At 28.5% G+C, this 72,089-nt stretch overlaps 1 protein-coding gene, 1 long non-coding RNA gene and 2 pseudogenes across 4 annotated transcripts; 3 read left to right on the top strand and 1 right to left on the bottom strand.

The window, feature by feature from the left end:
- The first annotated feature begins 17,521 nt into the window (after positions 1-17,521).
- LOC111288840 (disease resistance protein At4g27190-like) lies at positions 17,522-27,883 on the top strand (annotated as a pseudogene).
- A 371-nt stretch (positions 27,884-28,254) lies between these two features.
- Positions 28,255-30,305, top strand: LOC149519128 (uncharacterized). The gene is made up of 2 exons (XR_016341535.1): positions 28,255-29,000; positions 29,865-30,305. It is a non-coding gene; the product is annotated as an uncharacterized LOC149519128 (long non-coding RNA).
- Positions 30,306-31,810: 1,505 nt separating this feature from the next.
- LOC111288850 (uncharacterized) lies at positions 31,811-33,108 on the bottom strand (annotated as a pseudogene).
- A 5,005-nt stretch (positions 33,109-38,113) lies between these two features.
- LOC111288847 (uncharacterized) lies at positions 38,114-54,160 on the top strand. Of its 3 annotated transcripts, XM_089759524.1 has the most exons (13): positions 38,114-38,425; positions 38,600-38,680; positions 41,428-41,507; positions 41,809-41,900; positions 43,555-43,628; positions 44,076-46,017; positions 46,411-46,918; positions 47,269-47,712; positions 48,245-48,919; positions 49,243-49,884; positions 52,503-53,201; positions 53,431-53,610; positions 53,989-54,160. In XM_089759524.1, the coding sequence occupies exons 6-12, from the start codon at positions 44,087-44,089 to the stop codon at positions 53,596-53,598; spliced, it is 5,067 nt and encodes a 1,688-aa protein (XP_089615650.1). In that variant the 5' UTR covers positions 38,114-38,425; positions 38,600-38,680; positions 41,428-41,507; positions 41,809-41,900; positions 43,555-43,628; positions 44,076-44,086; the 3' UTR covers positions 53,599-53,610; positions 53,989-54,160. The 3 variants fall into 3 exon arrangements, with proteins under 3 accessions (XP_089615650.1, XP_089615651.1, XP_089615652.1); XM_089759525.1 differs by lacking the exon at positions 43,555-43,628 and having other exon boundaries at positions 38,160-38,425; XM_089759526.1 differs by lacking the exons at positions 38,114-38,425; positions 38,600-38,680; positions 41,428-41,507; positions 41,809-41,900 and adding an exon at positions 42,794-42,896.
- The last annotated feature ends 17,929 nt before the right edge of the window (positions 54,161-72,089 follow it).

Below are 72,089 nucleotides of genomic sequence, written 5' to 3' on the forward strand. Positions count from 1 at the left end.
AATAATTTTTTGATTTTTTTATTTATTAAAAATTATTTTTTATTTATTAATTATTGTTTCATTTTTATTCGAGAAAAATAAATTAGAACATTTTTTATCTAAATAATTCTTAAAATGCTCCAATACGTTGGTAATATTTGAAGAACTTTTTCTCACCTAAAGATTTCTTAAGCATCACTTCTCGGAATACCTTAGAATCTCATCTTTAGAGGTTCGAATTTACTTTTCGTAAAAATTATGTCATGCATGCAATGCAGAATGTTATCATGTTGACGCACACATTTTATTTTCTTTTTTTTTTTAAATTTATTAATTAATTTTATTTGATTTTTTATTTTTAATTAAAATTTTGAAGAAAAAGAAATTTTATTATATTGAAGATTTTTTATAAATATTCCAATACATTTGTAATATTTTAAAAAAATCTTCTCACCTAGGGATTTCGTAAAACATCACTACTCGGAATACTTTTAGAATCCCATCATTGGATAAAATTTTCTTTTTCCTTATTTATATTATTATTATTTTAATATATTGATTAATTTTTATTTATTATTTTATAAGAAAAAAATTTTTATTGTATTGAAAATTTTTTATAAATACTCCAATACCCTGGTAGTATTTAAAAAAATCTTCTCACCTAAATATTTCGTAGGTTACACCACTCAGAGTACCTCTGAATCTCATCGTCGGATAAATTTTTTTTATATTTTTTAATTATTTTTATTGTTTTAAAAGATTTATTTTAAAGTTAGTATAATTATGAAAAAACTTTTATCATATATTTTATTATTTATTATTTATTTATTAATATTATAAAATAATAAAAATTTATTTTGGTAAATTTAAACATTTTTACATCCGTAAATATTAAGCATAATAATTAAAATAACAAAAATAATATTTATATATATAATATAAAAAATTCAAAAAAAAATTTTTTTTACCTGAACCAGACTGGTCAAATGTTCGATCAACACACGATTCAGTCTTGTTGTTCGGTTCAGCGGTTTGATCACGTTTAGTGGTTTGGTTCTAGTTCGAATAGAGTTCAGCAGTTCGATTCCAGTTTAATCGGATCGATCAGAGGTTGATAGAGAAGCAGGTCACGGGTCGAGTACGTAGACCCTGAGTTGGGTCACGGGTTAACGCGTAGATCTTGGGTGCTTAAAACAGCGTCGTTTTGGCTATTTATAGCTTATATAAAAGTTTTAAAAAAATTTTCGATCATTTCTCCCTCTTTCCAAAAAAAAAATCACTTTCTCTCCCTCTTTTTTTTTAGGTCGACCTGGGGTCAATGGCCATTAGTCGTGACGGCAGCCGTAGTCCTCGCTGGCGACGAGCTCCGACCGCTATTGCTGATGTCGAAAAATTTTAAAATTTTCCAAAATGTTCCCTTCAACACCCTAAACATAGATCCAGCTTCTGTTTCACCTAAAAATGCTCCAAACGATGTAGATCTGGCCTGGAAGTTTCAGCCACAAATTTTTTTTTGTGTCATCTTTTTTTTTAAACTGACTTTATTATTATTTTTTTATGTAGAGGCTCTCACTTGGCGCTGGGTTCTGTGTCGAATGGCAAGGATTGTGTTGATTTTTTTTGGCAAAAAGATTTTTCTTTTTTTTTTTTGGCAGGATCCCTCCCCCTTCCTTTTTGTTCGGCCAGTAGTTCTATTTATAGAGCTCTAGCTGTGCCCTGTGCCTAAGTAGGTGGCATAGGGCTCGACATAGGGGTGAGCACAAGCTCCTCATCCTTTTTATTTCTTCTGTTTTATTCAGTGGTATGGTAGGATAGCTAGGATAAAATTTACAGGGTATAAGAGAGGGATAGGATATGGTGGGTAGGGCATGGTGGCAGTGGTGCCAGGGAAAGCACCACTACCATCCCCTATTTTTTTATTTTTTTTGTATTTTGTATTTTGTATTTTTTAGTATTTAGTATTTTGGTATTTTTTTATTTTATATTTTTTGTATTCTATATTTTTGTTTAATTTAATAAAAAAAATAAAAGGCAGGCTAGGCTTAAAAAAAAATAAAATGGGCTTTGAGCCCAATCAAAATTAGACTTTAGGCCCAGTCAAATTGAAATCGAGCTTGAAGCCTAATTGAATTAAAATCGAGTTTTGACCTGATAGCTCGAGAATTAAAATTTGATAACTAAGACCTAAGTAAAATCTGGACAAATTTGATGTCTATAATAACAACTAAAATTTAAATTTTATGTAAGTATTATTAGGGATTACCTCGGCTCTGATATCACTTGTTAGGTCAAAAGGCCTCAATCTAATCACAGTGGAAGTGAAATTAAATAATCAATCAATCACATAAAAGATAATAATTTAACGTGATTTGGTCCAATCAACCTATGTCTATAGATGAGAAACAAGATCCACTAGTTGTAGAGAATTACAAACATACAAATCAAATTATCAATATTTCAACAATCAATACTCATAAAATGCTCTTAATCTCTTCTAGTCCTATGGAGTATTCTTAACTCATATAAACACAAAACCTTGTGCACCATTTCAACACAAACAAATACATACTTATATGTACCCATTCATCATACTTATGTGGGCCTTTTCAATCTTTTCTAGTCCACTCTCAAATATTCAAACATACACACCCATAAAACGTAAATTTTTAGTACTCTTATGAGGTGTCTATCCCACAAAACCTTATAATTTTCTTATATTTTTTCTCATACTTAATCCTATAGAGACTTTACCTATTTCTAACCATACAAACTTGCTTATTAAGAATCCTTTTCCTTTTAAAATTTTTTTTCTACAAGTCAAATTGCCTATTAAGAATCTATTTTCCCTTAGAATTCTTTTTTTACAAGTCTTCTTATCCATCAAGCAATATCTAAAAAATCCCAAACAAATCTCTAACAAATCCTAAACAAATATTTTGTTTGGTCTAACCAACCTACGTTCATGGATGAGAAAAAAATCTACTAGTTGTAGAGAATTACAAACATATAAATCAAATCATCAACCTTTCAATAATTAATACTCATAAAATACTCTCAATCTCTTTTAGTCCTATGGAGTATTCTCAACCCAAACAAACACAAACCCTTATGTAGCCTTTTAACACAAACAAACACATATCCATATGTACCCATTTATCATATCTATGTGGACCCATTCAATCTTTTCCAGTCCACTCTCAAACATTCAAACATACACGCCCATAAGACATAAATTCTTAGTGCTCCTATGAGGTGTCTATCCTACAAAATCCTACAACTCTGTTACATTTTTTTTTTATACTTAATCTTGCAAAGACTTCATTTATTTAGAACTATACAAACTTGCCTATTGAGAATCTCCTTTCCTTTAAAATTCTTTTTTTGCAAGTCTTCTTGTCCATCAAACATTATCTAACAAATCTCAAACAAATCTTTTATGAGATTTGAGTCATTATTCCTAACAATCTTCATATTGACTTAAATTTCATCAATCATCTATCTTCATGCTAAACATGCTTGGCTCCACCTATAATAGAAGTCTCATGATCATCTTCTCTTGTGTGCCTTTACACTTCAAACAAATCGATCCTAAATATTCAAAATATGAACTTAAACTCTTCTTTTAAATTGAGCTCTCTAAGCTTGCCTATTTTCATAGCTTGAACCATCAATTTTTTTCACATCTCGAACCTTCAGCTCTAATACCATTTGTTGGGGATCACTATAGTTTTGATACCACTTGTTAGGAAATCAACACGCATATGTAGTACCCATACACAAAATAGCAAGCTCAAATCAAGAATAAGAACACTCAAATATATTTGTTTTGGCCCAACTTAAAATGACCTATTCCAAACCTAACTCATTAATAAATAGATCTTTACAACTGTGAGACTTTTAAAATGAGAAAAGTCTTCAAAAATTCCTTACTCAAAACTTAACCCAAAACTCAAGTACACTATTTTAATAGCCTACTCACATAGCTATTCTATTGGTGTCTAATTATCTAGGACTATCAAACCAAAACAAAAATATCTTATTTATAAGGGTGAAACCTCTTACACCTTTACTAAATTTTGATGTGAGATATAAGACAAACTCAAAACTCTTATAACTTTCGATATGGGATTACAAGATTCAAAGTAAATCCCAACAAGTATAGGGATCATTTATATAATTTAATAACTGATTTTATTTATCTCAATCATCATGTCAATAAGTCAATATCACATAATCAAAATTAGCACCTACATTATTAAGTTAATACTCACATCGATAATTTTGAATAAAAAATTTTAACAAAATTAATGATTAAACTAAAATTATTAAATTAAAATAATACAAAAACTAAAATTATATTAATTACAATTTAAAAATATAAATTATTTATTTAATTTTATAATTATTTATATATTTATTTATATATATTTAATTTTATATTTATATTAAAAATAATATTTTATTAATTTTGGGTCGGGTCGGATATGATTTTATACAATGTCAGATTGGGTCGGATTCGGGTATAAAAATAATAAAAAAATTATCGGATCAAATCGAATTCGAGTTTTGCATGTTTAAAGTCGGGTCGGGTTCGGGGCGAGCAAAAACTCACCCCAACCCGACCCGTTGCCATCCCTACCCAACTACCCAAAAAAGACAAGATGCGTGGGCCCTTGTTTAGTTGTCTTCCAGTAAGTGATTGAAAATGGTAATAACGATGATAACAGAAAATCCAAATAAATTAAATGAGTCTTTCATCAAACTTTTCTTTGTAGTTTCAATAGGTCACAAATGCAATAATTAATAAAAAAATAATTAATTAATAAATGAAAATAAATAAACCAAAAAAAAAGGTTAGAATTGGACCTTTGAATCAAACTCAAACAAATTGTAAATTAGATTTCAAACGGACCAATTAAAATTTAGAATCTTATTAACGAACTCAAATTGAATTTAAAAGCTCCAACTAAATGAAATGTTTATAATATTTACCTTATTTTTTTATGTTTATCTCTTTACAATAAAAAAAATGTTGCTATATAATTTTTTGGGTTTCTTTGATTTCTATTTTCTATTTTATTTTATGCTATATCTATTATGATTTGCTTTGAAACTCCAAAGAAAAATAAAATCCACGTTCTTGTAATTTTATTGCTGCTGATATTTATTTCCTTTTTTTTCACTCTTTATTAAGGTTGGTCCTCAATTTTCATTTTCTAATGGTCTTTGGAGCTGGTGCTACAAAAAGTCCACACATTTTAATTTACCACACATTTTAATTTACGCATAAGAACCTTAATTCAATTATTCATACAAGTAAGCGAAAGTATGATCAAATTATAAATCATTTATACAAGAGAATAATTAAATTTAGTTTAATCCAATCTAAAATGGCTTACTCCATGTATAAAAAAAAACCACTAATTGTTTGCACATATTCAACATCCAAGTGAACAGAAGCAAAATCAAGCTATAAGTTATTTACATAAGAGATAATAATTTAACTTAGTTCAACCTAATCCAAAGTGGCTTACATCCACGAATGAGAGAAAAAAATCCATTAGTTGTTCAAACATGTTCGACATTCAAGCGAGTTGAACCAAAATCAAACCATAAATCATTCATAGAAAAGACAATAATTTAACATAGTTCAATCCAATCCAAAAAGGCTTATATCCATGGCTGAAAGAAAATTTTACTAGTTGTTCAAACATTTTTGACATTTAAATAAGCATAAACAAAATCAAATTATAAATCATCCACATAAGAAATAATAATTTAAATAATAATTTAACACTATTTAATCTAACCTAGAGGAGTCTACATGTACATATGAGAGAAAAGATTAACTACTTATAGATAATTATAAACATACAATCAAACAAATCAACACTTATAATTAATACCCATGGACCCTCTCATTTAACTCTAATCTTATGAAGTATTCTTAATCTAAATAAACTAAATTACACATATATGAATACTCTTAATCTCCTCTAGTCCAATCAAATATACATACCATTAAACTCTCTCAATCTCCTCTAGTCCATTCAAACATGCATATTTATTTGGACCCTTTTAATATCCACTAATGTTATGGGATGTCTACTTGATAAACCATATATTTTTTTTTATAGCTTTCTCCTATACTTAACTATATTGGGATCCCTAATATTTATAAGACTTCTAACTTATTACCAAAAATAAATTTCCTCTTAGAATTATTAACTTTCAAGTTTTTTTGTTCATTAAGTAATATTTAGTTAATCTCAAAAAATTTTTGAACAAATCTATTATGAAATCTTTTAAATTTTGAATTCATATTTACAACAAATATGTTTTGTAATTTCTTGGTATTGTCATATATGTTGGGCTAAAAGCCTTCAATCCAATCACACCAACGAAAGCGAAATTAAACAATAAATCAAACACACAAGAGACAACAATTTAACGTGATTCGGTTCAATCAACCTATGTCCACGGATGAAAAATAAGATCTACTAGTTGTAGAGAATTACAAACATATATCCAGACAATCACACTCAACAATCAATACTTATAAGACACTCTCAATCTCCTCTAGTCTTATGGAGTATTCTCAACCTAAACAAATACATACCCATGTGCACCCTTTCAACATAACCAAACACATACCCATATACCCATACATCATACCTATGTAGACCTTCTCATTCTCCTCTAGTTCACTTACAAACAAACATACACAACCATAAGATGTAAAGCTCTAGTACTCCTACGAGGTATCTATCCCACAAAATCTTACAACTTTCTTACATTTTTTTCTCATGCCTAACCCTATAGAGATTTTACCTATTTATAACCATACAAACTTGCCCATTAAAAATTCCTTTCCTTTTAGAATTCTTCTCCTGTAAGTCAAACTTCCCTATTAAGAATCTTTTTCATCTTAAAATTCTTTTTTTGTAAGTCAAACTTACCTATTAAGAATCTTCATTCTCTTAAAATTTTTCTTTTGTAAGTTTTCTTATCCATCAAGCAATATCTGACCAATTCCAAAAAAATCTCTTATAGGATTTGAGTCATTATTCTCAACAATCTCCACCTTGACTCAAATTCCATCAAATCATCTATTTTAATGCTAGACATGCTTGGCTCCACTTACAATAAAAGTCTCATAATCATCTTCTTTTGTGTGCCTTTACATATCACATAAACCGATCCTTAATCTTCAAAATTTGAACTTGAATTCTTATCTTGAATTGAGCTCCTCTGGACTTACCTCTTTCCATAGCTTAAACCATGCTCTTCCTATATCTCGAAGCTTCAGCTCTTTCTACATCTTGAACCTTCAGCTCTTTTCACATCTCGAACCTTCAGCTCTGATACCACTTGTTAGGCTAAAAGCCTCCAATCTAATCATACCAATAAAAATGAAATTAAACAATAAATCAAACATACAAAAGACAATAATTTAACATGGTTCGATTCAATCAACCTATGTCTACGGATGAAAAATAAGATCCACTAGTTGTAGAGAATTACAAACATATATCCAAACAATCACACTCAATAATTAATACTCATAAGAAACTTTCAATCTCCTCTAGTCCTATAGAGTATTCTCAACCCAAACAAATACATATCCATGTGCACCCTTTTAACACAACCAAACACATATCCATATACCCATACATCATACCTATGTAGACCTTCTCATTCTCCTCTAATCTACTTATAAACAAACATACACACCCATAAGATGTAAAACTTCAGTACTCCTATGGGATATCTATCCCATAAAACCCTATAACTATCTTACATCTTTTTTTCATGCCTAACCTTGTAGAGACTTCACCTATTTATAACCATACAAACTTACCCATTAAGAATTCTTTTCCTCTTAGAATTCTTTTTCTGCAAGTCAAACTTACCTACTAAGAATCATTTTCCTTTTAGAATTCTTCTCTTGTAAGTCAAACTTACCTATTAAGAATCCTCTTTCTCTTAGAATTCTTCTTTTGTAAGTTTTCTTATCCATCAAGCAATATCTGGCCAATCCCAAAAAAATCTCTTATGGAATTTAAGTCATTATTCCCAACAATCTATACCATTTGTTGGGGATCACCATAGCTTTGATACCACTTGTTAAAAAATTTGACACGCACATGCAGAACCCATATACAAAATAGCAAGCTCAAATCAAGAATAAGAACACACAAATATATTTATTTCAGCTCAACTTAAAATGTCCTATTCCAAACCTAATCCACTATCAAATAAATCTTTACAATTGTGAAACTTTTAAAATGAAAGAAGTCTCTTAAAACTCCTTACTCAAAACTTAATCCAAAACCCAATACGCCCTTTTAATAGCCTACTCACCTAACTATTCTCTTGGTGTCTAATTATTTGAGACTACCAAACTAAAACCCAAACATCTTATTTATAAGGGTGAAACTCCTTATACCTTTACTAAACTCTCGATGTAGGATACAAGACACTCAAAACTCTTATAACTTTTGATGTGAAATTATGAGATTCAAGGCAAGTCCTAACAATATATGCTTTTTCATGATTAGATTTCTTTTACTTATTTTTTCCCTATCAAACAAAGTAAAAGATATAGCTAAAAGAGCAAATGGTTAGAGAGTTGAGATGGAGAATTCTGCATTTGTGTGAAAAATTTATGTACAACTATCAATTATCAAATAATTTTTACCTTATAGAAGAATAGAAAATCTTATTATAAGATTTTAATTATGATAAATTACTATAAGTAGTGGAGTTTCTAAATATATAAGTTAAGATAATTTGAAAAACTACTTTTTTTCATACGTTAGGATAAATCAATGGAGGAAAGAATGATTTTAAACCATTAAATCTTTGTCAAATTATGGATGTTTATGTCCAGTGAAAATTTAGAATTTAGTCTATATATTATAATTCATATAAATTTAGTTCTCGTACTATTTTGATATGATAATCTTAGTCTAATCACTAATATCTTTTTTTTTTCAATGTTAAAAATGCTGCTATAGCATTGACTTGGAGACATAACAACTTGGATGGATGAAATCATTAATTAAATTTTGCAAATGGTTCTTATATTCACATAAAATCTGAAATTAAGTCCTTACAATATAAAAAATATGTTTAGATATTTATGTTTTTATTATATATAATTAATTATTAATAATATCATATTAATAATATTATCATTATCATTTATATTAATTAATTATAAAATTAATAATTTAAATTAATATATTAAAGTTAATATTATTTTAATTAACTTAAATATATAATATAACAAAATATATAATAAACTAAACTATTGAATAGTGCTGCACTTGAAATGAACTCGAAATAAATTATGAATGGAATGACAATTCCATCCAACTAAACAAAATAAAAGATTCAAATCTAGATTCTTACGAGAGATGACTTCTTATTCATTTGAAAGACAAATTTTGAATCTTAACAAAATGAAATGAGAAAATAATTTATTTGATAATTGAAAATAAATATCGTATATAATAATAAAAACTTTCAATTTTTTTGAGGTCTTCACAAAAAAAATCTAAATAATTATGCTAAATTAAATAATAGGTTTCATTCTAAAATCGATACACATTTAGTTTAGTAAATTACTTTAATATATTTAAAATCCTAAACCTATATTTAATTATAAAAAATCATTTAAATAGGGTTTAATTTAAAGGAATAGAAAAATTATTTGATGGATAATTTCACCTTTATAGGATGGAATTATAATTTTATTTCATTTAATAAATTAAAAAATAGCTTTATTCGAATTAGATATCATATATTGATAAATTTATGATAGAGTTTTAGTAGATTTGTGTAAGATTTTTTTTTTTTATATGACCACACTATACTATCATTTTGATAGAAAAGTGTGACAATATTAATAACAAATTTTATATTTTATGACGAAATTTAACAAGAAATATTGATAGAATTAGTAACAATATTTTGCATAATATGATAAAAAATTATGACAAATTTAGTGACAATATATGAAAAGCATAGCAGAATATTATGATAGATTTGTCAATATTGTGATAAAATATTGCAACATAATAATATGACAATTTTTAAAATTTAATATTTTAAAAAATTAAAAAATTTCTAAAAAATTTAAAATATTTTTTATATTAGAGGAATTAAATTTCAAAATTTATGAGAGTATATGGATTAAATTTCAAATTTCGTGCTAGTATAAAAATTAAATTTTAAATTTTATATAAATATATAGATCATTTGTATAATTTAATAATTGATTTCATTTATATCAATTATCATATCAATAAATCAATATCACATAATCAAAATTAACACCTACATCATTAAGTTATTGCACACATTAATAATTTTTAATAAAAAATTTAACAAAATTAATGATTGAACTAAAATTATTAAATTAAAATAATATAAAAACTAAAATTATATAAATTACAATATAAAAATTTACATTTAAATTTTCACAAAATATAAAACCCTGTAATATAATTTAACTTAACATCTTTGATCGTATGAGGCATAATTAAATACAGAATCTAATCCCATATAACAAACAAAATAAAGTCGGTAAAAAAGTTATTCTTGAAAAATAATTGAAAAAAAATAAAAATAAAGGGATCAATAATTTAAAATAGCACTAATGATGTTATGTCCCATTAGTATCATCTTATCCTTTTTTTTGGCAGTTGGGAGCAATGCTTTTAATTCAAAATAGCATTAATGATGCCATGTCCCAGTAGCTTCAATAGATCAGTTTTCTTAAAAAATTCGTATGAGAAAAAAAAAAAAGCGTATATTAAAGGCACAACTCCGAACTACCCAAAAAGGACAAGATGCTTGGGCCCTTGTTTAGTTGTCTACCAGTAAGTACTTGAACAAAGAAAATGGTAATAATGACGATAAAGAGAATCCAAATAAATTAAACGAGTCTTTCATAAAACTTTTCTTTGTAGTTTCAATAGGTCACGAAGACTTTAAGCAGAACTTATCAGTATTTGTGGATACGTGAAGCTCTTTATTCATTTGAAACAAAGTTGGTTTCTACCTCAGTTATCTTTAAACTCAATTTTTTTTTTTACGTGAATCGAAATAAAAAGCTCCATCTTGGATCCTGAAAATTCATATTTCCTGGGTATATTTATCTTTTATCTTTTTCTGTGCTTGTCTCTCTACAATGAAAGTAACAAAAATAGTGTTGCTGTATAATTTTTTGCTTTCTTTGATTTCTATTTTGTTTCGTGCTATATCTATTTTGATTTGCTTTTGACTCAAAAAAAAAATTTTTCAATGTTCTTATAATTTTATTACTGCTAATCTTTATTTCTTTTTTTTTTTCTTTTAATTTCTATTAAGGTTGGTGCTTGATTCTCCTTTCCTAATGATCTCTGAAGTTGGTGATGTAAAAAGTTCTCAGACTTTAATTTAGAAGGTCCATCTCCAATTAGGTAGGCTTAAATAACTGTTTTTATTTCCATGATTTTTTATATGCTCAAAAGTTGTTTACTTGTTTGTTTCCCTACCTTGTTTAAAGAAAAACTGCATTTATAAAGAAAAAAGTGAAATAACTAGATTTATTTAAAAATTGAGAAATTATTAGATAGACTAATGATCAAAATATATACTATGCCTTTACTCTTAACACATGTAACATATATTCTTAACACACACATGAACGCTGAATAATTTCTAATATCTGCAGAATTTTCAATTTCCAAGTTGATCCATCAACAATTTTATCTCTTTTAATTCACAATTTCATAGAGCTACATATTTCCCCCAATGTAATTAAGGTAATTTGCAAAGCTCGGTAGCAGGCCCTGTCCTGTGTTTTGTGAGACAGGTTAGGAGTCGTTCAAAAACTGAAACAAAAACCCGACCTCAGTGATAATAAATAAAAAAATATTAATTTATGAATCGAATTGAGCTTAAAGATGCACAATTTTTTTTTGGACATGATGACTGGCGTGATTTTCCTCACCATCTCGAGATCTGTATTGGCATTCTTTGTGGAGTTGAACTTTATGTTGACAGCAACCCTCTCTGAGATGGGCTAGAGCTGGACCATGAGCTCAAAAAGAGAGGCCTCAGTCATTGGCCTCTTTTAAGGCTTTTGAGCCACGTTTTTCTGCTTCAGCTTCTGAAGCATGGTTGGGCTTTTGCCACTGATTTGGCCTGATTAAGGAGGTGGTGGGTTGGTTATTTTTATTCCTCTAGAAAGGGCACCATGTTGAGGAAGGGCTGTACCCCTCTCTTTCCATCTAGGAGATTGTACAAAACGGGACATGTCAAAAGCTCCACCTCGACTTACCATGTCTGCAAAACAAAAGCAAGCTGAGAGTTGAAATGAAATTGATAAAATAAATTGGGTACATGAAATTAATGAACACCTACCACAGTATTTGACTTAGTGTCTTAATAACACTAAGGGAAATTAGACCGTAGGCATCAATTACTAACTTTCCCCCTTAGGAAGTCATTGATTGTATCCCAACCACCAAATTTGTCTATGGTTAGGGGGTTTGACCTTGGCTTTTTAAAAAATGGTCGAGCCATTATTTATTTTTCAAATCTTCTTAACTTTTTTTATACAAAGGAAGATGACTTTTCAAGTTTTTATTGAGCTCGAGAAATTGGAAAAAATCTTTTTTGAGGGTCGAGTTGTTATATAAAACTAGCTTATTTCTTGAGGATTTTTTTCACCACAAAAATTTCCCTAGAAAAAGGGGATAGAAAAGACAAGACTTAATTCTCTATAAAGAATAATGAATCTTACTATGTAACTAAAAGAATTTGATATGAGTTAAGGGATAGTTAAATTGTAAGATAAAAAAAGCTCTATAATAAAAAAGTATAAAAAAGGTATGAGGTCAACTATTATAAAGTCTCAGCATACCTAAATTTGACTGGACTTTAAAGGGATAATAACCCTATCATCAGAGGTTGGCACTATGATACAGTACCTCTTCTTAGAAAAATAAAACCTAATTTTCACTACAAAGACATGATGAATAGAGCACAAATTAGGGTGATTCTAGGATTGGCTCTACCCTTTAAGCTCTTCATCACCTTCTCGGGGGTTATATCTAAAGGCAAGGGGTGTAGAATAGGGTGAGGTTTTCATTATTATCAACATCAATAGCTTCTGCTTCCTCTTCACCTTCGTTTTCTCTTCAATTTGGCTGGACCTTTTGATCTATTCAACTCTGAACCTGATCATCATTAGAAGCCTCACTACTCATCAGTTTGACTTTAGAAAAGTGAGCAGACCCTTAAGCTGAATAAGAGCTAAGACCACCACGTCAAAGGAAGAAGAAGTTAAGGAAGAATTAGAAGACTCCTTAGACTCAAAGGTCAAGTTAGAGCTAGACTCTGAGCTTGGATTATTGACAGGTTGGGAAAAAAAAGAAAGGTGAAAAGAATAAGAAAGGTAAGGATAGTTGAGGCGGGAACAAAAAAAGAAAAAAGAGGGTTATATGGAGGAGTTAAACTAACCACAGCTATGTGAACTTAAGGGTTTTGGAAGTTGGAATAAATTGGGGCCAAAAGCTCATCCATCCATGATAAACCCTTTCCCTTTACTCAAGCATTGTCCTCGATCTATTTTTAGTCCTCAGCAAACATTAAGTTTTAGCAATAGGTAGCTTGGTGATAGTTTTTTTTTTGTAATGACATAAGGGATCATCCAGACAGAAAGCCTTATGATTGAGTTGACCTCTCTTTACTTTTACCCTAAAGTTATCAAACATGCTAGACTCAGAAGACATAATAAAAAGGAAATGAAACATATCGAAGAGTTTGAGAAGAAAAAGATTGAACGTAAAAAGGCTAGAAGATTTAGAGGTTGCTTAAATCTAGTTGGCTTGAGAGCTTAAATGTCTTGGTAGTCAAAAAATGGGACTTTAGAGGGCCCTTTATATAGCCAAGTCCCATATAAGATAAACATCTTAGATTAAGCCACATCACTATAATGGTTACCGATGATAACCCTTCACATTCTTAGCCTTAATTCGTTGAACTGCCAAAATTTCTTTCTTCAATAGATGCAAATTCAAATGAATCTACATAAGTTATACATTGGTCCTTTCACCATGCAAAACTCACCATATAAAACCCATTAGTATCATTTTAGCAATGTATTCACAATACATCAGACCTTTGTGACCCATTGCAAAAAATTTTACAAGTGTCCCTTTGATTATCAAAAAAAGGAAACAATGAACGAATTGTGAGTATCTCAAGCATGACATCAACCACAACAATACAAGTTAGCTACTTCACCTCAAACCTAAATAGTGCTACCATCTTACTCACGTTGGTACTCTCGTTCATCACCTTGGCAAAATGAGGTCGGGACAACCATTATATAGAATCTCCAAAAAAATATCTGTGCTCATTTAGCAGCCTGATCCAACTAAGGATAGATTGGTCGACGTTATTGTTATCAGTTTGACATTTTAGATGGCTTAATGGAGGGACAAAATGTTAGGGATATAATTTGACGTAAAATTGATTAAAAGTGCCTTAATATCCTAAGAAAAAAGTTATGAAAATTTTAATATAAAAAGGTAAAACTAATGTAAAAATCTAAGAGTAATAATACAATTTTTATTAATTGGAGTAGAATAGGTTAAAAGTGCCGTAACACATTGAGGAAGAGTTATAAAAATTCTAAATGTAATGGAAAGTAAGAATAAATGTAAACAGATTAGAGTAATAATGAAATTCGTACTAATTGCTGTAAAATTGATTAAAAGCAATGTATTACTTTAAGAAAAAAGTTATTAAAATTCTAAATGCAATTGATAAGAAGACTAAACCTAAGAAGATATTATTTTAACATAAATAATTAAGTTGATAATATAAAATTTAAATTATTTATTTTTTGTAATTTTTTTAGGCTAATTACTAAAAAATACTTTAAAGAATGACAAAGGAAATACAATGTTAAAATTAATATTTGAAAATAATTTTTTTAAAAAAAATTATGTACATAAACATGTGACAAGAGTAATAAAATTTGTGTATCATTTGATTAAAATAATTTAGAAGTGTTGTAACACTTTAAAAAATAGTTATAAAAATTCTAAATGTAATAAAATGTAAGAATAAATGCAAGCAAATGTTATTTTATTGTAAATAATTATGCTAGTAACATAAATTTTAAATTAATTATTTTTTATATAAAAATCAATACATTTAAACAATTTTAAAAAAGGAAAATAGTAACATGATAAAAGAGAATCCAAAGAAGTTAAAAAAAGTCTTTGACGAAAATTTTCTCTATAGTAAAGTTGATTTCTACTTAACGTTTCTTGGAATTCAAAAAAAAAAAAAAAATACAAAACTGTGCACCAACTTTATCAATGTCTATAATAGATTGTGCATGATGGAAAAAAAAGCTCCATCTTGGATCCTGAAAATTCATATTTCCTTGTTATATTTTTGTCTTTCTTCTGCGTTGCTGACCTACCTTAATCATACTTCTTTCTCGTCTGTCGTCAAACAGTTTCCATTGAAGCAAAGCATCGTCTTCTATCATCCCAACATCTTGGGGCTAGCTACAGTACCAGACACTTTTGTTTCATTTCTGCATTGCTCTTCTTTCTATAACTCAAATAAAAAACCAAAATTAGGTACTTTTTTTGTTTCAATTCTTTTTTTTTTCATTGGTTTATTCTATACTTATCTCATCAGTTTTTATTTTAATTTTACTAACATGTATATGAAATCCATACATAGGCTGGTCCTTGAATTTCGTTCACTGATCTATGGAGTTGGTGAAGTAAAAAGTCCATATAGCTCTTGAAGATCCATCACAAGTGAGGTATGCTCCAATAAAACATTTCCATTTTATTCCCCAAAATTTTTGCAATGCTCCACTTCTTCAGTTTCTTTATCTTCTGTGTTTATCTCTCTACAATAAGAGCAAAAAAGTTTTGCTGTATTTGTATATGAAAAATAACTGTATTATTTTGTTTCTGTATCTGTTCTTATTAGCTTTTAACTCCATATTTAAATACCAAAATTAAAAGTAGAATGAATAGATTTATTTGAAAATTGAGAAAATATTTGATAGAATATTCATGGAAATATATACTATGCCTTTACTCTAACACATGTATGGTATAATAACGTATAGATCCATAAACTTATAATTAGATCTGACTTTAAGGAGTCGTCACTAATCTTTTTTATTTAAGTGTAATTGATCACATAATTGAATATATTTAAGTGTGTGAAAATCTATTTATAACTACTCCTTCTGTTCCTTTTTTTTTTTTTGTTATTTTTGTGGGATGTCCCAAATATGTCCTATATTTTTTTAACATTTAAAATTCTTTTTTTATACTTTAAAATTATTTTTTATGTATTTTTTACCTTGTAACAATAAAAATTATAAAATTATAATATTAAATATATTAAAATCAATTTTTTTAAAAATTTTTGTGAAAGTCAATTCAGATAAATATTTTGAAATGTAAATAGTATCAATTATTAAATAATTATTACCTTATAAAAAATAAAATATCTTATTATAAGATTTTAATTTTAATAAATTTGTGTAAGCAGTGAAGTTTTGCAGTATATCAACTAAGATAATCTAAAAAACTACTTTTATACGTTAGGATGAATCAATGGAGGGAAAAAAAAAGATTTGAATCATTAAATCTTTCAACGCCTTGAATTTAATCCATGAAAACCAACAAAATAAAGCAGGGGTGAAAGTGATTGTTGAAAAATAATTGAAAAAAGACAAAATAAAGGGGTCAATAATTCAAAAGTGCATCAATGATAATAATGAAAATTCATATTTCCAAGGAATATTTATCTTTTTTTTTCTTGTTTTTATCACTCTACAATAAATGCAACAAAAATAGTGTTGCTGTATAATTTTTTGCTTTCTTTTATTTCTATTTTCTATTTTTTTTTATGCTATATCCATTCTGATTTGTTTTTAACTCCAAAAAAGAAAAAAATATTGTTTCCTTTTTCTTTTAATTTCTATTAAGTTTGGTCCTTAATTATCCTTTCTCTCTGGAGTTGGTGATGTAAAAAGTTCTCACAGTTTAATTTAGAAGGTCCATCCCCAATTACGTATGCTTCAATAATTATTTTTATTTCCATAATTTTCTTATATGCTCAAAGGTTGTTTACTTGTTTGTTTCCCTGGCATATTTAAACAAAAAAAAAAAAAAAACTGCATTTATAAGGAAAAAAGTTAAATAAATAGATTCATTTAAAAATTGAGAAAATATTAGATAGATTAATGATCAAAATATATACTATTCCCTTACTCTAACACATGTAACATATATTCTTAGTATACGCATGAACACTAAATAATTTCTTCCATTTGCAGAATTTTCAATTTTAGAGTTGATTTCTCTTCTACTTCACAATTGGCTCCCAAAGCAAGTAAGGTACATTGCAAACATTCACAATTGCATTCGTCTCTCTAGCTGTTTTTATGTTTACTAATCATTAAAGTTGTTTTCCAATCTCAGATCATCAAAGAATGGCTGCTGAATTTGCTGCCTCTGCAGCTGCCAATGCTTTAGGAAAGCTCACAACAGAATATGCATCACCTTATGTTAGTTACTTTTTCCAATTTGGGAAAATTGTTGAAGAATTCAAGAATCGGAGAAATGAACTTGAATTGAAAAGTGATCGGGTAAAAAATGATGTTGAAGTGGCTATAAGGCAAAATGAGGTAATTGAGAAGGATGTCCAAGACTGGCGAAAAAGGGCACAGAAAGAACTGGAAGAAACCCAGTGTTTGGAAGCTCAAATAGAACGTATGAAGTGTTTCAACTGGTGTCCAAGTTGGGGTTGGCGATATTGTTTAAGTAAGAAAATGGCAAAGAAGACGATCTCTATCGATAAACTTCTTGTGAGTTGTAACTTTCCACGGGTGGGCCACCGTGCTCCTCTAGAAGGAATAGAATTCTTCACCTCTAAAGATTTCATGCCTAATGAGTTCTCAAATTCAACTTTAAATGACATCATCAAGGCTCTAAACGCTGATGGTGTGAACATGATTGGATTGTTGGAATGCCAGGGGTGGGCAAAACAACTTTGGCAAAAGAAGTTGGGAAGCATGCTAAAGAACAAAAGCTCTTTGATAATGTTGTGATGGTTACAATGTCCCAAACTCCAAACATCAGCAATATTCATGACAAAATTGCAGAATTATTACGCTTCAAATTTGAAGCAAGTACGGAAGCAGGAAAAGCAGAAGAGTTATTGCGAAGATTGAAAAACGTGAAGAAGATCCTCATAATTATTGATGATGTTTGGAATGAATTTGAATTGCAGACAGTAGGTATTCCATTCGGTGTTGAACACGAGGGTTGCAAAATTCTTCTGACCACACGTCTTCAACAAGTCTGTGTTCGAATGAATTGTCAAAAGAAATTTCAACTGGACATCTTATCCAAAGATGAAGCATGGGCTTTGTTCAAAGATACTGCTGGTCTAAAAGATGTTTCTTCGAGATTGAATGATGTAGCCCAGGAGGTTGCTCGTGAATGCATGGGTTTGCCTCTTGCAATCGTGACAATCGGAAAAGCTTTAAAAGTTGCAACTCTAGATGGCTGGAAAGTGGCAAACAAGCGACTCAAGGACTCAAGAGATTTAGACAATGAAGAGGTTTCTCAAGGTATCTACAACTGCCTTAAGCTGAGTTATGATTATTTGAAGGGAGATAATATTCGAACATGTTTCTTGCTGTGTTCCCTTTTTCCAGAAGATAGGGATATTGATATTGAGTTATTGGTTATGTTTGCAATTGGTCATGGATTATTTTCTGATATTGACTTACCTAAAGACTTATTAATTGACGACTTACGGAGGGAAATTCGTGAAGCACTAAGAAAACTCCAAGAGTCTGGTTCGTTACTGAGAACTGATGATGATGACGCTGAATTAAATGTAAGAATGCATGACGTGGTTCGTGATTTTGCATTGGATAGCACCTACAGGGAAACATATATTCATGGTAAAAGACGGGTTGATGGAATGGCCTCTAAGTAAAAGTTGTGGATCCCATACAGCAATCTCCTTTTGGAGCAGCAACATAAATATTTTTCCTGAAAATTTGGAATTTCCTGAACTCAAAATTTTGATTTTTGCAGGAAAGACTATAGTGAAAGTTCCGAATGCATTTGTTAAAGGAATGAAAGCCCTTCAAGTTTTGTATCTCGCAAATGTCATTTTCTCACTAGAAGTACTTCAATTCGTATCAAATCTTCGAGGTCTATGCTTTCCAAATTGCGAGCTGGAGAACATCTCATCATTGAGGAGCATGGAAAAACTTGAGATTCTTGCATTTTCTAATACTAATATTTATAAGCTACCTGAAGAATTAGTGGCATTGCATAGACTAAAATCGCTACGTTTTTCTTATTTTTCTTTCTCTAGAAAGAAACAGATCGATTTTCCCCCTAATTTGCTATCAAGGTAATAGTAGATGTCAATTATTTTTTTTATTATATTGCTGAAAATTAAGTATTTAGTTTTATGTTATTTATTTTTCTTTTATTTACTTTATTATAAGTAATTTGATTTTAGACTATGGGAAATATATCTACCATAAGCTTTTGGTCACTTCCATTGTTATGAAACATTCGAGGCTGTAGTCTTTCCATTTTAACAAAAATGCTAGTATATAAGATGATTGTCACATGAATTACGAAATAGTAAAAAATGCTCAAACCTTTTTAATAAGAAAAGGTGCTGAAAAATCATGATGTATTTGCTGAGATAATTAAAATTAACTTATGTTTACTTCTATTTTTATGATTCACTTGAAGTGTTTGATAATGGTTTTTGGTATTTGTGTAACAAACAGGTTGACGTCACTCCAAGAGCTACACATCGGATGTGAAAACAATGTTAACTTATCGGAGCTGAATTCATTATCTCGTTTGACTGCACTGTCATTGAGTGTTTCTACAGCTCAATGTTTTCCAGAAAATTTTGTGTTCCCTAAACTACAAAGTTTCATTATAGCTGTAAATGAATATCATCCATTTATGCAGGTGCTAAACTTTAGAACCTTGGAAATTACTGAATTCTCGTCTTCATTAAGTGCATTCAAGGAGTTGTTTTGCAATGTCGGAGAGTTGGCTCTGAAGAATGTTGTCATGAAACACAAAACATAGATCCAAAGGGCCTAGAAGAATTAACTTCTCTTAAGCTTGAAGATTGCAATAATATGGAATGCTTAATGGATACAACACGAGAGAAAGGACCAACCACTGCGTTCTCTAATTTGGTGAAATTGAGAATGGTGAAAATGACTTGTTTGAAAGAGTTGCGCCATGGTCCGCGTCCGATTAGCTTCTTACAAAAGTTAAAAGATGTGACCGTTGAAGATTGTAAGCGGTTGAAAGTGGTATTTGAAACGAATAGTCTTCTTTAAAAGGGAGAAATTAGTCAGACACCGTTACTCTCAAATTTAACAAGCTTGAATCTATCATTCTTACCAGAATTGGAGAGTATATGGAAATTACAATCAGCCCATCAATGTCATGCAAGCCTCCAAAGTCTAAAGGATGTAAACATCGGGGAATGCAGTGAATTGAAATCCATCTTCCCGCCTTGCCTTGCTCAAAGTTGTTCGCACCTACAAGACTCGTAATATCTGACTGCGATAGATTAGAGCAAGTCTTTGATTTTCCCCAAGAAATGGTTGAGCTTCAGGTACCTTTTCTCTTTCCATTTCTCCTTCAATGAATAATGAGAAATTACTAAATTTTATATATTGATCATATAATTAACTTTTATTGAAGTTTAAAAGAAAGAAAGTTTAATTAAATTATATTACTAACTAATCTAAATGTATATTTATTACATGACTTGCAGATTGAGAAAACAAATACTATATATATATTATACATAATTAGCTTTTGTTGAAGTTTAAAAGAAAAAAGTTTTATTAAATGTATATTTATTACATGTCTTGCAGGTTGAGAAAACTAACACCATGTATCTTTTTTCTCTTTATTAACACACTTTATAAAATCTTTGTATGTTTATTCTCATTTTTTTTATTCTTTATATAATAAAATATTATTCAATAACTATTATTATTGAATTGATAAAGCTTTTAAATCGTACGATTTGGGGAAGGGAAAAAAAGGGAAAAAGAAAGAAAAAATAAGAAATGAAAGAAGAAAATGTAGGAAGTAAAAGAAAAGAAATGAAAAATAAGGAAAAATAAAATTATTTAAAAAGTTTAAAATTTTATAATCTATTAGTATTAAAAATTAAATTAATAAAATTATAATTATATTGACTATTTTTTACTTTTACGCATAGCAATAATAGAATTTTATATTAGTTTTACACACACCATTAACTATGTTATAATTGTGTTCAATTTATATTTATATAAAAATTTATGGATAAAAAATATATATATATAAATATTTTTTTATTGTCATGTTTTATCGTATCCATGTCCTCTATTTTTAAAATTATTGCGTTATTGTGTCCATGTAGTGTCATACCTATATTAGTTATACTCAGTTTAATCTTAATTGTTTAAATTTTTACAGTAATGAACTTTCAGTAAAAAGTGAAGGATAAAAATATTCTTTTAGCTCAAATCTTTCTTTTTTCTAATAAGAGAAATCTCATTATATGTTTCGAATTTTGTTGCTGTTTTCCTTTATATTGTGAATCTATCAGGATGTTCCATTAAATGGTTTCAAGGAATTATTATGCAATGTCAAAAAACTTACCACGGATGGAATCATGCATCACAAAAATCTCATTCCAAACGTCGATTCACGGGGTCTACATGAATTAACTTTTCTTACACTTAAAGATGGTAAAGAGCTGGAATGCTTGATTGATACAAGAGTTCAAGGCCATGTCTCAACCATTCCACCGCTGCCAAATTTAACAAATTTGAAGCTGAAGTCATTACCAGAATTGAAGTGGATATGGAAAGGGCCCAGCCATCATGTCTGCCTCCAAAGCCTGAAGGTTGCAGTAATTAGTCGCTGCAATAAATTGAAATATCTCTTCTCACAATCACTTGTTCAAAGCTTGGTGATGCTAGAACAACTCAAGATAGAAGACTGCGATGAACTGGTACACATTGCCACAGAGTTGGAAAGCGATGATAGCATAGAATCAGACAGTGGCCTTCTCCATCCTCCGCCCTTGCCAAAATTGGCATCTCTTGAAATACATGGTTGTCCACGACTACAGTATGTCTTCAATGTTGCAGAAGAAAAGAATGGAGTTGATCATGCCATTGCTCTCCGTCACCTGCAACATCTACGACTTGAAAACTTGATGAATTTGAGTAGCTTCTGTTCAGAAAACTATCCCATTATGTCACCATCCTTAAAGAAGTTAATCGTTGTGGTCTGTCCTCGTTTGGAAAATTTCATTATTCAACTACAAGTTCACAAACAGCTTCAACCAAAGGTATTGTTACACTCTTTTCCTTCAATTGTAGTTCGAGATTTTGCCTTTGGTATTTGTTTTACATACATACTAGCTTTTTTAACCGTGTTATTATTTTCTTAATTTAAATTTATTTTTTTAACTAACTTTAATTTTTTATATTTCCTCAATAAAAGAATATGCAAACTCTTATTAATCAACTATATAATCATACATTTATAAATTCTAAGATATGATTAAATGATAGCATTCACATATTATCATTTAAAGTATAATCTTTTACAAAATTTCAAAGAATTATGCAAATCCTTTCCTTTTTAACAAAAAATTATTTTTTTATTTATTTGCTAAACATCAAAAATTTTGTTACTAATTATTTATTTTTTGATCAAAAAAGCAAGGGTCAATCTTTAAATAGTAAAAAATTAATAATTATTTTTATGATAATGTTAATATGGATATAAAAAATATATCATTTTGTTAAATTATAAGACATTTATATTAATAGAATATTCATAAACTATTAAATCTTATAAAGTTGAACAAAAAATAAAACATAAAATAATAATAATTTCTTTTATATATATATATATTTGATTAAACAATAAAGCATATATAATTATTAATTTGTTCATAACTATTTTACTTTTTATTAATTCTTATTTTTCACATACTTCAACATATATATTTGCTTTTTATTAAAACAAAAGTCAAATATACATGTATCAAAAAAAAACCAAATATACGAATTGAGGACGCATATACAGTTGAAATCTCTTGAACTTATACATAACAAATATCCAACTTAACTAAATATATATAAAATTATATAAATGAATTTTTTTTTAGGATAAATCAAATCAAATGTATATATCATATAATAGATATAAGGCCAAATAAAACAGTTTGAAGAAACAAACAAATGGAGGAAATAAAAAAATAAAAAGAAATAAAATATGAAAAAAAAAGTAATGAACCATACTTATTACCGAGTTGAAACCAATCCAAATGTACTTTCATTTTCTTTCCATTATTGAAATTTGATAAAAAAAAATCAGTGTCATTTAAGCAAAAATTATATATAAAAAAAATCCAACACCATCACATACTTATTTTTGCAAACAAAAAAGAAAATAAAAGAATAATAAAGGCAACAATGGACTTACTAGTTCATAGTATGATGTGGTTTACTCTTCTTTCTAACTTTTTTCCATTCCCGTCAAAACTAGTAAATCATAACCGTCAAGTGAAAAAAAGGCTTGTATTCTTCAATTTTTAATCCTAATAACAACAAATAAAATAAGCTTGGCTAGAAGGTGACCTCTCATTTTATAAACTCTTTATTTTCAATTTTAGATTCTGATTTCGTCAAATAAAAATTTAATAAGTATATATATTTGTAACTATTATTAAATTTAAAAAGAAAGATAAATTATGATTTAATATATTTAAATTCAAAACTTATGTAAAATTTTCAACCTTTGATAGAGTTTGATTTGAATTTAAATAATTATACAAAAATATTAAATTTAGATCATTTATTAAATAGAATTATTTGATGGTAGATAAAAATATATTAACCATATAAATACATATATTTTTCGAACTATGATTAATGTAAAAAGAAAAAATAAATTATAATTTAATAAATTTGAATTTAAAATTTATGCAAAATTTTTTTTATAGATTTTGATTTGAATTTAAATAATTATTCAAAAATATTAAATTTGAATAATTTATTAAACAGAGTTATTTGATAAATAATATAATAATATAAACATTATCCTACATGTCATAAAGAGAAATTATTCACATAAATGTACTTATGTATATATTAGATTTTGTACTTTTGACGTCATATATTATTTGACCATTGTAATTTATTCAAATTTTAATGAAATTATGATATTTTTATATTTATACAGGAGTTACGATTCTCTGAGTTGGGACAAGACAATGTGTGTGACACTATTAATTGGGAGAATATATTTCAAATTCAAGGCGGACACTTGTTCTCAAAGATAGAGATTTTAAATCTAAAGGGTATACATCAGTTGCAGAGTCCCATCCAAGTTGCAAGCCTTCCTTATCTTAAAGACTTAAAAGTGTCAAGTTGTAAAAGGCTGAAATCTCTCTTCTCTTCTATGCTTGCTCCAAATATGCCGCAATTGAAAGTTTTGAAAATAAAGTGTTGTGAGGAGTTGGAAGAAATCATTGAAATGGACCAAACTTCAATAGCATCATCATCACAGAGTCATCTCCAACCTATATCCTTCCCTATTCTTCAATTTATATCTATTTCTGGGTGCAGCAATTTGAAAAGCTTGTTTCCTATTAGTGTCGCCCGTTCTTTTGCCAACCTCGAGAGAATCCAAATTGAAGGGGCTTCTAAACTAGAGCAAGTCTTCGGGTATCAAGGTGAACTAAACATTGAAGATGATCAAAAGGGACTGGTGCTCCCTAAATTACAAATTTTGAATCTTCATGAGCTATCAAGCCTAAAGAGTTTTGCTCCAATGGGTTATCATTTCCGATTCCCTTCTTTGTTTCATTTTAAAATAACCAAATCTCCCAAGTTGACCAGAAGTGTCATCATGGATTCAAAACATCCAGTGCCTGCCATAACGGAGGTACCTAACCGACTGTTTTTCTAACTATTATGCTTAATTAATTAATTTGTTGTTCTTGATCATATTGATACTAATGATGAAATGATGATGCATTGAAACAAAAGTTATGCTAGTAAATAACTACACATTATTATGAATTGGATGATTCTTTTATATACACACAAGTCATTTGCATAATTAATTAATTAATTACTTCTAGCGTTATTTACTTAATAAGAATTGTCTTTATTTTTTGTGTATCCTCGTGACAAGAAAACGGAAATTTAGTACTTTATGTCACTTTTTTGGGTAATTTGTTTTGAGGGAACCCCAACAAGTTCAGAATAATACAACAGAAGGTTTCACCACAATGGAAGAAATAGTTGATAATCAAACCACTTGCAATGATATAATTTGGAGAAGCTGGGAAGATCAAGTACCACAATATATGACTGTGGGAGAAACAAGGATAACGTTACACAAGGAAGTGAAAAATTCAGGAGAAACTTGTTAGCTAAGCAGGTAAATAGGGATTTTTTCCATGTACTGTGGTGGATTTACATGGTATTGTGGGGTGTCCATTGAAAAATAAAAAAATTTAAATAAAATTTTGTGTTGGATACCCATAAAATTTTTTTTGGAGACTCCTAAAAATTAAAAAAATAAGACAATTTAAAGGAAACTTTTCCATGAACATCCAAAATTTTCTTCTAAATATGATTTTAATGGATAAAATTAATAAACCCATTGACAGTATTTTATATATTATAAGTGGACACTTTTTGACAAAAATCTTGAATCCAGCATTGTCCATGTATTTATGATTTCCTTAATCAAGCTTCTTGTTTAAATTCTTATCGATTCTTTGCCTCAATGATAGGTGATTGATACTTGATCGTGCTCATCATCATTTAAGCTTTTTGTTTTATGGTGCCATCAACTGATTTGATTTCTACTTTTTCAGCTTTACTTTACAATGAAGAAGTAATTTACTCTATGTTACATTGCATTTGCTTGTTTGATATTATGAAATAAAGCCATATTTAGCCATTCATTTAAGACAAACTTCATGTATTTTTTTTTTTTTAATATTTGGACTCAGAACTCAAGCTTGCATATCTCATAAATCCTCTTCTTATCACTTGGCCAAGAGATTGGTGGCAAAATTCATTTACTCTTAAGAAGCATGTTTTTCTGTGTTCAGTTTAGTTTGCTGGTCCTTTATTAGTTGCTTGTAGCAGCTTGAATGGATGAGTAATACATAGTTATGTCCACTTGCATGTCATAGATAGTTTTCTATGCTTGTTTTTATTGTGGTGATTTAATAATTAATTCAATGATAAGTTTTTTATATACTACGTTATATGAACTCGCGTGATAGGACATCAAATATGAATAAATTTTATTTTGATAATTTTTTATATTAATTTTGAAAATCTAAGTATCCTACATATATATATATATGAACACTAAAGTGTTTAAAAGTGTCAAGGCCCATTCGAGTATCTTAAAATTAAATGAACCAAATTGAATTGAAAGTTAATTATACCACAAATTTACAGACAATCGAGATTTTTTGTTTTAAGTTATGACAAAATTTGTAGGAGCAGCCCCAACAATAATACCAAAAGATATATATCATGCAATAATGATAATGAATTCATGACATTTAAAAAGGAAAACTAAAAATATAAACCAAATCAAAACATGTAGTTCAACTTTTACATTATATAATTTTTTAAATTCCGCTGTGATCTTTAAGATTTTTTATACTTCATCCAATTAATGGGAATTTTTGGGTGGTTCATTTGGAAGAAGACAACATAGTACTCCAAGGCCATCACTTTCCTCAAAGACCAAGGGATAAAATATTGTTGGAAGGAGCATCATTATGAAAAAGGGCAAAAGGTTTTGGCCCTCTTTTTTATTATATTTTCATTTAGTTTTTATTGATGTCAGCAATATAACTACATTTTCTCTGATTTGTTAATTAATTGAAGATTGGCCATATTTCATCCATAGGCTCACCTCTTGATCCAGTCATGTATTAAATATTATTTTTTAAACAGTGTGAAATGAAATTAATTAATGAAAATGCATTTGCATACTTGTGAATATTTTCTTTAGTTTTAAATTTTGAATTATTTGGTTACTAAATTTATTTATTTATTATTTATTATAAAAAAATGCATTTCCATGGACAAAAAATCAAAATATAAACCAATCGTATTTTAGGCCAATAATGTACAACTAACCGCTTAACGCTTACATACTTTTTTTAATATTCTTTTCATTTTCGTTTTTCCTTAATATAATTAGAAAGAATTCGATTAACCATGCTTATCATAAGTAGTGATTTGGTATTGCTTATCTCATAATATGACTTATGTGTTAATTTTGGCTAACGTATCTCCACTAGAATCTGAAAATTAGTTTGTTTCTCATTAATCAGTGAATGGATCCATATGTAACTATTTTTATTGGTGGTAAAGGCTGTTAAAGCTCACAAAATAGACAAAGACTCGGAGGATACTCCAAAAATTTGCTTCCTTTTTTCAGATTACTTATTGTTTGTGCAAAGAGCAGATGTTGATTTCTGTATATCATTTTTGAGAAAATCTTTTTCCCTATATTTTCCATTTTAAAATTCAAAAGTTTTTGTAATAAGGACATTAATTGCAAGTTGTGGTCAAAGGATAACAACATGTAGGAACTAGGGAAGAAGTGATTTTGCTGAGAGCTTGCTAAAAAAGCTTTGGTTCTATCTTAATTGAGCTTTCTGTAAAAACTATGATTTTGTCTAACTACATGGTTCTGTCTTAATTCTTTTGCAGGTACAGAAATAGTGATTAAATATGAAGGCTCTGTTTTCTTTCCCTTCCTAGATATCAAGCTGATTTATCCGTGACTTGTTCACCCGTTGTGGGCAGTTTCAGATAGGAATTGCTAAGAGTTCAGGTGCTCAGCGAAGTTTCAGAGGTTCTCCTTCATTATTAATTTGTCAATGATATTCCATGTACTAATTCAGAATGTCTTTTAAATTTCAATTCCCAGGCATGGCTAATTTTGGTCTATCTGTGACATTTGTCGCTAATCCAAATTTTTTTTTTATCGGGAGTGTCCACTTATAAATATATATATATATATATATATATAAATGACGGATTTATCAATTTTGCTGATTGAAAAGGTGGCAACAGAAAATTTTGGAGGTGTGCAAGAAAAGTTTTTCTGTCAAACAATCTTGTTTTCCAATCCATGGACACCCTGTTTCAAAGCATGGATCCGCCCTTGCTTCTGGTGGCACCAGCATGCAATTCCTCATCTTAGTTATGTTTTCTGTTTTGCCAGTTATGTTAAAGACCTCAGGTAAGAGACAGTGGTACAAGGGCGTTTGCAACATGATGTCAATGAAGCCATCAGGCAAACTGAAGAAATTGAAGAGGATGTTGTCCAAAAATGAACGAATTGATAGTATAATGACAAATTTTAATATTAAATCAAAATGTAGAGACAAATTTGATCTTAATCCCAAAGTTTTTGATTAATTTACTGTTAGCAAGCCTTAAATGATATTCAGAGTATTTGATGCATATATACTAATTATAATTCTGTTTAGAAAAAAAATTTTCTACCATTAGTTGGAACCTTTGTAATCAAGCTGTAAAGTATATAGGCAATACGTTTGACTTGGTCTTGTTTCTTTTGTTTGTCTAAAAGAAAATGACAGAAAAAAATAAAGGATGGGGTGTGGCATGTGAGGGTTGGGAGAGTTGGGATTGTAATTGCTGGTGGCAACTTAGTATTGCTTACAGATCTAATGAAATGTAATATTGTTTTTAGAGAAGTCTTCAAAGAGAAACAGAATTGCAAACAATTTAAAACACAAGCTGTCCAATTGTAAGAGATTGTAAGCAGCATTCAACTCTTGGGGATCCCACTTTTGTGGAGAATTACTTCGAGGTATTGAATAGATAAATGACTGTATATTCTCACATTTTCGTGCCATGTGTATTAATTCTCTGTAATCCTCTGGCCATTACTTTAAGTCGTTAGTTTTTTTTTTCCTTTTACTAATAATGTTCAATTTTTTATAATAGTAACTGATTCACTGGTATTGAATATATCTTTAGTTTTTGCTGTTGGCACTTTGCATCGTTTCTGCAATTTTTTGTTACATCAAATTAAGGCATTTTATATGATGCTTGTTATTTGTTCAATGAAATGCTTCAATGAAAACATAGCAGATGAGTTTCCGTCCATTTAGGTTTATTTTTTCTTTCATTATTGCTTCTGAGTTTTAAAAACCATGGATAAATTGATGAACTTTGTGGAGTTAGCTGTAGCTTTTATAGTTACATGTTCAAGCCTAAGCATGAATGAATTTTATAGATCACTTTCTTTCAGTTTTTGTAGTCGGTATTATTTGCGCCGAGAAATGGATTAAATTTTACAGTTTAACTTTTCTTTTTTTGGTGTGTTTGAGGTGGGGTGTAGATACCCATTCAGAAGGAGACATGCCAAATTTTACACTCTTTCATTTAGTTTTTTGACCCTTAACTGCCACCATCACGAACCAATTAGTTGATATTTTGTTAGCTCATCTTGACACATTCTTTGGCCGATTCCCTTCATGCTATGGAAGGAGTTTTATTTTTTTGACTATTCCTTTAAGCACACTGGAATTAGATAAAGGAATTACATGCGGTAGATGTAATTATGAAAACATGATATTTTAGATCTGTTTAGTTATTTATTTTTATTGAATCCTTTTTTATGCAACTATGATAGTCACTTAATATTTGATTTCATTGTTTCTTTTGGTAGCTGGGCCAAAATATTCTACCTATTAAGGATGACTCTATCATTGCCCACTTGCAGTTTGTCTGCACATGTTGCCATAGACCTATATTATCCGGATGGCGAAGGTTTTGCGGTCTTTTTAAAAGCTTTCAGCTATGTGAAAGGTAATCATTCTTTATCCTCTTATTTATTAGAATATGCTCTTTGGCATTTTTTGTGCAATTTTTTCTTGTTGACTTCTGGTTGGCACTACATTTCCTTCTTGGAACTCCATTGAGGCATCAAGTTAGGAGTAAAGTCGACTGGCCGGAACCTTAACTTTTAGATGGTTATGACCTGTCTAGAAGTAAATATGAGAATATAAAGCGCGCAATAAGATGATAACAATGTTAAGTTTCTTTGTTGATTCAGTTTGTGTATAAATATTCAGATTGGAACTATGTCGAGTTCAAAACTTTTTAAGAATGCTTGAAAAGCAACTTATCACCTTTGTGAAATGAGTTTTTTGTTACCAAGTTTAGTAACAATAATGCATTCGTAGCTTACAAATGGGAAATGTTTTATTATACCTACCAATAAAAAGAAGAAAGAATTGCCCTTTTCCTGCTCCACAACTTTTAGCATCATACATGAAAATTGTCTCGTAATTTCACCATGGAAGATTGCCTAGTGGTACTTTCCCATTGCTTTTCATGGTCTATAAAAATGGATAGAGAACAAATTTGATACACTGAATAACAAATAACTTTTAAAATATTGCTTCCTTTTTGTTGATAACTTTGTAAACAATGAGGTTTTAATTGTCAAAGCAAGATTTTTTTTTTTTTTGGAATGACCAAGTAAAGAATGGTGTAAGAGGCAGAGAGATACAAGGTAGAAGATGAGGATGTGAAAAAGCTGGAGGCCAAGAATGCCCTTGGGAACTACGCATACAATACGAGGAAAACCGTGAAAGATGAGAAGTTTGTTGGAAAACTTGACCCGGCAGACAAGCAGAAGATCAAGAAGGCCATTAATGAGACTGTTAAATGGCTTGATTGGAACCAATTAGCAGAAGTTGATGAATTTGAGGACAAGTTGAAGGAATTGGAGGGGTTATGCTTTTTTCCATGTACGGAGGCGGATTTAAATGGTATTGCGGGGTGTCCACTTAAAAAAAAAATTAAGGAAAACTTTGTGTTGATACCCTTAAATTTTTCTCCAGAAACTCTTAAAATTTAGAAAATAAAAAAAATTTAAAGAAAAAATTTTCATGAACATCCAAAACTTTCTTCTTAACACCTTTTTCATGGATTTTGATTTTGACATCACAATCATTTGCAAACGTTCTCCATAACCACTGATGATTTTGTATTCCATTAAAGACATTTAGTTTCCACTTAATTGACCACATCACAAGTCCCGTGCTCAATGCTTAGATGATCTTAATATAAGGAAGCCGCATATATTTAATAAGGGCCGTTTACTAAGTGTCCAACCATAAAATACGCTATGGGGAGCCCTCCAATCGGACTCTTAAATGGACTCTAAATGATGACAAAGCATAAAGTAAAATGAAGATAGATTTTCTATAAATCTGTGAAGTGACAAAAAAAAATCTTTAATTCCAAGTAATGGTATCAGTTTTGATCCTCAGGTTAAAGGATAGAAGATCCCGTGCAGCATTTTGTGCTTTAAGGTCATAACCGTCAAGGGATCATTTAGCTCCTTCGCCTAGTTTAGGATCTAAAACATTTTACAGAATCTATCTGATTCAACTAAAACACTCTACAAAATGTGAGCTAGCCCAGAACCTGCTAGTAAAATGCCTGCTGAATTAGATCCTCGAAACCTGTGAATGCTTGTTGGAATCATGCATTTCTTTATCTCCATGCTAAGTTTCTCCAAATCTAAAGGCTAGCTCTTCAGTGCGAGATGCTTGAGTTTCCCTCTTGTTTTTCGAACAGCCTTGAAGAGGAGTGCAGTGTATCAGTCTATGTCAAACCTCAGGGCATAATAGATTAGTCAAATGGAAATAAAATTCTAGTTCAAAATTATTATACCTTCAGCAGCTCAGTCATCTTTCCAGTTCGAAAATTTTCCAAATGTTTGAGCACAGAAGAAGAATGAGCAGGCTGTACAGCTTGCATTGGTTCAATAGAGAGTGGCTGATCATCTTTCAGGTTGTGTCCAGAATCTTTGACCAACAAATTACCACCTTGAGCCTCCGATGGTTGTGGGGGTACTTGAGTTCTTTTCATGACTACAGTTAATAGTTTCTCAGAAGGCATGCCAGTCATTGACATGGCTTCTGTCTCCAGCAAAAACTCTGTTGCGGGTTGATTATATGAAACAGTTTCACTTTGTATGCCTTTTAGCATGCTGTGGTTACTACTTAGAGATTGAGTAGGAAATATTTGATTTCTAACTGTTGGCATCTGGTTGGTGGGTTTTCCCTCATTTGATGTATCAGCAGCTTCAGACACTTGTTTGCCTTTAGAGGCCACCAAATGAGCTGGTCGGCTTGCAACCAGAGATGGTTGGTTGGAAACTGATTCGCGGTTTGATAAATTAGCAGTTTGGAGCACAACAGGCACCACAATGCCTCTAGTCATTAGTGGAGAAGCAGATTGTGTTGACACCAACTGCACATGTTTGCTTTTTGAGCCTTCAAGATTTGAAAACTAGGCTGGAGGCACCTGGTTGACAACAGCTGGTTCATTGAATGAATGAGCAGATCCATTTCTATGAGAATTGACATGCTGCTCATTCCTCTCCCTTAAGAAGAAAATCTCATTTCTTCTGATCATTTGAACATTTGGTGCCACATCATTCTCAGCTGAAACAGGAACAAACTGGCCAGGCTTGAAAACCACACCACTTAAAGTGGTGTCAGAGTTGCCAACGCTAACAGTGAGCAAATATCCTGTAACAAATGCTGCCTCAATAATACTATAAACAGAATGACCCACCATTATATCATTTGCGTCATTGATTGAATTTGCTTGACGGGGTTGATTTCCGTTCACCCCTTCAAATCCAGGTCGGATACGGGTATTCCCTGCACAGTTCAGATTTGGATTCTTCCCCTGTTTTAGATTATATTTCGGATGTTTTCTCGGGCGACCACGTCTGCGCTTCAGCGGAACATCTGCCGATGCATCAGATTTATTCTCTTGGTCATTGTCTTGATCCATCACAAATTTGCAGCAAAGAAATTGCTTTTTCCACAGATCTTAATACTGTTTCTTTCCCGGAAGACAAAAGGGCAGGTACATTATAACCTATACAACCAAGCTGGTACAAAGCACAACCGTGTTTAACAAACATGTCAAAAGGCAAATATTCAACTTCATAAATCATCAAGGAAGAATGTTGCCTTCTCAACACCACTGCAGGTCATTAAGGCCATGTTGAACACTCTTCCTCTTTAGGAATATCCCAGCCAACAATCATGTATCTTATTTAGTGAAGCTATCGAGCTATTGCCGGAGAAAATGGGGCAGTCACAATCATGTTTCTTATCAAACATAGGTAATGTGGACATCAATAATACTCATTCAACATGTATAAATCCAGCAAAGCAACATGACCCAAAATCATGGCCAACAGGTTGAATTAGCTAATTACAATAGGAATAAAAACCAAGAAATCATGGCTGAACATATTTCAATACAAATCTATCTGTTTGTGTTCCTATGAAAAAAAAAATAGCCTCTAACTTTTTTCCCAACAATGAAAGAATCACTTCGAATTTCCATAAAAAATCTGAAAATTGTTCCAACAATTCAAACTTTTCGTGACTAAAACGGTATATTTTGATAAAAATAACACGGTATAGATCTCCCCCCAGCCTTGGATTCATTGAAGACTAAAGATAACCCCCCCCAATTAACATGTTTCTTTTCTGGGATTTATGAACACTGATTTCATATAAAATTAATAATAATAAAGCTTCATGCAATATTTTCTATGCAACTGAAACAGAGAAACTCACCTCATGCATGCAATGCAATCTATGAGACAAGCTACACATTAATTTACTAACAAAACTAAATCATAATTACAAAATAATAATAATAAAAAAGGAACCTTTATTCAATAATAATAACAAATTGTAAACATGTAATACATGCACAACGACAGTAACATAGAGGAAATCCAAGAGAAAAAATGTTGGATAAAGAACCCAACAAAAGCCGAACATCTGAGTCAGAAGAGTAATAAAGCACTACAAAAACCATTGAAACAAAAATTTCTAATGATAATAAATAAAATTCCATAAATTACTGGTAAGAAAAGTGAAAAGAGTAGACATTTTCATAGCATTTTCAACAACTTCAATCAAAAGGAGAGTCCTGCAACAAGCATAAATAAAACATATATTAATAAAAAAAATGAAAACTCATAGATGTTCAGATTTTCAGTCTTTTATCAAAATATTTTAGAGTCTAAATAAACTTCCAAATATGCTAAAGATAATATGCACAAGAATTGCATGAAATGTTTTCGTACTTTAATTGAAGTACTCATTGACAAATTGAACCAATTCAATATTAAAAAGTAAATATAAAATTTTTAGTTTTAAAAAATTTAAGTACTAAATTTATTATGATATAAAAATTTTGTTGTATGCTACTGAAATTTTAGGGTTTATATATATATATATGTTAGGATAAATAAAGGAAGGAGAAAAAAAAGATTTTGATTCATGAACTCTTTCTTTGTTTAGTCATTAAATCTTGCATCTCATGGGGCATAATTTGGTATAGAATCTAATCCCTTGAATAAGAACAGAATTATGAATAAAAAAACATAAAAAATAAAATAATTATAAAAAATAAGTCAAAAGAAATTAAAGTTTATTAAACTTAATAATTTAAAATATAATATAATAATATAATATAAAATGATACGAGTAATAGATATAAAAAATAAGACAGTTCAAAATCTTAACAAAAACCACAAATGAATTTAATAAAATTAAAAAATATATATTTTATATTTTCATATCTGACATGAATTATAATATATAATTTTTATGTAAAATATTATATAAATATATTGATATTAATATTTTATATAATACAAATACATAAATTATCAAATCTAATTTACATCTTTTAAGACCCATGCATTCCTCTTTCTATTACACTGTTATTTATTGGTTGAATAATTTAGGAAAAAAAAGAAAAGAAAAGTGAAGCGAAACTCCATAAGAGAAGGATGATTGGGCCCTTGTATGTTTTTCACTAATTCTTTCATCTTTCTAATTTAACGAACATTAGAAGATTTACTTCAAAGAACTGTTCACAAATTTTGCACCTCAAATTCAAAGATTTCAGGTGTATGCTCAAAAATTAGATAAAAGAGAATTTATGAAAGAATTTTTTATTTAAATAATTGGAATTGATACTTTAAATTAGTTTTCATAGATAATATGAGAATATTTATATAGCACATATCTCAATCTCATTAGAAGTAATTAGAAATAATTAAATTTCAATTTGTGTTGATGAAATTGTTTTCCTCGTCTTGTTCTAATTAAGTTTGAAGCATGCAGATATGGCTATAATTAATATTTAATTAGTTAATCATGGAGTTAGCTTAGTAGCAAACTACCATAAGTAGAACTGTCTCTGTCTTTGCAAAGAACAGAGTTCCATTTAGAATGGATGAAATAATTTTTTGAAATTAATTTCGTATAAATTAAGAAAAGAAAGAATTAACCTAGTTCACCATTCATTGGTTTTACGATTTCAATGGTTTCATGAAAATCCCTTCCCCAACCGTGAGTTCATGTATTTTAGGAAGGAAAAATAGTAAATGGTTTGAGATTTGGAGTTGGGGAATTCTTCTTTGTGTGAAAACTTCGTGTACAACTATCAATTATCAAGCAATTCTTATCTTAGAAAATTTTACTCTAAGATTTTAATTTTGGTAAATTACTACAAATAGTGGAGTTTCATTGCATATCAGTTAAGATAATCTAATTTAAAAAATGTAATCTGTAGTAATTTTTTTTCAATTAAAGATTACGTTTATACTTTTAGAAACATAATTTTGCAAATTATTTTTTTAAACATCAATTAAAGATTGTGTTTTTAATTGTATTTTGTTTCAATTAGATATTATGTTTTTTATTTTATCATATATATATTCTTTTTTTGAAAAAAAATATTTTTATCATAATAAACTAGCTTATTTTTAACAATATAAAAATAAAAGCCTTTTTATATTTTAATTGTTTAATAACTGTCAGATGTTTAATTTTAATAATATAATAGTAATTAAAATAATTATCACGTGATTATTCACATGTAAAGAAAATCATTATAATAAAAATCTTTTATTAAGTAATTTAATTTTTTTTGAACCAAATATAAAAATTAATATTTGAATAACATAAAAAATCATTTATTATTGAAAATTTACACTTATTCAAAAATCATTTTATCTGTTAAAATTTAAAATTTCGTAAATCAAATTCTCTTTTATAAAAATATAAACAGACTTTAGCTAGCTCTCTTCCACTAAAATTTGAATAACAAAAAAGGGTAATAATTATAACAAAAGAGAATCCAAGAAAATTGCGTGACATTCGGCTCTCAAGTTATTTAAAAAGGCATTTAAAAATTGGAATCGAATGAAACAAGAAGTTAGTGTCAAAATTAATGCTACACAGTTTAATATTTGAAATTGAGGGTGGCATTTCGTTAAAGCTAAAGATCAAACAACGTGGAAATGTGGATTTCAAGATAAGGGAATATGTCAGTGTGAGGGGGTGGTCCCCGACGCAGACCAAATACAAGCCCTTGCTCCCCTCGTAAGTCGTAATTGGTTGTTGTCTCTCATTCGTTTATTTTTAGGGACGTGAAAGACTAGGATACGGGAAAAGATAAAAATATTTATTATTTTTATTTATATATTTATATATTATATTTATTTTCATATTTATATTTAATAAAATTTTAAATTTATTTTATTTTTATAAATATTTAATAAATATGAGTAATTTTTATTTTTATAATCTTTTAAAAAATAAAAAGTTATTTTTTTATTTTTTATTTGTATTTATAGATAATTTTTAATAAATATCTATTAATATATTTTTTAATAAAAATATATTTATTTTAATTAATTTAAAATAATAATTTATATTATTTAATAAAAAAATTATTTATTAATTATATATAAATATGTATAAAATATAAATATGAAGCAAGTGTTATATTATTTTTTCCATACTTATTTTCATATTCGTATTTTATAAAAATTTAAAGTTATATTTATTTATATTTATATAATATAATATTTATTTTTTATTTTCGTTCAGATGAAAAATTAAATTTTTTATTAAATATGAATAAAATTGAGATCTTATGCCTCTTAAAAACATCGCGTCATAAAACCACTGTTTGCGCCGTGAATGATAAGGAAAAAACCTTTTTTTTTTTTTAGAAACACTAAAAAAGATTACACCAACAAAGAAACAAACAAAACTTTAACAAACCTGTTAGGGACCGTTAAAGCGCACGTGACCTGCATGTGCGGTCAATTTGTTGCTAATCCATGTGCCATTGCACTTTTATTTACTGGTTAAATAATTTAGGAAAAGAAGTCGATGCTTGGCCCCTTCTCTTGCTGTCTTTCACAAGGATTTGAATAAGAAAAATGGTAACGACAATGCAGAAAAATTAATACGTTTTTAATTTTTTTATTTTGATGTTGATTTCAATTTTTAAAATTAATTCATTCATATTTTTTCACAAAATTTTGAAATTATATTTTAAAAAATATTTGATAAATTAATAGTAAAATCTTTTAATTTTACAAATTAAATTAAAATGATAATATATATTTTTTAAATTAAATTTTTTAAATATACAAAAGATGTGTTATTTTGTTTATAAAATTAAAAATTTTACTATTAATGTATTTAATAAAATTTTGTATATTTTTTATACAACTCTTCAAATAATTTTTTAGATTTTTTTAATTTATGAAACAATTAATAAAATTATCCATAAATATCAAATTATGAAATTTGTCTCTTTATTTTAATTAAAATGAAGATTTAATTTGTTCGGCATTAAATCTTGTTTCGCATGTTGCATAATTTATCACTTATATTAATAGAATATTTTGAAAATATTTTTATTTTATTATTTTTATTTAAAAATTAATAAATTAAAAATCCAATGACAGTTTAATATTAAACCGTAATATAGTGATAAATTAAAGAAGGTACAGCTTCGAAGAAGAGAAAGAGACGTTCAGGCCCTAGTCTAATCGCCTTCCACTAAGGATTAGAATAAGAAAAATAGTAATTACAATAATAATAAACAAAGACTCCAAAGAAATTGAAGAAGTCTTTGGTGAAACTTACTTTTCTCGGAAGCGAAGTTCTTTGATGGTTGAATTTTTTATTCAATTGAAGCAAAGTTGTTGGATCTTGAAACTTCACATTTCTTTGTTATTTCTATCTTTTCTTCTTTTGTATTGCTGCCTTACCTTTCGCTTACAGCTCTCTCCTCAAACAGTTTCCATCGAGGCAATCAAGCATCGTCTTATATCATTATCTCCACATCTTCCAGCTAGCTAGAGTACCAAATCCTTTGCTTGATTTCTGCTTTATTGCTCTTCTTTTTATAACTCAACAAAAAAATTTTGGTGCTTTTTTAATTTCCTTGATTTTTTACTTTGCTTTTATAACTAAAAAAAGCGTTTTTTTTTTTTTTTGGCTTTTATTGATTTCTAATTTTCTGTTCTTTTAACAGGGAAATAGAAAAAAAAAAAAAACTGGTCCTTGATTTTCCTTTACTGATCCATACGGCTTTTGAAGATCCATCTCAAGTGAGGTATGCTTCAATAAACCATTATATATAAATTTTATTCTCCGTAATTTTTGCTATGTTCAACTTCATTTCTCGTTTGCCTCGATTAGTCTTCGATTTTTCACTTTCTTACTTGTTTACGAATTTACTTAAAAATAAAAAATAATAAAAATATATTTAAAAAAATTTAAAATAATTAGTATCTCTTAAAATAGCTAAAAAGTACTATTAAACAAAAAATATGATTCTATATAAATTAATAAAATATTAAAATAAAAATAATTTCAAGGAAAATATAAAAGAATTATTTTTTTAAAATGAAAGAATAAAAAAATATTGATGTAAAGATGTGAGATCTAGAAAAAATAAAATTTGTTTGAATTGACATAAAATTTATTAAAAATATTGTAACATTTTAAAAAATAAGTTATGAAAATTTTTAAAGTAATAAAAGGTAAGAATAAGGTTTTACTTGATATAGAAAATGAAAAGGGGTAAGGATACAACTTTTTAATTTAAAGTATAAAATAAAAAATATATTATAAATTTTAATTATTGGATTAATTAGTTTTTCACTCATGATTTTTTTTTATCTTTAATTTTAACCAAGCAAAATTTAAGTGTTGAAAGATATTATTTTAACATAAATAATTACATTAGTAATGTAAAATTTAAATTAATTATTTTTTTAATTAATAGATATATAACATCAATGGCTAAACAAATACTTTCAAGGCTAAAATGATAACATAAAAAGTTAATATTTTAAAATTTATTGTAAAAAATTATTAATGTAAATAATTGAGAAGAATAATAAAATTTATAGCAGTTAGTTTAAAATAGGTTAAAAGTGACGTAATAACTTAAGATAAAATTATAAAAATTTTAAATATGATAGAAAGATAAAAATAAATCGTAAAAAGATATTTTTTAACATAAATGATTAAGTTGTTATGTAAAATTTAAATTAATTATATTCATGTAAATATTTTTTTGGGCAATGACTAAAAAATACTTAAAAGTTAAAAAATTAATTTTTGAAAATAAAATATCAAAAAAATTATTAATGTAAACATGTGTGAAAAATTATAAAATTAGTATAATTTGTTGTAAAATAGGTCATAAGTATTATAAAAAAAAGTTATAAATCTTTTAACATAAATAATTAAGAAAAAAAGTATAAAAATATATTATTTTAACATAAATAATTAAGAAAAAAATAAGTGTAAAAATTATTATTTTAACATAAATAATTAAGTTTGAAATGTAAAATTTAAATTAATAATTATTTTTTTTGTAAATTTTTTAAGCCAATGGCTAAAAATACTTTAAAGGCTAAAAAGTTAATGTTAAAAAATTAATATTAAAAAATTTTAAATTTTAAAAATTTAAAAATAACTTAAATAGAAGTGTCGTAACATTAAAATAAACATTTATAAAAATTTAAAATGTAATAAAAAGTAAGAATAAACATAAATATTTGAGAATAATGATAAAATTGATATCAATTAAGTTTAAAGGAGTTAGAAATATTTTTTTTTCAAAAAATTACTAGTGTAAATAAACGAGAAGAATAATAAAATTCATATCAATTAGTATAAAATGATTTAGAAGTATCATAACATCATAAAAAAGAGTTATGAAAATTTTAAACATAATAAAAGATAAAGAATAAACATAAACATGTAAGAGTAATAAAATTCATATTGATGTAAAATATGTTTAAAATATCGTGATGGATTAAGAAATGGCTATAAAAATTATAATCATAATATAATATAAGAGTAGATGTAAGACAATATTATTTTAATATATATAATTAAATTGGTAATGTAAAATTTAAATTAATTATTTTTTTATAAATATTTTTAGGTTAATCGCTAAAAAATATTTTAAGGTCTAAAAAAGAAAATGTAAAAAATTAATATTTGAAAATAAAAACAAACTTCTTTAAAAAAACTTAATAACATAAACAAATAAAAAAGATGATAATATTAATATCATTTGACGTAAAATGAATTAAAAGTGTTATAACACCTTAAAAATGATAAATGAAAATAAGAATAAAGTAGGCAACATAAAATTTAAATTAATTATTTTCCAGTAAATAGTTAAGATAAATGGCTAAGAAATACTTTTAAGGATAAAAAACATAAAAAATTTGATATTTTTAAAATTCAAAATTTCATAAAAAGTATTAACTTAAACAGGTAAGAGGAATAATAAAGACATTAACTTAAATAATGTTGCTATATCTTTTTGGCTTTCATTGCTTTCTACTTTCTTTTTCATTTTTAATGATAAAAAAGTGCTGTATTATTTTGTTTCATGCTATATCTACTTTGCTTTGCTTTTAGCTCCAAAGAAAGAAAAACATAATTTCATGTACTTATAATTTTATTGTTGTTGATTTTTTTACCCTTTCTTTTTAAATTTCTTTGATTTTCCCAAAGAAATGGGTGAGCTTGAGGTACCTCTTCTCTCTCCATTTCTCTATTTCTTTAACTTAATTTTTTTTCCTATCAGACAAAATAGTTAAAAGGGTAAATGGTCAAAGAGTTAAGATAGGGAATTCTGCATTTGTGTGAATAATTTATTTGCAACTATCAATTATCAAATAATTGGTACCTTATAAAAGAATAGAAAATCTTTTTATAAGCCGTTTTCTAGTTGTCTTACACTAAGGATTTGAACAAGGAAAATGGTAATAATGATGATAAAAGAGAATCAAAAGAAATTAAAAAAGTCTTTGATCAAACTTTTCTTTGTAGGTTCAATCGGTCACAAGGATTTCCAGCACAACTTATCAATATTGGTGGATACTTGAAGCTCTTTGTTCATTTGAAACAAGGTTGGTTTCTACTTAAGTTTTCTTTGAACTCAAAAAAAAAAAAACTGCGTGGATCCTGAGAATTCATGTTTCCTAGGTATATTTATCTTGTTTGCTGTGTTTTTCTCTCTAGAATGAAAGAAAATAGTGTTGCTGTATCTATATATTTTGCTTTCTTTGCTTTCTATTTTCTATTTTGTTTTATGCTATATCTATTCTGATTTGCTTTTAACTTCAGAAACAAGAAAAAAAAATAATTCAATGTTCTTATAATTTTATTGCTGCTAATCTTTATTACCTTTTTCTTTTAATTTCTATTTAGGTTGGTCCTTAATTCTCCTTTCCTAATGATATCTGGAGTTGGTGATGTAAAGAGTCCACACAGTTTAATTTAGAAGATCCATCCCCAATTAGGTATGCTTAAATAATTATTTTTATTTCCATTGTTTTTTATATGCTCAAAAGTTGTTTACTTATTTGTTTCCCTGGCATATTAAAAAAAAAAAAAACTGCATTTATAAGGAAAAAAGTGAAATAAATAGATTCATTTAAAAATTGAGAAAATATTAGATAGATTAATGATAAAAATATATACTATGCCCTTAATCTAATACATGTAACGTATATTCTTAATATATGCATGAACACTGAATAATTTCTTCCATCTGCAGAATTTTTATTTCCAAATTGATCCATCAACCATTTGTTCTCTTTTATTTTCATTTTCATGGAGCGATATATTGCTCCCAAAGTAATTAAGATGCTGCGCAGCATATCAGCTAATATAATCTAAAAATTTACTTCTTTCAAGTGGTAGGATGAATCAATGGAGGAAAAAAAAAAAAACCAAGAGATTTAGAATCATTAACCCTTTCTTTTGTTTGTTTGGTCATAAAATCTAATTGCATTGCATGGGGCATAATTTGATACAGAATCCAATCCATGAAAACCAACAAAACTGAGTAAGTGAGAAAATTATTGTTGAAAAATAAATTTAATCCATGAAAACCAACAAAATAAAGTAGGTGAGAAAGTGATTGTTGAAAAATAATTGAAAAAAGACAAAAACAAGGGTCCATAATTCAAAAGTGCATCAATGACGCCATGTCCCACTACCATCAATAGATCAGTTTTCTTCGAGGAAAAAAAAAATTAACCGAGCACAAAAAAGAAAAAGTAAACGTGTGACTTGAAGGCATTGCACCCGACTCCCAACAAAAGGAAAAGATGCTTGGGCCCTTGTCCAGCTGTCTTTCACTAAGGATTTGAGCAAGTAAAATGATAATAACGGTGATAAAAGAGAATCCAAAGAAATTAAACAAGTCTTTGATCAAACTTTTCTCTGTAGTTTCAATCAGTCACGAAAATTTCAAGCACAACTTTGAAACTCTTTTGCTCATTTCAAATAAGGTTGGTTTCTACTTAAGTTTTCTTTGAACTCAAAAAAATAAAATAAAATAAAATAAAAACTGTGTGGATAGAAATAAAAAGCTCGATCTTGAATCCTGAAAATTCATATGTCCTAGGTATATTTGTCTCTTTTTTTTTTTTTCTTGTGTTTTTCTCTCTACAATAAAAGAAGCAAAAATAGTATTGCCGTATAATTTTGTGGTTTCCTTGAGTTCTATTTTCTATTTTATTTCATGCTATATCTATTCTCATTTGCGTTTAACTTCAAAAAAATAGAAAAAAAATTCCATGTTCTTATAATCTTATTGTTACTAATCTTTATTTCCTTTTTCTTTTAATTTCTATTAAGGTTGATGATGTAAAAAATTCTCACAGCTTAATTTAGAATGCCCATCCCCAATTTGGCATGCTTGAATAATTATTTTTATTTCCATAATTTTTTATATGCTCAAAAGTTGTTTACTTGTTTGTTTCCCTACCTTATTTAAATAAAAGACTGCATTTATAAGGAAAAAAAATGAAATAAATGGATTTATTTAAAAATTGAGAAAATATTAGATAGATTAATGATCAAAATATATACTGCCTTTACTCTTAACAAATGTAACATATATTCTTAATATACGCATGAACACTGAATAATTTCTTCCATTTGCAGAAGTTTCAATTTCCAAGTTGATCCATCAACAATTTTTCTCTTCTACTTCACAATTGGCTCTCAAAGTAATTAAGGTACTTTGCAAACATTCACAATTTCTTTTGTCTCTCTAGCTGTTTATGTTAGGCGAAAAGGCTTTAATCTAATTACGTCAGCAGAAACGAAATCAAATAATTAATTAAATACACAAAAAATAATAATTAAATACAATAATTTAACATAATTTAGTCCAACTTATTTACGTTCATGGATAAGAAACAAAATTTATTAATTGTAGAGAATTACAAACATATATCATAACATATCAATTACTCAACAATCAATACCTATAGACTTTTTTTTTATTTGTTAGTAGATTAGGTTTAGAGTAGACGATCTTGAGTTAAACTGAAACAAATTTATTTGTGTGTTCTTATTTTTAATTTGAGCTTGCTATTTTGTGTATAGGTTTTGCGTGTGCGTGTTGATTTTTCCAACAGTTTATATGTTTACTAATCATTAAAGTTGTTTTTCAATCTCAGATCATCAAAGAATGGCTGCTGAATTTGCTGCCTCTGCTGCTGCCAATGCTGTAGGAAACCTCACAACAGAATATGCATCACCTTATGTTAGTTACTTTTTCCGATTTGGGAAAATTGTTGAAGAATTCAAGAATCGGAGAAATGAACTTGAATTGAGAAGTGATCGGATAAAAAATGATGTCGAAGAGGCTATAAGGCAAAATGAGGTAATTAAGAAGGATGTCCAAGACTGGCGAAAAAGGGCAGAGAAAGAACTGGAAGAAACCCAGCTTTTGGAAGCTGAAATAGAACGTAAGAAGTGTTTCGATTGGTGTCCAAGTTGGGGTTGGCGATACTGCTTAAGTAAGAAAGTGGCAAAGAAGACGATCTCTATCAATAAACTTCTTGAGAGTTGTAACTTTCCACGGGTGGGCTACCTTGCTCCTCTTCAGGGGATAGAATTCTTCCCCTATAAAGATTTCATGCCTAATGAGTCTTCAAATTTTACTTTCAATGAGATCATCAAGGCTCTAAATACTGATGGTGTGAACATGATTGGATTGTATGGAATGCCAGGGGTGGGTAAAACAACTTTGGCAAAAGAAGTTGGGTGGCATGCTAAAGAGCAAAAGCTCTTTGACAAAGTTGTGATGGCTACAATGTCCCAAACGCCAAACATCAAAAAAATTCAAGATAAATTTGCAGAATTATTAGGTTTGAAATTTAAAGCAAGCACGGAAGAAGGAAAAGCAGAAGAGTTATGGCGGAGATTGCAAGGCGTGGAGAAGATCCTCATAATTATCGATGATGTTTGGAATGAATTTAAATTGCAGACTGTAGGTATTCCATTTGGAGTTGAACACGGGGGTTGCAAAATTCTTCTGACCACACGTCTTCGACAAGTCTGTGTTCGTATGAACTGTCATCAGAAATTTCAACTTAACATCTTATCCGAATATGAAGCATGGGCTTTGTTCAAAGATACTGCTGGTCTGAAAGATGTTTCTTTGAGATTGAATGATGTCGCCAAGGAGGTTGCTCGTGAATGCAAGGGTTTGCCTCTTGCAATTGTAACAATCGCAAAAGCTTTAAAAGGTGCAAATCTAAATGGGTGGAAAGCAGCAAATAAGCGACTCAAGGACTCGAGACCTTTAGACAATGAAGAGGTTTCTCAAGGTATCTACAACTACTTTAAGATGAGTTATGATTATTTGAGGAGAGATGATATTCGAACATGTTTCTTGCTATGTTCCCTTTTTCCAAAAGATTGGGTTATTGAGATTGAGGAGTTGGTTATGTTTGCAATTGGTCATGGATTGTTTTCTCATATTTACTTAATTGAAGACTTGCGGAGAGAAATTCGTGCAGCACTAAGAAACCTCCAGGAGTCTGGTTTGTTATTGAGAACTGATGATGATGATGATGATGATGATGAAAGATATGTAAGCATGCATGACGTGGTTCGTGATTTTGCTCATTGGATAACATCTACAGGGGAAAATATATTCATGGTAAAAGAGGGGTTGATGGAATGGCCTCTAAGTGAAAGTTGTGAATCCCATACAGCAATCTCCTTTTGGAACAGCAACATTAATATTTTTCCTGAAAAGTTAGAATTTCCAGAACTCAAAATTTTGATTTTTACAGGAAATACTTTAGTGAAAGTTCCGATTGCATTTGTTGAAGGAATGAAAGCCCTCCGAGTTTTGCATCTCGAAAATGTCATTTTCTCACTAGAAGTACTTAATTTGGTAACAAATCTTCGAACTCTGTGCCTTGTAAAATGCGAGTTGGAGAACATCTCATCGTTGGGAAATATGAAAAACCTTGAGATTCTTGCATTTTCTGATACTAATATTTATGAGCTACCTGAAGAATTAGCGGCATTGCGTGGCCTAAAATCGCTACATTTTTTTGACTCTGGAGGAGAACAGATCAATTTTCCCCCTAATTTACTATCAAGGTAATAGTAGATGTCAATTATTTTATTTAATCATATTGCCCAAAATTAAGTATTTAGTTTTATGTTATTTATTTTTTTTATTTACTTTATTAAAAAATTTGATTTTAGACTATGGGAAAAATATCTACCTTAAGCTTTTGGTCACTCCCATTATTATGAAGCATTAAGAGCTGTAGTCATTTCCATTCAAAAAAAATGCTATTATATAACATGATTGTCACATGAATTACAAAACAATAAAAAAAATGCTCAAACCTTTTTTTATAAGAAAAGGTGCTGAAGAATCATGCTATATTTGCTGAGATAATTAAAATTAATTTATGTCTACTTCTATTTTTATGATTCGCTTTAAGTGTTTGCTAATACTTTTTTGTATTTGTGTGTAACAAATAGGTTGACATCACTCCAAGAACTATACGTGATATGTAAAAATAATGTTGACTTATCGGAGCTGAATTCATTGTCTCGTTTGACTGTGCTGTCACTGAGGGTTTCTACTGCTCAATGTTTTCCAGAAAACTTTGTGTTCCCTAAACTACAAAGCTACATTATAGTTGTAGATAAAGATGTTGAATTTATGCAGGGGCCAAGCTTTAGAACCTTGGAAATTATTGACTCAACTTCATTAAGTGCATACAACGAGTTGTTCTGCAATGTGGAAAAGTTGGCTCTGGAGAATGTCATGGGACACAAAAATATTGTCCCAAACGTAGATCCTGAGGGTCTAAATGCAAGCCTCCAAAGTCTAAAGAATGCAACCATTCGGAAGTGCAGTGAATTGAAATCCATCTTCCCGCCTTGCCTTGCTCAAAGTTTGTTGCATCTACAAAAACTTGAAATATCTGAGTGCGATAGATTAGAACAAGTCTTTGATTTTCCCCAAGAAGCGGGAGAGCTTGAGGTATCTGTTTTCTCTCCATTTTTCCTTTAATGGATAATGAGAAATTGCTAAACTTTATATATTGCTCATATAATTAACTTCTATTGAAGATTAGAAGAGATAAAGTTTAATTAAATTATATTAGTAATTAATCTAAATGTATATTTATTACATGACTTGCAAGTTGAGAAAACTAACATTATATATCTTTCTTTTTTTCTCTTTATTAGTACACTTTATAAAATCATTATATTTTTTCTTTTTTTTATTCTTTATTAAATTATATATTATTCAATAACTACTATTATTGCCTTTATATGTAATGTTTTTTCTATATTTATTTACCTTTTCAATCAATGAATTCATGTCAGGTACGACCACTCTCTGCTTTAGCTTATTTGGAGCTAGAGTCATTACCAGAATTGAAGTGGATATGGAAGGGGCCCACCCATCTTGTTAACCTCCAAAGTCTTAAGACCATGAGAATATGGGAATGTGCGAAACTGGCATATCTCTTTTCGACTCCCCTTGCTCAAAGTTTGGAGCATCTGGAAGTGCTCGAAATAAGCCATTGCGATTCTTTGGAACATTTAATCTTCGATGCAGCAGAAAATGAGGTCTTCAATATGACAAGGGATAAGGGTGGACGTCCACCACAAGCCATTGTGCTACAGAGATTGCAAATTTTAAGGCTTAAAAATTTAGAGAAGTTGAGTAGTTTTTGTTCAGAAAATTTTGTCATGTCATTATCTTTGAAGGAGTTCCAAGTTTGCAGTTGTCCCCAATTAATTGAGCTTAAGACATTGCAGGCCCAGGTACTTCTCTTATACTATATTTTTGTTTTAATTTTTGTTTGTTTTGATAATAATTAATTGAATTATTTATCTTATAACACAAATGTCAAAATCTAATACATTCGCATCTACATGTAAAAGTATTATATAGTATTATATATAATTAGCTTCTGTTGATGTTTAAAAGAAAAATGTTTAATTCAATGTATATTTATTACATGGCTTGCAGGTTGAGAAAACTAATACTGTATCTTTTTTTCTCTTTATTAACATACGTTATAAAATTTTTGTTTTTTTTTTCTCTTTTTTTATTCTTTATATAATAAAATATTATTCAATAACAACTATTATTGAATTTATAAAGCTCTTAAATAGTACCATTTGATAAAGGATAAAAAGGGAAAAACAAAAATAAAAAATAAAAAAAGGAAACAGGAAGGAGAAAGAGAAAGAAAAGAAAAAAAACAAAAGAAAATGTTTTCCAGAAAACTTTGTGTTCCCTAAACTACAAAGCTACATTATAGCTGTAAATGAAGATCTTCAATTTATGCAGGGGCTAAAATTCAGAATGTCGAACGTCGGACGTTTCTCATCTTCATTAAGTGCACTCAAGGAGTTGTTTTGCAATGTGGAACAGTTGAATCTGGAGGGTGTCAAAGGACATAAAAATATTGTCCCAAACGTAGATCCAGAGGGCCTAAATGGATTGACTTCTCTTAAGATTAGATATTGTGATGATGTGGAATGCTTGATGGATACAGCAGGAGAGAAAGGACCAACCACTGTATTCTCTAATTTGGTGAAATTAAGAATGGAGGACATGACTTGTTTGAAAGAGTTGTGCCATGGTCCGCTTCCGATTAGGTTCTTACAAAAGTTAAAAGATGTGACCATCGAAGATTGTGAGATGTTGAAAGTGGTATTTGAAATGGATGGGCTTCTTGAACAGAAAAAAATTAGTCGGACGCCGTTACTCTCAAATTTAACAAACTTGAATCTATTGTCCTTACCAGAATTGAAGAGTATATGGAAATTACAATCAACCCATCAATATCATGCAAGCCTCCAAAGTTTAAAGGTTGTAAACATTTCGAGGTGCGGTAAATTGAAAGCCATCTTCCCGCCTTGCCTTGCTGAAAGTTTGTTGCATCTACAAAAACTCTCCTTACATTACTGTGATGGATTGGAGCAAATCATTGATTTTCCCCTAGAAATGGGTGAGCTTGAGGTACCTGTTTTCTCTCCATTTCTCCTTTAATGAATGATGAGAAATTACAAAACTTTATAGATTGATCATATAATTAACTTCTGTTGAAGTTCAAAAGAATTAAAGTTTAATTAAATTATATTAGTAACTAAACTAAATTTATACTTATTACATGGCTTACAAGTTGAGAAACCTAACACTATATACCTTTTTTCTCTTTATTAACACGCTTTATAAAATTTTTGTATTTTTTTCTCTTATTTTATTCTTTATGTAAAAAAATATTATTCAATAACTACTATTATTGCCTTTGTGTGTAATGTTTTGTCCATATTTATTTGCAGTTTCAATCAATGAATTCATGTCAGGTACTGCTATTCTCTAATTTAACTTCTTTGGAGCTAGAGTCATTACCAGAATTGAAGTGGATATGGAAAGGGCCTACCCATCTGGTTAAACTCCAAAATCTTAAGACTATGAGAATAGAGAAGTGTTTGAAATTGGCATATCTCTTTCCAACTCCCCTTGCTCAAAGTTTGGAGCATCTAGAAGTGCTCGAAATATGCCATTGCCATTCTTTGGAACATTTAATCTTCGATGAAGCAGAAAATGTGGATCCAATAGTTTCAAACATGGATGGCTATTCGCTCTGCTGGCCTAAGTTGATAACTCTCGAGATAATTAATTGCAGAAGAATGAAATACATGTTTCCAAACACTTTGGCTCAAGGACTTTCGAATTTGGAATCTGTTAAGATAACTGATTGTTCTCAACTAAAGCAGGTCTTCAATATGACACAGGATAAGGGTAGACGTCCACCACAGGACACTGTGCTACAGAGATTGCAAATTTTAAGACTTAAAAATTTAGAGAAGTTGAGTAGTTTTTGTCCAGAAAATTTTGTCATGTCATTATCTTTGAAGGAGTTCGAAGTTTGCAATTGTCCCCAATTAACAGAGTTCAAGACGTTGCAAGCCCATTTAAAGGTACTTCTCTTATACTATATTTTTGTTTTAATTTTGTTTATTTCGGTAATAATTAATTGAATTATTTATCTTATAACACAAACGTCAAAATTTGGTACATTCACATCTAAATGTAAAAGTATTATATATAATTAGCTTCTGTTGATGTTTAAAAGAAAAAAGTTTAATTAAATGTATATTTATTACATGGCTTGCTGCAGGTTGAGAAAACTAACACTGTATCTTTTTCTCTTTTTATTAATACACATTATAAAATCTTTGAATTTTTTTTCTCTTTTTTTATTCTTTATATAATAAAATATTATTCAATAACAACTATTATTGAATTTATAAAGCTGTTAAAACGTACAATTTGATTAAGGGTAAAAAGGGAAAAACAAAAAACAAAAATAAAAAATAAAAAAAGGAAGCAGGAAGGAGGAAGAGGAAGAAAAGAAAAAAAAAGGAAAATGTAGGAAGAGAAAGAAAAAGAAGGAAAAACAGAAAAGAAAAAAAGGGAAAATGAAATTATTTAAAAAGTTTATAATTTTATAATTTATTAGTATTAAAAATTAATTATATTGATTATTTTTTCCTCTATAATTTTAATCTTGTTTATAAACTTATTTTATTTTACCATTAATTACATTATAATTGTATTTAATTTATATTCGTATAAAAAATTTATGGATAAAAAGATATAAAAATATATTTTATTGTCGTGTTTTATCGTACCTATGTCCTCTATTTTTATAATTGTTGTGTTGCCGTGTCCATGTCATGTCTTAACTATATTATTTGTCATTATTCATGCTTTCTAGTTTCTAGTTATTAAAATCTATTTTATTGTTGTGTCTTACCATACGGTGTTCTCTATTTTTATAATTGTTGTGTTACTGTATCCATGTCATGTGTTAACTGTATTATTTATCACTATTCATACCTTTTAGGTACTAGTTATACTCAATTTAATTTGGATTGTTTAAATTTCTATAATAATAAATTTTCAGTGAATTTGCAGTTAAACACCAAAAATTTGTTACTAATTATTTATTTTTTTATCAAAAAAGTAAGGGTCAATCTTTAAATAGTCAAAATCAATAATTTTTTTTATGGTAATGTTGACATGGATATAAAAAATATATCATTTTATTAAATTGTAAAAGACATTTATATTAATAGAATATTCATAAACTATTAAATCTTATAAAGTTGAACCAAAAATAAAACATCAAATAATAATATTTGCTTTTATATATATTTGATTGAACAATAAAGCATATATAATTATTAATTTGTTTGTAACCATTTACTTTTTATTAGTTCTTTTTTTTTTTTAACAAACTTCAACATATATATTTGCTTTTTATTAAAACATAAGTCAAAGATACATGTATAAAAAAAAAGAAAACTAAATATACAAACTGAGAATGCTATACAGATGAAATCTTTTGAACTTATGCATAACAAATATTTAACTTAACTAAATATATAAAAATACATAAATAAAATTTTTTTTAGAATAAATCAAATCAAATGTATATATCAAAAATAAAACCAAATAAACAGTTTGAAGGGACAAACAAATGGAGGAATTAAAAAAAATAAAATATGAAAAAAAGTAATGAACCATATGTATTACCGAGTTGAAACCAATCCAAATGTATATGCGATTTCTTTCCATTTTTTAAATTTGATAAAAGAATCAATGTCATTTAAGAAAAAAATATATAAAAATAAAAACAATTCAACACCATCACATACTTATTTTTAGAAATAAAAAAGAAAATAAAAGAATTAAAAGAATAATATAGGCAAAAATGAACTTGTTCATAGTATGATGTGATTTACTCTTCTTTCTAACTTTTTTTCATTCTCGTGAAAACCAATAAATCATAACCTTCAAGTAAAAAAAAGAAAAAAAAGCTTCTATTCTTCAATTTCTGATTCTAATAACAACAAATAAAATAAGCTTGACTAGAAGGTGACCTCTACTTTATGAACTCTTTATTTTCAATTTTAGATTCTGATTTTATCAAATAAAAATTTATTAAGTGTATATATATATATACATACATATTTGGAATTATGATTAAATTTTAAAAGAAAAGATAAATTATGATTTAATATATTTAAATTCGAAACTTATATAAAATTTTCAACCTTTGATAGATTTTGATTTGAATTTAAATAGTTATAAAAAATATTAAATTTGGATAATTTATTAAATAGAATTATTTGATGGTAGATAAAAATATATTAAGCATATAAATACATATATATTTTTGAAACTATGATTAACTTAAAAAGAAAAAATAAATTATAATTTAATATATTTGAATTTAAATTTTATGTAAAAATTTTTTTATAGATTTTTATTTGAATTTAAATAATTATTCAAAAATATTAAATTTAAATAATTATCAGGTAGAGTTATTTGATAAATAATATAATAATATAAACATTATCATACGGAGAAATTATTCACGTAAACATACATATCAATGCATTTTATTTGATAATTTTGTATCTTGTTATATATATATATATTAGATTTTGTACATTTGAAGTCATATATTCTTTGACCATTGTAATTTATTCAAAATTTAATGAAATTATGATATTTTTTGTTTATATAGGAATTACGATTCTTTGAGTTTGAACAAGACAATGTGTGCGACACTATTAATTGGGAGAATATATTTCAAATTCAAAATCCATTCTCAAAGATAGAGATTTTATATCTAGAGGGTATACATCAGTTGCAGGGTCCCATCCAAGTTGCAAGCCTTCCTTATCTTGAAGACTTAAAAGTGTCAAATTGTAGTAGACTGAAATCTCTCTTTTCTTCTATGCTTGCTCCAAATTTGCCGCGATTGAAAGTTTTGGATATAGAGTGTTGTGAGGAGTTCGAAGAAATCATTGAAATGGACCAAACTTCAATAGCAACATCATCACAGGGTCATCTACAGCCTATTTCCTTCTGTAGTCTTCAATGCATATGGATTTTTGGGTGCAGCAATTTGAAAAGCTTGTTTCCTATTAGTGTCACTCGTTCTCTTTCAAACCTCAAAAGAATCGAAATTAAAGGGGCTTCTAAACTAGAGCAAGTCTTCTGGTATCAAGGTGAACTAAACATTGAAGATGATCAAAAGGGAATAGTGCTACCTAAATTAGGACTATTGAATCTTTCTGAGCTATCAGACCTAAAGAGTTTTGCTCCAATTGGTTATCATTTCCGATTCCCTTCTTTGCACTTTTTTAAGATAACCAAATCTCCCAAGTTTACCACAAGTGTCATCATGGATTCAAAACATCCTGTGCATGCCATAACAGAGGTACCTATCCGACTTTTTTTCTAACTATTATGCTTAATTAATTAATTTGTTGTTCTTGATCATATTGATACTAATGATGAAACGATAATGGAAACAAAAGTTATGTTAGTATATAACTACATATTATTATGAATTGGATGACTCTTTTATATACACACAAGTCATTTGCATAGTTAATTAATTAATTACTTCTAGCACAACTTAATGAGAATTGTCTTTTGTTGTGAAGGAACCCCGACAAGTTCAGAATAATACAACAGAAAATTTTGAAGAAATAGTTGACAATCAATCCACCTGCAATGATATATTTTGGAATCGTGGCTGGCAACATGAGATACCTCTATATATGACTATGGGAGAAACAAGGATAATGTTACGCAAGGAACTGAAAAATTGATAAGAAGCGCAGGTAAATATTGCTTTTTTCCATGTACAGTGGCGGATTTACATGGTATTGTGGAGAGTCCATTGAAAAACAAAAAAATAAAAAAATAAAGAAAAATTTTGTGTTAAATACCCTTAAAATTTTTTCTGAACTAAAATTTTTTCTGAACATTTCTGAAAATTAGAAAATAAGAAAATTTAAACGAAAATTTTTCATGAACATTCAAAATTTTCCTCTACACGCCATTTTCATGGATAAAATTGGTAAATTCATCAATAGTGTTCTATATATTATAAGTGAATATTCTCTGACAAAAATCTTGAATCTGTCACTATCCATGTATTTACGATTTCCTTAATCAAGTTTCTTGTTTTAATTCTTATTTCTTTACCTCGATGATAGGTGGTGGATACTTGATCGTGATCATCATTTAAGCCTTTTGTTTTATGGCGCTGTCAACTGATTGGATCTCTGCTTTTTCAGCTTTATTTTGCAATGAAGAACTAATTTACTCTTATGTTGCATTGAACTTGCTTGTTTGATATTGTGAAATAAAGCCATGTTTAGCCATTCATTTAAGACAAATTTCATGATTTTTTTTTTTATATATTTGGACTCGAACTAAAGCTCACATGTCTCATAAATCCTCTTCTTATCACTTGATCAAGAGATTGTTGGCAAAATTCATGTACTCTTAAGAAACATGGTTTTTTGTGTTTAGTTTGGTTTGCTGGTTCTTTATTAGTTCCTTGTAGCAGCTTGCATGGATGAATAGTACATAGTTATGTCTACTTGCATGTCATAGATGATTTTTCATGCTTGTTTTTATTGTGGTGATTTAATAATTAATTCAAAAATATGTTATTTATACGCTATATTATATGGACTCATGTGATAGGATGTGAAATATGAATAAATTTTATTTTTGATAATTTTTTATATTAATTTTGAAAATCAAAGTATCATATATATATATGAACAGTAAAGTGTTTAAAAGTATTAAGACCCATGCAGGTATCTTAAAATATAATGAACCAAATTGAATTTGAAGTTAATTATACTACAAATTTGCATTCAATATACTTTTGTGGAGATTTTTGGCTTTAAGTTGTGGCAAAATTTGTAGAAGTAGCCCCAACAATAATACCAAAAGATATATATCATGCAATAATGATGATGAATTTATGACATTTAAAAAGGAAGACTAAAAATATAAACCAAATCAAAACATGTAAATGGCAAAAATATTATTATGTTGTTCAACTTTTAGATTATATAATTTTTTAAATTCCACTGAGATCTTTAAGATTTTTTATAATTAATCTAATTAATGGGAATTTTTGGGTAGTTCATTTGGAAGAAGACAACATGGTACTCCAAGGCCATCACTTTCCTCAAATGCATTTATAATTTTTGAATTATTTGATTACTGAATTTATTTATTTATTATTTATTATAAAAAATGCATTTCCATAGACAAAAAAAATCAAAATATTAACCATTCTTGTTTTAGGCCAATAATATATAGCTAGTTGCTTAATGCTTACACACTTTTTTTTTCTTTTATGCTTTTTGTTTTTTTTTAAATATAATTAAATAGAATTCGATTAACCATGCTTATCATAAGCAACGATTATGGTATATAAGTAATGGGGAGGGGGGATTTTTAATTTCTAGTTTTAAACTTCAAATTAAAGCCAGAAAGTCATTCTCCTTATTTCTAGTTTGGATTATATGACTTTTTCCAGTTATTATAAAACAAAAAAGCTAGTCTCGTTACAAAACGTTCAAGAGTTCCAAAAAAAAAAAATACATGTCAACGGAAATTTAAGGAAATTCTTTAGTTATTAATTTTTTTATGAACTTAACAATATAAGAAAGTATTATATTCTTATAAGAAAATTATTGAATTAAATCAAACAAATAAATCAACAAATAATTAAATAAATTTAATAGAAAATTAAATTAAATTCATATATGATGTGAATTGAATTTAAAATTTTAATATTATTGGATTTATAAATATTATAATATTGATAATGCACAAAGGTTACTTCCAAAAACACAAAAATATTTTCATTTTATCACTAAATATTTTTAAAAAAAAACAACAATGAAAAAATAAAAAGTGATAAAATTAAAGATTTATAAGATAAATTAAATTGATTATTTGTATCTCTTAGTTTATATTTGCATCATTAATTTGCTTCATGTTACATCGCATGCATTTTATTATCCTCAAAAAATACATAAATTAGTAAATGGTGATTTCGAAAAAAATTATTTTTTAGAAATAAAATAAGATAATATCCTTAGTAAAATATTTTTTAAGACTCTACTTAGATATTGGAGAGATTCCCAAGAATTTTTCTTTACGAAAGAATATTATCTTTGGTTTTAAGGATTATCGTCAAAATACCCAAGTGAAGAAACTTTTTTCTAAATTTTGTCTAGATATTGAAAAATTTTAAAATGTTTTAAGACAAAAATTTTTTATTTTACTCCTAAATAAAGTGATTCTAAAAAGGATGGCAAAAAAAGGTTTCAAAATAATAAATGAGATTTAAGAAATTATTTTTAAAATTTTAAATTAAAGTCATATTTTATTAATAATAAAGGATAACATGTTATTAATTGGTATCGTTTTTTAACAGGTATTGTGGGATGCTAATCTTTTTTCATACGTAATCATACTTCTGAACCTAAATGTATTTTTGCATAAAAAAATATTTTTAATAAGTTTTAATTAAATTAAAATTTTTATTAAAAAAACTGTTTAGATGATCAGCCATACCTAGTCAAAAAAAAATAATGACAACTCCTTATTTTAATTTTAAAATTTTGTCTTAGTGGTTGGGTTTTTGAACCCGCATATTAAAACAGTTTAATGACTCCAAGAAAATACTTTTTTGAAAGTCAAGCCAAAAATAAATTATGTGTTATCTTAAATTTTGATTTAGTAGTTTAATTGATATTTAATAGTTATTCCCTTATTTATATTTTTAAAAACAAAAAAAAAAAAGAAACTTTTGCAAAAACAAAAATAAATAAATAAATGACTAATGTTGGTTGCATTCATGTTTACTTATGTCATTCTTTATGTTAATTACGCCATTTTCTCTGTTATCAAATAAATTGTGGGACATTTAGGATATTGGTATATTGATAAATGCAGACTCGCAATCAAGTGCATTTTTTTAACAGATCGCGTATAGTTTTGATTTTGTTCCCATAATTGAATAGCGTTTAAGTATGGAAGTTGAAGGTGGAATACTGCTCTGTATATCCTCATGCCTTCTTTGGCAAGAGTTTCTACAACAATTAGAAGAAAAAAAATCCTGAATGAAGTTGCTCAGTCAAGTATACGCTAACAGAAGCAGGATGGATGAATGTAACCATGTCTGAGAAAGCAGATATTTGTAAATCTAGAGGGTGTGGAGAACATGCCAAGGCAGTGTTGACTAGAATTCATCTGGACAGAGAAAGGAACTATGTATTTTGTGCATGTGACGCCACGGATTTTGAAAGAGAAATGAAACTTATTCAAACTGAAACGCAGCATTGCTATGATCAACTTCAGTATAGCTTCTCTCCTAATATGGCTTTTGTGTTGATTTTGGCTAACTTATCTCTACTAAGATCATTTCTTTTTAATCTGAAAATTAGTTTGTTTCTCATTAATCAGTGAATGGATCCATATGTTACTATGTTTATTGCTCTTCAAGGCTGTTTAAAGCTCACACAATAGACAAAGACACGAAGGATACTCCAAAAATTTGCTTCCTCTTTTCAGATTACTTACTGTTTCTGCAGAGAGCAGATGTTGATTTCTGTATATCATTGTTTGAGAAAACCATTTTCCCTATATTTTCCATTTTAAAATTCAAAATTTTCTGTTAAAAGGGCATCAATTACAAGTTCTGGTCAAGGATAACTACATGTAGGAATTAGGGAAGAAGTGATTTTGCTGAGAGCTTGATAAAAAAACTATGGTTCTGTCTTAATTGAGCTTTCTGTAAAAAGGGTATCATCACTCTGTCTTAATTCTTTTGCAGATACAGAAATAGTGATTAAATCTTAAGGCTCAGTTTTCTTTCCCCTTCTAGATATCAAACTGATTTATCAGTGACTTGTTCGCCTGTTGTTGGTAGTTTCAGATAGGAATTGCTACGAGTTCAGGCGCTCAGGGAAGTTTCAGAGCTTCTCCTTTAATTTTTGTTGATTTGTCAATGATATTCCATGTACTAACTCAGCATGTCTTTTAAATTTCTGATTCTTAGGCACGGTTGATAGTGGTCTATCTATGGCATTTGTGGCGGATCCAAATTTTTTTTTCGGAAGTCTTCACTTATAATATATACAAATGACGGATTTATCAAATTTGATGATTGAAAAGGTGGCCACAGAAAATTTTGGAGGTGTGCAAGAAAAGTGTTTCTGTCAAACTATCTTATTTTCCAATCCACGGACAACCTAGTTCAAAGCATGGATCCGCCTCTGCTTCTGGTGCCACCAGCAATTCCTCATCTTTGTTATGTTTTTTGTTTTGCCAGTAATGTTAAAGGCGTCAGGAAAGAGACTGGCACAAGAGCGTTTGCAAGATGATGTCAATGAAGCCATCAGGCAACTGAAGAAATTGAATAGGATGTTGTCCAAAAATCAACGAATTGATGTATAATGACAAATTTTAATATTAAATCAAAATGTAGTAACAAATTTGATCTTAATCCCAAATTTTTTGATTAATTTACTGTTAGCAAGCCTCAAATGATATTCGGAGTATTTGATGCATATATACTAATTATAATTGAGTTTAGAAAAAATATTTCTACCATTATTGTTGCTTACAGATCTAATGAAATGTAATATTACTTTTAAAGAAGTCAACTCTTCAAAGAGAAATAGAATTGCAATCAATTTAAAACACAACGGGGACAATTCCTAAATTTGTCGCTGTCCAATTGTAAGAGATTGAAAAAGTTTTCTCACTCACCCTTGCTCGAGATCTGCCAAAACTGAAGTATATGAGTATTTGGGAATGTGAGAATTTGGAGCAAATCGTTGCCAATGATGATAGTAATAGAAGAGATAAAATGTCGTTGTTGTCGCCGCCGCCGTTATCATCATCATCAATGGGTCATTTTCAACCTATATGCTTCTGTTCACTACATGAAATCAAAACCCGAAGGTTCAATAAGTTGAAAAGTGTCTTCCCGATTAGTGTTGTTCTACCACTTATAAAAAATTATGGTAGATGATGCTTCTGAACTAAACCAAGTAATGATCAAGAAGGTAGTGCCATTGAAGAGAAGGTAATGGTTCTCCCTATACTATGGATGTTAGATCTCCTTCGACTACCAAGAGGTCCAAAACTCTACAATTTCTGCTTTATGTGTTACCATTTTTGTGATATTTAGGTCTTTGTTGATGCCAAGTTTCAAGCTAAAGGTCAAATAAGAGCTCAAAAGGAGAGTGAAAAATAGAGAAAATAGAAACCAAATGAAACACTCTCTATCTTTGCCCTTAATCACTCTCTCTCTATTGTGATTTTAGGAATTTAGCCCTCAGTTTAGAATTTGGCACCAACAATATCCTTCATCATTCATTGGTTTTACTCTATGGTTTCATGAAAATCCCCACCCCTAATAATGAGTCCATGTATTTTAAGAAGGGAAAAGAGTAAATGGTTAGAGAGTTGAGATGGGAAATTCTACATTTGTGTGAAAAAGCTATGTATAACTATCATTTATCAAAAAATTGCTACCTTATAAAAAGAATATAAAATCTTACTATAAGATTTTAATTATGATAAATTACTTAAGCAATGGAGTTTCGTGACAAATATAAAAGAAAATTTGATAAAAAAAATAAATAAATAAAGGGATCAATCAACAGTATGATTTATTAATAGAATGATAAATTTTTTTATTTTAATAATTAAGGTTTAAATTTTGATAATCTTAAAGACTAGGAAATATGTTTGGACCCTTGTCTAGTTGTATTTTACTAAAAATTTGAATAAGAAAAATGGTAATAATCATAATAAAAGAGACTCCAAAGAAAGTAAAGAAAATAAAGAAGTCTTCTATGCAAGTTTTCTCGATAGTTTTAATTGGTCACTGAAATTTCAAGTAGAAAATTTAAATATTTGTGGATAGTTGAAGCTTTTTTTCATTCGAAGCAAAGTTGTTTTTTATTTTTTTGAATTCGAAAAAAATTTATTACTTGCATTAATGAAATATTTTGTAAATATTTTAATTATATTGTTTTGTGTAAAAATTAACAAATTGAAATTATAATGATAAAATTTAATAATCTCCCTTTTCAAAATAATTATCTCTAATTGATTTTTTTGTTTAAACTAACTCAATTTTGATTATTACTTTTAATAAAATTAAAAAAAATTTTAAAAAATTCAAAATTTTCAAAATATATTTTTAAAGTTTTAATTCAATGTAATATTTTTAAAAACAAAGATCAAAATTGAATTAATTTGAACATAAAAAATTAATAAAATGCACTTACCTAGGGGCAAAAGGAGTGTTAAATCATAATATACAGACAAATTTGACTTTAATCTCAAAAAATTTTAACTAATTTACTGTTAGCAAACCTCAAATGGTATTTGGATACAGGAAAAATTATTTTATGAAGTATTTGATGCAAATATGCTAGTTGTGTTTAGAAAATTTTTTCAACCATTAGATAGAACTAGATTAAATTGGACCAACGTAACCAATCTCACTTGAGCCCAAACTGTTTAATAAGACAAAATCAATTGAGATGTTCAAATGAACTCAAATTAAATATTAAAAACATCATCCGTTTCAATTAATTCAAATAAAATTAGGTGTTAACAATATCATATCAACTCTCTTAATCTTTTCTAGGATCTATTCAAACTTATATATCTATATAAACCCTCTCAATTTTTACTAATGCTATAGGATGTCTACTTGATAAACCTTACAATTTCTTTTACAGTTTCCTCTTGTATCTAACACTATTAGGACTCCGAATATTTATAAGATTTCTAACTTATCACCAAAGATAATTTTCCTTTTAAAATTTTTATCTTTCAAGTCTTTTTATTTATCAAACAATATTTAATTAACTTTAAAAAGAAATTCAAACAAAGCTATTTCGAAATCTTGAAAACTTTGAAAATCTGAATTAATATTTACAACAATTATGTTCTGTGATTTCTTCATATAGTCATATATGCCTTCTCATGTTTAGATTTCATTTACTTATTTCTTTCCCTGTCACACAAAATAAAAAGTATAGATAAAAGAGTAAATGGTTAGAGAGTTGAGATGAGGAATTCTGCACTTGTGTGAAGAATCAATGTACAACTTTGAATTATCAAATAATTGTTACCTTATAAATAGAATATCTTACTATATGATTTTAATAAAAGAGAATCCAAAGAAATTAAACAAGTCTTTGATGAAACTTTTTCTATCTAATTTCATTTGGTTACAAAAGATTTCAAGCATAGCTTGCAATCTTTGTGGATAGTTGAAGCTAGCTTTTTTCCATTTGAAGCAAAGTTCATATTTCTCGTCTTAATAGTTAATACCTCATGTCTTGCTTTAATTTAATTTATAATTTTATTTTTGAAATATTTCTCAAAAATATTAAATCAATCTTGATTGAAATCAATTTCTTATTCTTATCAATTTATTAATTTTTCTACTTGTTTTGGCGAGTATTTATTTCTTAAAGCTCATAGATGTTCAGATTTTCAGTCATTTATCAAAACATTTTAGTTCAAATAAACTTTCAACTCAATTTTTTTTTGACATAATAATAGTAGAGTAACTTATTTCTTTCTTTTCTTCTCCTTTTAAATAAGCTAGGATAATACGCACAAGAATTGCATGATATCTTTTCTTACTTTAATTAAAGTACCTTTTGATATTAAAAAATTAAATACTGAATTTATTATGATATAAAAGTTTTTTTTATATACTACTGAAATTTTCAGTTTTTTTTTTTTGTGAGGATAAATCAAGGGAGGGAAAAAAAGATTTTGAATTATGAATCTTTTTTTTTTATATGTTTAAATCTTGCATCTCATGGGGTATAATTTGATGTAGAATTCAATCCATTGAATAAGAACAGAACTATGAACAAAAAAAAAAAAGAACACAAAAATCAAAATAAGAATAATAAAAAAAAGGAGTTAGAATATAGTAAAGTCTCTTATCGGCTGATACTTTTCCTCGTAGTTTCCATAGAATTGAGAGATTTGAAGCAGAGTTTCAAAATTTGTGGTCAATTGAAGTTTCCTATGCATTTACATCCTACTGAGACCGATCCCTCTTGCCATTACACTATTATTTACTGTTTAAATAATTTAGTAAAAAGAAAAGTGAAGCACTAGCCCCATAAAGAAAAAGAGGTTGGGCCCCTTTCTTGCTGTCTTTCACTAAGGATTTGAATAAGAAAAATGGTAATAATAATAGTAGCAAAATTAATAGGTTTTTAATGTTATTTACTCTTATGTTAAGTTAAATTTTCAAATTGATTTATCCATATTTTTTCACAAACTTTTGAGATTATACTTTTTATCCTACTCTTTAAACATATTTTTGGTCTTTTTAATTTATGAAACAACTATTTGAATTATCCATAAGTATCAAATTATGAAATTTATCTCTTTATTTTAATTAAAATGAAGATTCAATTTATTGGACATTAAATTTTGAGTTTGAATTTCTATAGGGTTTTACATTCTAGAGATTTTCTGAATTTAGTTTTCTAGACAATTTATTGGGTTTTTGAAAATTCTCTATCGGCATTTGAGATTTATTCGTCACTTTATGAGCACCTATAAATCAGATAGAGAAAAGGCAGAAGAATAACTATTTAAGAAAGAGAGGCATACTCAAACGCTTTTGAAGAAAAGCCCGAAATTTAAGGTTCCCAGATCCACGTGTTTTACCATGCTCAATCCGACCCGATCACATGTATTCTCTTTCCATTTTCTACTCCATTTTCTGTTTTGATTTTATTTTGTTTATTTTTATTTACTCTTGTTATTTCTTATTTTAAATTGAAAAAAATACATAGCTTATTATTATGATTTTTTTCTTTGTTCTTTATAAAAAATAATAAAATAATTCTAACATTGATTCACGAATCCTACCAAACTATTGAAGGATTATATATTAAATTAAATCTTGCCAAACTATTGGAAGATTTAATGAATTTTCTCAAAAATAAAATTTTATAAATATCTTTAAAATAAAATCTTATCAAACTATTAGGAGATCTGTATTAAAATAAATATTGCCAAACTATTTAAAGATTTTACTAATTTTTTTAACTAATATATTAATAGCTCTGACGACAGAGTCTCTTCAGGGTGGGACACTAGTCTCTATAAATACTCTTGAGGTGAGAGAATCATCTTAGATTGCTACCAAGCTATTGGAGTAATTTTAAGATTAATTTTTAATATTACATATTTTGGTAAATTATAAACATTTTTAAGGCTTGGTTAATTTAAAATCAAACGGGTATCATTTTTTGATAGGCACTATGAAAGTGTTATAACCTTTTTCACACGTAACCATACTCCTAAATCTGAAATATAGTTTCGTTGATCAGAATCTACTATTTAAAGATACCTAAATCAATCTTGGGACTCCTCTTTAAATAGAACAGATTTAATTAGGTGGTCAATCATACCTAACAAAAAAAATTAGTGGCAACTCTTCTAATCTATGTCTAACGGTAGATCCACGGATTTATACATTGTGACAATCTGACAACTCCATTGAGGACATCGAGAGTCAGGCTAGTAAATGATTTCTTATTATCCAAGCCTTGCCTAATAAATTTGAGATTTTTTTTTCTTTCCTCTTTCTTTCTTTTCCTTGCTTATATTTTGTTTAGTTATTCATTTATTCGGTTTCATTTATTTGTCATTTGTTTGCATATGTATAATATAAGATCCACACCTGAGCTCTATCCCTCAGAAAGAATAGAAGTACCTATGCCTTAGTGAGATTTCATATTTCTGAATGGGCTAGCAAAACACTCCCACTTATATTGAACCTATTTCACTTGTAGCCTATGGTGGGCAAAGATTAGGTGCCTTACTAGTCTGTGATGGATAATGATTTGGGAACCCTTAGACTATCAAACCTTTGAACTAGCATATAATTAAACCCTAAGGGTCTAAACTCAAGTTAGAGCCATGCCTTCCCTTATGTTAGAAAATCTTAAATAAGATACATGATGGGACATTTATTTTACTTGTAAATTTATATATTTTCTTTGCATATATTATTTACATATTAACCTTTTATGTTGTTTTTGTATATATTATATTGTTCTTTGTATATATCATGTTTACTAATCCTTTTTCTTGTATTGTATATACATGTATTCATATCATTAAATATTATTTATTGCATTCATGCATTTTCGCATTCAATCTCATATATAATAAATGTCCCTTTAAATTTGCACCATAATTGTGGGAAATCAAGGTTCAATAGTAGCTCAACACTAATATTACACTAGGGCCTAAGCTAGAAGAATGAAACAAAATAATGCTAGCCATGTTGAGAAATTAGAAAAGGCCCAAGAAGATACTAAAGAAAAGCTAAGCAAAATCCTTGAAACTTTGGGTAAGCTGTAGACACCCAATTTGGTCCAAGCCCAGATCAATTGGGCCTGGCCTAAATGGGTAAGCCCAATTCAATTTTATCTTGTATTTTTTTTTCTTTCTTCTTCTTTTGTATTTTATGTATTGTATTATTTATTATTATTATTATGTACTAATATATGTATATATTTATTTATTTATTTTTTGTTAATATTTATGTGTATTTTATTATTTATGTATTATTACTAATATGTATATATATATTTTTTATATTTTTTATTTTATTTATTTTTGTATTTTTACTTATCTAATTATATATCTGATATTTTTTTATTATTATTTTTATCCTATAATATCTTTTGATTTATCTTTTCTAATTGTCTAGTTTTTTTTTTTATTTTGATTTTTATTTTGGAGGGCTAGGATTGAAAGTTGAAGAATCCCACTAGGAGTGGGAATTCAATCAGAAGAGTTCAGACTGGATTCAAAGATTGAATTCCCGTCCAAAGGGGAATTGGGATTGATCAGAAACTCCTGATCAATCCCTATATAAAACACCTCCTGGAACAGAATGAAACACACAGAAAACAGTAAGCAAAGCTACTGATTTGAGAGAAAAGGAGGCGTATAGGAAGCTAAGAAAAGTTTAGGAGTGTTCTGGGAGTGAGAAAAATTTTTTAGAAATTTTTGGGCGAAAATTTTTTCTGGAAATTTCTGGGAAATTTCCAGATTCCGACGAAATTCCGGGGAAGTTTGAATTTTTCGGTGAAAATTTCGGCCAACCTTGAAGTTTCCGGCGACCAACCCCAGTTTTCGGCCTAGAATCCCAGAAATCGGTGATCTTCCGGCCAACTTCCGGTGAAATTTCCAGATTCCGACGACTTTTTCCAGAATCTGACGAAAATTCCACCGATGTTCTTCAATTTTTAGAGAGAAGGGAGAGGAAAAAGGAAGAAGAGAGAGAGAGAGGAGAAGGGTTCTGCCGAAAAACAGAGGGAAGTGCATTTTATACCCTTTTAAAACGACGTCGTTTTGGCCTTAAGTAACCCAGAGGATCCGCGCGTTTTGCCGAACCCGACCCGGCCCGGGCGTCGACCCGCTTTCTGACCAGCGCGTGCCAGCCCCCCTCCGAGCCGAGCCGAGCTGACCCAAGCTACCAAGCCGCTCCCCCGAGCCGTTTCCCTGCCTTGAGCCGAGCCGCGATCCGAGCCGCTCCAGGTTTTTTTTTTTTTTTTGTTTCTTTTCTTTTCTTTGAATTTTTTTATTTCTTTGTTTATTTGTTTATTTTATTTTTTATTTATTAGATTAGGTTTATGTAATATTCTTTTTATTTATTTTTATTTATTTTTTTTATTATTCTATTTTCTTTAAATAAAAATAAAAAATTCCAAAAAATATATATTTTTAGGGAAAAGTTGAAAGTATCAATTTTTCTTAGAAATAAATTTCCAAAAAATATTTTTGGGGAAAAGTTGAAAGTATCAATTTTCCTCAGAAATAAATTTCAAAAAATATATATTTTTAGGGAAAAGTTGAAAGTATCAATTTTCCTTAAGAATAAATTTCCAAAAAATATTTTTAGGGAAAAGTTGAAAGTATCAATTTTCATTAAAAGAAAAATAAATTTCCAAAAAAAATATTTTTAGGGAAAAGTTGAAAGTATCAATTTTCCTTAGAAATAAATTTTCAAAAAAAGGGTTTTTGAGGAAAAGTTGAAAGTATCAATTTTCCTTGAAAATCGAAATTTCCAAAAAATATTTTTGGGGAAAAGTTGAAAGTATTAATTTTCCCTACAGAAAAAAATCATTCTTTCCTTCCTTTCTATCTTAATTTTGATTTTATTTTTTTCTTTAAATAATCCGACGACGGAGCCTCTGCAAGTGAAACAGTAGTTTTTCTTGCATACTCTTGAGGTAAGGGAATTTTCTCAATTTTCTGCTAAAAGTATTAGAGTCAATTGAGAAAAATTTTCAATAATTAATTACTTGGTAAAATTTTAAGGCTTTTGGATAACACAAATTTAAGCTGGTACCATCTTTTGATGGGCGTTGTGAGGGTGCTATAACCTTCCTCACACGTAACCGAACTCCCGAACCCTGTTCTGGTTTGTAGACCTGAACCTATTCTTTTAGGGACCCTTAAGCTTAGGTGTCCCCTGAAAGGACAGATTCTTTAGGTGGCCAATCGCACCTAGACAAAAAAGATTGGTGGCGACTCCCTAAAGTCAATGTCTAGCGATAGATCCCCGGATCTAGACGTTATGACAAGCTAAATAAGGGAAAAATAGTACAGGAAGTTGTTTCACATGAGCTTTTTGATCCACTATATCCTCTAAGTTATGGTTCAAATCACGTCCAATCCATTCTAAGCCTTCTATCACAACAATTTGCATTTTTGCTAGGCTATACTTATTTAAAGATATTGCTTACAGCTAGCAAAGGGAATGTTCAAAGCTACAACAACCATGCCCTTACTGAAAAGGTAGTTGAACTCATCCAAGTTTCTAATTTAGACATCCCAAAAGAGAAATTGAAAATGGTTGAGGCTTTGTAAGATTCAAAAACTAATTACAAGATGAACATGCTAGATGAAAAGGTTGAGAGTTGTTGAAGGAATAGATTTTTATGGCTCCATAGATGTTGCTAGCCTTTGTTTAGTCCCAGATGTTGTGATTCTTTCAAAATTTAAAGTTTCAAAGTTTAAAAAGTACAATGGTACTAAGTATCTAATAACTCATATCACCATGTATTGTTGAAAGATGGTAGCCTATGTTAGTAATGAGAAGCTACTTATGTATGTATTCTGAGGTAGTTTAATTGATTCTGCTATAAAGTGGTATATTCAATTAGACAGGACCCACATCCGATCATGGAAGGATTTCACCCGTTCTTTCATCAATCAATATTGTTATATTATAGATATGGCTCTTGATCACCTTTATTTATAGAGTATGAAAAAATGATAAACTCATTCAAAAAATATGGTTAGAGGTGGCGAGATATAGCTACTCAGTCCAGCTACACTTAACTGAAAAAAAAAATGATGGTTTTGTTTGTAAACATTTTGAAGTTGCCCCATTATGAAAAGATGATAGGAAACACAACAAAGAATTTTATTGCTATGGTGATCTCATGATAGATTCATTGAAAATACCATCAAGAGTGGCAAACATACGGAGGGAAAGATTGACAGTGCCAAGAAACGTGGGATGCTTAAGAAAAAAAAAATAAAGCCCAAGCGGTGAGTTTTGAAGGCATCAATCCAGAAGTTACGCTCTATATCCACCATATGTTAATCCTGCTTACTACCCAACAGCCAATAATATTATACAAATTCCTTACCAGCCTTATTTTCCAATCATGAACAACATCGTTCTAAGTCCTTAGCAATCGACTTTTCAAGCACTTACATGTGGGCCTAATCCTGTTACTATACCAGTTCCAAAGCCTAACAATCAAGCGAGTGATTTGGAAAGATCTAGGTGCAATCAAGAAAAAGCTCACATTGATCTTACCCTTATAATCTATATAAAGCTATTTTCAAAATTGATCAAGAATGACTTAGTATCCTTATCTTTTTGGAACCACTGAAGCCACAATATCTCAAATGATATAATGTTAGTGCCACATGTGACTACCATAATTGAAATGTGGGTCATTCCATAGAAACCTAGCTTGCTTTCAAGTATAAGGTGCAAAGTTTGATTAGAGTAGGAGCAATGAGTTTTAATGAATTAGGAAAGTTGATATCCATAAAGGCCGTTTGCATAATCACCCAAAAGCATAATTTTGGGGAGGCTGATTGGAACTGCTTATCATCTTAAGATTTCTTGAGAATATAAATCTTTTTTATGTACGTAGATTTCATCTTATTTTTCATCATTTTAATAAAAGTGACAGATTTGATGCATTTTCATATCATTTCCTTTTTTGTGTGAATCACTGTTACATTCTTTTACATTCTCACATCTTTTTATTTTATCCATTCTTTGATTCCAAATAATGAATGTTTAGAAAGTCATAACAATAATTTAGGATTCGATTTTGAAAATGTCATTTCTAATGATCAAATTGATAAGTTGAGATTGTTGATTCATTAGGACTATTGAATAAAAAAAGATAAATCTGGTGAAAAGTTTTGAAAGTGATGCATAACATGATCTTTGCAATTGTTCATTCACAAGTATGCTCTTAATTAATAAATGTTCTTTATTAAGAGTATTCATGTTTGAGATGAGAAATGACCATTTTTCTTCTATCATTCACAAAAAATTGTAAAATTATCCTTTGCTATCGCGTTTGAGCTTTTTGAAATTTTGTTTTAAGGAATTCTAACCAAGGATCACTTCCACACTAGGGGCAAAGTTTGAAAAGCTTGCTTATCCCTGGTGATTTCAGGGGCAAAGCCTTATTGTGCTCAAATTTTTCTTAAAAAATAAAAAAAATGAAAAAATGAAAGAGAAATTGATGGGGTAAAGTATCAACGTGATCCACATGAAAAGAAATGATTCTTGGCTTGATAACCCTTCAAATATAATTTGGGTCTATTTTATCTGTTTCTTTTACAGCCCCTTACCCTAGCCTATGTTACATCTTTTAAAAGTTCATTTTGATTGAATGTGAATACTCAAATTAAAGAATCATGAATTGAATTAAGATAGATTTGTCATTGGATTATTTAGAATTTTGATCAAAGTATCACTGATGGATAAAAGGGAAAGAGAAATGAAAAAAAAAAGATAAGAAATAGGTGTGAAAAAAATAAATAATAAAAAAATAAAAAGCAAAGAAAAAGAAAAATGAAAAGAAATGAGACTTAAACTAAAAACCCAAAAGGGCAGTTTAAGTAAAGATGGAAACTTAAAAAAACTTCATGTGTGGATCCCATGAATGATGATGATGAGTGGCTCAAAAATCAAAAATATTGATGAAAGGTGCTTTTGAAAAAGGATTATGAGTTCGAGTTCAAATTTATCTGAACAGTCGTTATTCTGGATGTTAATATCCTATTTACACAATCACATCATTTTGTTTTCATTTATCTTTGAGTTGTTTTTGACCATGCCATGTTTTTTCAATAATAAAGATCAAATTTTCTTATTCTTTACCAAGTGTACATCCCCTAAATGAATCAAAAAAATGTATCATATTTGTCATGAATTAGAATGATGGTAAATAAATGAATGACATTATTTGTAAAAATTTTTCCATTCTTTGAAAGAAATTCAAGATGAAAGAAGTGAAAGAAGCTAAAGAAAATGATTTAAAAAGGGTAAACAAAGTGACCCAATGATGAATTCAGTGATAGATTGGTTGACATGACCTGTGAGTTATGACCAGCTGAGAAGAATGACATGGATCAGTTGATAGAATTTGTTTTGAGATTGTTAATACTGAGAATCTAAGAAAGAATGGTGGAATCTTGAAAACTTTGTTACCACGATTAAAATTTCATGACATTGATTTAGTAACACTTGCATTATATACATTACGTTTAAATCCTTGATAATTGCATTTGCATCCTAGATAAGACATGCATCTGCATTGTTGCATTATCACTTATCATTTATTTTTTACTTCAGCTCAATCTAGATCATTTTTTTTTACTCACGATTCTATCCTGATCATTCATCTTTGACCTCGACTCAGTCCTGGTCACTTTATCTTTTTGGCTCATGGTTCGATCCTAGTAATTCATTTTCGATCTTGGATCGATCCAAATCATCTTTTTTACTCATAGTTTGATTTTGGTCATTCATCTTCAACCTTAACTTGATCCTAGTCACTTTATCTTTTTGACTTGCAGTTCAATCGTAATCACTCATTTTCAATCTTGACTCGATCTAGATCATTTTTTTTACTTACGATTAGATCTCGATCATTCATTTTTTACCTTGGCTTGGTCCAGATTATTTTTCTAACCTACAATTTGATCCTAATCATTCATTTTCAAACTTAGCTTAATCCATATCATCTTTCTAACCCACGGTTCAATCTCGGTCATTCATCTTCAATCTTGACTCAATCTTGGGTTACTTTATCTTTTTGACTCTTTCAATTTTGTTATGAAACCTTTACGAATCTAGAATCTCTATGAACTTTAAATTTTACAAATCTTCCATTCTCACAAATCTAAAAGTCCTTGCGAACCTGAAACTTTTACAAATTTAGAACCTTTGCGAAACTTAGAATCTTGTGAATCTTCCATTCTTAAGAATTTGAAAGTCCTTACGAATCTAAAACCCTTGCGAATCTAAAACCTCTATGAAACTTAGAATCATACGAATTTGAAAATCTTTGCCAATTTTGTGAAATTTAGAGTATTGGAATCTTTCAACTTCTGTTATGAAACCTTGCAAATCTTTGAATTTTTAAATTATGAATTTTGGATTTCAAGCTAAAAAATTTTTCAAACCCATGGTTCAATCCCGGTCACTCATTTCGATCTCGGCTTAATCCAGATCATTTTATTTTCAAACTAGCAGTTCAATCTTGGTCACTTATTTTGATCTTGGCATAATCTAGATCATTTTATTTTTTTAACTCATGATTCAATCTTGATCACCTGTTTTGATCTCAGCTTAGTTTAGATCATTTTATTTCTTGTTTCATAGTTTAGTCTTGATCATTTTTCTATTTTGGTATACTTCGATCACCTTTTAAATCTTGGCTTTCAAACCTGAACAAAATGAATGTGTTTTTATCTTTGCACAATTTTTGTTTCGTAGAAAATGCACAAAAAGGGGCAACTATAGACACTCTATTTTGTCCGAAAATTTTTTTGGAGTTGAAAACAAGGTTCAATCGTAAATTGGACCTAATTGAAAAAATATATTTTTAACTTAATTTTTTGTTTAATTTTACTTTTGTCTAAAAACAAAAACGGAAAAGTTTTAATGAAATCTGGTGAAAATGATGTTAAGAGATTTTTTAAATTTAATTTCAGAATCAATTCACATTAAAATGATATTAAGAGATTTTTTAGATTTAATTCCAGAACCAATTCATATTAAAATTAAATCAAATAAAATCATAAATTTAAGGATAATTGATTTAGCATGAATTTTTTTATAAATCTGTGATTAAAGCCGAGGGAGGGAGAAAAAGATTATATAGAAATTCTAGAGAGAAAAGAGAGAAATTTGTTTAGCAACCAAGAGGTTTTAGGTTCTAGGTTTGATTTGTTTAGATTTTCTAGAATTGGAATTTGGTGTTTTCGGATTTGAATTTTTGTAGTGTTTTACATTGTAAGGATTTTTAGGTTTAGTTTTCTAGACAATTTGTTGGGTATCTAAAAATTCTCTGTCGACGTTTGGGATTTATTCATCAATTTTTATTCACCAATAAATCAGTTGAGAGAAGGTAGAAGAATAAACATTTTGGAAAGAGAGGCATACTCAAACACTTTTGAAAAAAAGCTTGAAATTTGAGGCACCCAAATCCACGTGTTTTACCATGCTTAACCAGACCCAATCATAGGTTTTTTTTTTTCCATTTTCCACTCCATATTTTGTTTTGATTTTATTTTTTGATTTGATTTGATTTATTTTTATTTACTCTTATTTTTTCTTATTTTAAATAAAAAAATACATTACTTATTATTATGATTTTTTTGTGAGTTTCATTTTACTTCTTTATAAAAAAACAATAAAATGTTTCTAAAATTGATTCACAAATCCTAATAAACTATTGAAGGATTACATCTTAAATTAAATCTCACCAAACTATTAGAAGATTTAATGAATTTTCTCAAAAATAAAATTTTATAAATATCTTTCAAATAAAATCTCATTAAACTATTGAGAGATCTACATCAAAGTAAATCTTTCCAAACAATTGGAAGATATTATTGATTTTTTAAACTAATATATTAATAAATT

Source organism: Durio zibethinus, chromosome 4, assembly GCF_047325235.1.
Source record: "Durio zibethinus cultivar Kanyao isolate XHJ-2024 chromosome 4, ASM4732523v1, whole genome shotgun sequence".
Lineage (NCBI taxonomy): Eukaryota > Viridiplantae > Streptophyta > Magnoliopsida > Malvales > Malvaceae > Durio > Durio zibethinus.

What these genes read in the sequence shown, in the direction of transcription:
- LOC111288847 (XM_089759524.1), top strand. Translation starts at nt 44,087, where the DNA reads ATGGCTGCTGAATTTGCTGCCTCTGCTGCTGCCAATGCTGTAGGAAAC. An exon ending in CCCCCTAATTTACTATCAAG is followed by an intron (nt 46,018 to 46,410) that starts GTAATAGTAGAT and finishes TGTAACAAATAG; the next exon opens with GTTGACATCACTCCAAGAAC. An exon ending in TTAAGACATTGCAGGCCCAG is followed by an intron (nt 47,713 to 48,244) that starts GTACTTCTCTTA and finishes CAATTTATGCAG; the next exon opens with GGGCTAAAATTCAGAATGTC.